General features: G+C 39.0%; 1 protein-coding gene across 2 annotated transcripts; it reads right to left on the minus strand.

Moving 5' to 3' along the window:
- Positions 1-276: 276 nt before the first annotated feature.
- Positions 277-55,216, minus strand: SPPL2A (signal peptide peptidase like 2A). 2 transcript variants are annotated; one of them, XM_037054624.1, is made up of 16 exons: positions 55,055-55,216; positions 34,012-34,131; positions 33,503-33,685; positions 32,976-33,065; positions 32,392-32,528; positions 29,316-29,467; positions 25,746-25,842; positions 25,234-25,335; positions 24,135-24,216; positions 23,533-23,607; positions 16,779-16,835; positions 16,531-16,584; positions 16,003-16,105; positions 13,247-13,327; positions 11,484-11,644; positions 277-1,502 (listed from the first exon to the last, which is right to left on the minus strand). In XM_037054624.1, the coding sequence occupies exons 1-16, from the start codon at positions 55,118-55,120 to the stop codon at positions 1,428-1,430; spliced, it is 1,635 nt and encodes a 544-aa protein (XP_036910519.1). In that variant the 5' UTR covers positions 55,121-55,216; the 3' UTR covers positions 277-1,427. The 2 variants fall into 2 exon arrangements, with proteins under 2 accessions (XP_036910519.1, XP_036910520.1); XM_037054625.1 differs by lacking the exon at positions 16,531-16,584.
- Between the last annotated feature and the right edge of the window lie 16,873 nt (positions 55,217-72,089).

Consider the following 72,089-nt stretch of genomic DNA (forward strand, 5'->3'; position numbering starts at 1 on the left):
AGACGTTTTTTCAAGTGGGAAGGCACGAGAGTGATTAACTGGTTTAACCCACTGATTTCCAACCAGTATGTTGCAAGAGGTACACTGGTCTGCCAGAAGTTTTAAAACATGCAATACTGACCATTCAGTCAGGGGCACTGAGTTCTTTTCCCTTAGGTTGTCAAAGTAAAAAATGACAGCAGCCAACACAAAACAGCTGTCTAGTGTGAGTGAATCAAAACTAGACCCATTTTTTTTTGTCAGATCGATAGCCAATATATTTTTTTGGTGTGCCGCAGAATTTTAGTACTTAGTTTCTGTGTGTCGTGAGATAGAAAAGGTTGAAACTGCTGGTCTAACCCACTCATTTTACAGATGAGAAAACTGAGACACCAGTGTCTTGCTCTAAGACTCTTAGTTCACACTCTGCTAATGTAATTTAATTGACACCAATGCCCAGTCCCTTGTCTTTGGTCTCCAATGCTTTCCTCTGAAGCACGCCTGGTATACTGGTATTCCGTTATCCACCAAAATATTAAAAGGTTAACAGTGGTTTCCTTCAAAGAAAGGAGCAGGAATCAACATGGTGGCCAAGAGGATTGTTAGGGGTGTTACACTCAAACAATGAGTCATATGTCTCAGTATATAATTGTCTACTAAATACCAAGCTGCAACAGCAACAGAACCAAACTTCAGAGATCAGAGATTCTACAGTGAAACTGAATGTTAACAGAGAAATTTAAGATATACCTTGAAGGAATAAACAGACCACTGAAAACTGAGGATGTCAGTTTTTGTGTCCTTTTAATGACCAGTTCTATATATTATGTTTCTTACTACCTGGACAAATATTCTAACATAATACATAGCAATTTGAAGCAATTTAGGTTCTCAAGTTTAAAAAAGAACTGGAAATTTTTTAAACTTATGCTATAAAAATATACCCTTATATATATTCCCAAATTATATTTTTCTAACCTTTGCAGTGATAAAAGTCCAAAACTTCATCATTGAACTGTGTTCTTGCATAATCTTAAATATTTATTTCTATAGAAGATAAAACTTGCATAATTCTTTTCAGTAAAATCTGTTCAGAAACTCACTTGGACAGAAATAATTTTATCTGTCATTAGAGTTGAAAAGAAATTGATTTCAGTAAGAAAAATACAGGGATGGATCAATACTTTTTCTAAAAAAATATACTGTATATAATATTGAAAGTTATACAGACCATGGCCTTTTATTTAATGTGAAGGCACAACTTTAACATAGTTAAAAGCAAATGCATTTTAATTACTTATGATATAATTGTCAGTACCAGCTCTTAAAAATGTGTATTTGCAAGTATGTCACTGGAGATCCTTTCAGATTGTCAATTCAAAAGTCCATTTAAAATGTCAAACACTCTGCAGAAAATCAGCCAACACGGAGGGCAGGTCCATGTGTTGTTATTGCGGGAGAGTCTGCTCACCAGCTGCCTCAGGGTTTTCTTCACTTGTTGTGTAGTCTGGGTGGTCCATCATCTAGGCAAAAGAATAAGTGTTAGAAAATGCAAATTTTCAATTTGCCCTAAATATTCACTGGTTTGGCAAATGGATTCTCAATTTTTTTGAAACGAAGTAGTGCTCGATGGAACTGAGAACTCCTTTTGAAGCATGTACTGGTTCAGCGTCCATGCTCTTGAGGACGCGATCAAAGTGACACTGAACCTTTCAGAAAGCCTCCTCATTGGACTGAGTGCCAATCTGACAAGTGTTTTCTCTGGGTCTTCCACTCTTTCCATTTCCCTGCATGAGCACTGCCCTTCACGGCCGTGGGGACTCCACCGCAACAGGAAGATACTACTGGTGCTTACTCCAGGGCACCATTCCAGCCAATGTCCACTCCTGGAAGTGGCCAAACTAAGAGTGCCCCTCCACGTCACTGTGAGACTACCCACTGGCTCGGGGACAGTTTAACCTGGGTGACATCTTGAAAGGACCTTCAGATAATTTTAAAATACAAGAAATTGTGGAAACACTGCATGACAAAAATTTCCACCAAAAACAAATAACTTGAAGATACTTAATGGTCAAATGATATCTGAAAACAAAATCAGGAACATATGTGTTCTAGACTAACTTTAGACGGATTACCAGTTAAACTTCTCTCAAACAATCACTTTGGCTCTGTTCATATTCCCATGAAAAGCTTTCTGTATTTGGGAAAGAAGATAGCACTTCAATGTTTTCAGTATTTTTCCCTGTTCTTCAGATAAAATTACTTAAAAACAGAAAAATGTGCTTAATGTTTTTGTGAATACTGTCAAAGATTTTGCTTTGACAGTATTCACAAAAACATTAAGCAAAATATAACCAAAGACACTGAAATAGAGAACAGGCAGACAGGGACCAGAGGGGAGAGGGGAGGGGATTTCAGGTGAAAAGGGGAAGGATTCACAGGAACAAGTATAAAGGACACATGGACAAAAACCAAGGGGAGTGGAAATGGGAGGGAGGTGGGGAGCATTGGTGGGGGGCTGGGATGGGAACAAAAGACAGAAAACTGTACTTGAACAACAATTAAAATAAATAAAATTTAAAAAGTACTGTCAAAGATCTTCAGATGATTAAATTTCAGTATTATGATGGACTTTTTGCCTCTTTTTTAAAATCAAGAATTAGAAGACCAGCAAGATAAATGTTCCTATTTTTGTAAACTGATTCTAAAAGTTTTCATGTTTTTTTTTGGAAGTGGGGGCAGAGTAACAATTTCCAAATGGGGTCTCACTTGCTAGACAAGAATAAACCGGAACTGAGTCTTTCAGCTGACAACTGTCTCAAGTAACGGAGACAGCTTCGACGACCCAGACCTGTTGATGCTCTATGAGTCACCGCAGGTCCCCAAACAATCATTTTTGAGGCCCTTTATTTGCCAAACATACCCTCTAGATGAAGGTAGTTACATGTTCCTAGCACTTGGAGAGAAAAAAAGCCAAATCAAGACAGGCAGCCTATTACTAAGCATTTCGCTACATGAAACATAAGATGAGTTGTTGAAGAGTTGATTTTAGTTACAATTTGAATAAAGGAGGGAAAGGAGAAAGAAGCATGGAAGATATATTTAGCTCCCCTTTCTTCTAGTAATTTAGAAGCTCTGGGTGAAAGAGGTCACCTCAGAGCAGCCTCAGTGAAATGGATGGTGGGGAAACCCTCTTTCTTCACCGAGAACTGTTTACCCTGGCAACTGTAATCTAATGAAATAGTAGTCTGCATACTCTAAGTTAGAACATGCTTCTTCTTTCTGAATGTGCAGGTGCTTCACTGGCACTTTAATCAAATCCCTAAAGACAGAAATATATTAGTTAACACTTTCAGCCCTGGCCGGTGTGGCTCAGTTTGTTAAAGCATCATCCCATAACCAAAAGGCTGAAGGTTTGATACCTGGTCAACGCACATGCCTGGGTTGCAGGTTCGGTCCCCAGTTGGGGCACACTCTGAAAGTCAATCAGTGTTTCTCTCCCTCCCTCTCCCTCTTTAAAGTCAGTAAGCATGTCCTAGAGTGAGGAAAAAAATTTTGTTTTCAAAAATCAACTTATTGAGAAGTAAACATCTCTGCTCTGTATTCATTTTTTTAAAACTGACTTTTCAATAAAAACAATATAGAAACCTATGATTTACTGACAGCTCCACTTATTTATAATTGAACCAATCTCCAGAAAGCCTAATGAAATGCTCATCACAGTGGGGTAACTGGAGAGCTGTTGACACGAAAGTGGCGTTGTTCTAAGTGTCTCTACTCTGGCTTGTCAGTCACAGCTTGTGACTTCTAAAAATAATTAGAAGCTCTAGTGACATTTAACAGAGACAAACCCATTGTTTACAGAATATCAATAAACTAAAAACTTACCTCCCACCCACAGTAAAACTGCTCATTGGAGGTGTTTGCATAAACTAACTTCACCGATTTAGGATTAGAAAGAAAGAAACAAAAATCTCCTAAAATGATGATTCCTCCTAATTGTTTTATGTGCCAAAGTAATTATGCCACTAATTAATTCAAACTAAGACTTTGAGTAAAATTTAATAAATGGAACCAAATACTGTATTCTGGAAGCAGTCTAGAAAAAAAGTTCATTGAAAACATAGAGTTAAAGAGCTTCAAGCTATGGAGAATATACAACAAGGATTTCTAAATTAGTATTTTAGTGAAGTCCTATGGAAATGTTACTTCTTTTGATCAGAGAAATTCATGGAATGAATTTGCAAGACTGTAAAATGCTCAAGTATTGTATTTCCATGAAGCATCTTAAGTTTCAGCAACAAATAAGGTGCTATCTGACCACTGAAAATATGAAAAGTCTGCGGGGCTGCCCAGGACGTCTGGGCGTCCCCCGTGGGGAGTCCTGCTTTCTGCCACTTGCACTCCACTCTCTTATCAGACATCAGAGTGAGCCAGGTGATTAACAGCATAGACATGCATGCCATCACCTTTGACTGTGACTTTATTTTAGCTCACATGTTATATTTGATTATTTCAAAACAGCAGCAAAGACTTTTGGCACTTGCAAAAAATGATTCTATATAAAGATTGCAGACGTGTAAGTCTGTCTAATGTTTTTAAAGTGCCTCGGTATTACAATACCTTGTAAGAATTTTGGTAATTTTATCAGGGCTGCTGAAGCACGATCAGGAAGTTTGTAGACACACACACACACACACGACTAAAGGTCAGTGGATTAAGGACTGAATATTACAGCTGTCTCACATGGAGACTTTCCCGGGCACTGACTGAGAGTTCACAGTGTGTAAAGCACTGCTGTCAGCACTGTGGGCTCCTAACACTTGGGCGCTAATAACTTAATGAGGGAGGCATACGCGAATATCTATATGTTACAAGGCAAATGTTAATGTGTTTAAAGTACAAAGTCTAAAAAAATTATGGGGAAAGGTGAAATTAATTTCAACTGGAAAACTCTTGGATATCTGCCTGGAGAATGCAGCTTTTGAGTTGGGAGTTACATAAGGGATATTCTGGAAACAGAAAGTGGCAAAGCTATAAAGATAATGAAAGCAGCGGGGGAGGGGGGAGAGGAAGGAAAGGATTTTTATTACGCTGTTATTCTAAGAGGTAAGTCAGTAACTGCCTACGGGTGGTCTCCAGGGCAGACCCTCAGCTGTCCTACACTGGGTCCACACCTAATTTCCTCCCTGTTTTACCAGGCTTGTTGAGGTTCCTTCTTCTACTTTCCAAGCATCTGCTTAACCTTCTCTGATTTCAATATCCAGCTGCCTCACCAAGTCTTGGGCTAACTCACCACCACGGATTACATGGTTTCCTACCTGCCTGTAGACCCAACCTCATTTATGGACAAGAAGACAATTTAAAGAGATTGAGTATTTTGCTAGAACTGATGCCAAAGCCTACAGTATATAAGGTATATTATATACCTTATAATATACCACAAAGGACAACATTCAAGCTAAAGTAATTTTGATTTTGAAAGTTAGACAAAAGCAATGAGAGATTTTCTTTTTTTCAAAAACCTTAACTGGGGAATAATTTTGTGAAGGCATTACATTCTTTAACTTTCAAAAATGCTAGTTTTCTAGAAAAACAGATTCTCTGTTGGCAGTAGTTTATAATATTCTGCCACTAGCTTCATTAAACTTTCAGCAAATATTCATTCTCCATATTTAAAGAATCTAGTGAACAGTGGGAAAATGACAGCATTTAACAGATTTTTTTCCCTCTAAGGTTGTGATAGCTATCAAGTTCTTTTATAAACATCAAAGGGACCAGATTTAACAAAGAACCAAAGTTTTAATACCCAAACCAGGAAAACGTAAATCTAGTAAATGATCTGCAAAATAACAGCCAAACTACCAAATAAATAAAAACAACCCCCCCCGATTCTTACAAATAATAATAGCACATACATTTATCATGTTTATGTTGCACAGGCACTATTCTAAGCATTTAGCTTATATTACAACAATCCTCTTAAGTAGGATGACTTTTATCTCATTTTACACTGGAAGAAACTGAGACGCTAAGAAGCTACGTAACTTAGCTTCTAACCTAAGGTGATGCAGCTAATAATGAACAAAGTCAGAGTTACACGGCAGTCAGACTGGCAGCAGACTCCACTCTTTTTATTACTGTTACTTTATATTCTGAATGTCTTCACTTAATACAATATGACACCACACTACAAAAGTGAGACGTGTATAACCAAAGTTCCCTTATGTTTTCAGACACTTCTTAATGGGTTTTCCTACAATTAATTGCTTCATGTAGCTACTATGTCACATGATTAAGAGCCCGGGAGTCAGTCCTTCCCGGGCAGTTACTATTGCTTTGTATCCCACTGCAACGATCTTTCCCTTTCTAGGCAGCTGCTGTGAAGCAGAATCATACTTTTTTTCAAGATCATAATTTTTTGGAATTAAACAGCTGGGGCTGGAGAGGCTCAGTGCACTGAGCACTGGCCTGTGACCCAAAAGGTCACACATGCCTGGGTTGAGGGCTGGGCCCCTGGTTGGGGGCTTGCGAGAGGCAACTGATCAATGTATCTCTTGTACACTGATGTTTCTCTCCCCTTCTTTCTCCTTTCCCTCTCCTCTCTCTAAAGAGTAAATAAATAAAGTCTTTAAAAAAACCAAAAGAATGAAACTCAAGATGGTGAGGGCAGAGCATTTGTTCAAAGGGAATATAAATGCATCTGTTGGCTGAATTCTTTCCTTACCTACCATCCCCTTTCTTCTCAGTAAATGTCATGGAGAGAGGAGGAAAGGTACTACAACAAACCTGAGAAAAAAAGAGCTGTGGAGTATTTCCAAAGAGACATAATGTTATTACAGCTTTGCATACGACATCTCTAAGCGTTCAACTATTTATAGTACGAGCTGGCACAAAAGATCTGGGAGCTGCACATAAACTGTTCAAAGCAGCGTCCCCTTCAGAGTGGGTGCAGGGACAGAAGTGTTAGAAAGGCATTCCATGTTCACTTGAGACACTTTTGTATTGCTTGTTCAAAAAATGCAAAAAGAAAAATAACCAAAGTAAAAGCAGGGCTAGGGTCTATGTAAAACTTTTTGTTCATTAACTGCCAGCAACACGAAACCTACAAGTCATTTATATGGAATAAAGATGACCAGAAGTACCTAATGAACATCTTTTCATATCAATTTTCCCCAATTTTTATTATCTGGACAATCTGCCAAAAAGAAATGACCGTGCCAGCAGGAAATGGTAAAATAAAGTGTGGCACAGGCATAGGTACAGCCATTAAAATGGGTTTTACACGAAATTTAACATGCAATAACACTAACACGCAGTGTTGGACAGAATTATTTAGAGTACAGTATCATGCAATCACCAGCTCATTTATCTAGGAAGGCATACAAGGAAACTCACTTAAATCTTAAGAGTGGCTTTAGCTGGTGGGATTTATGGATAAACTTAATTTTATTTTTCTACATGTTCAAATTTTTCTATAAAAGCACATATTTTTATAATAAAATACCTTAAAAACTATACAGCATGGGACATTATTTTCCTTTTCCTTTAATACAGGGTGGGACAGAAGTACATTTACAGTTGTTCAAATGGAAAATAATGCAATAATTAATAAACAATAACACAAGAATAAATTGTGTTTTGCATACAGCTATAAACCTATTTTTGCCCCACCCTGTATTAAAGGAAAAGGAAACATTTTATAATATAAAATGCCATGATAAAACTAACTAAAAAGATATTTAATCCTATAAGATATCACATGTGTTCCAATAATCCCAAATTTAAATTCTAACCCAGGATGTAATGCTAACCCTAAAGGAAATCTCCCCATGTTGTGTTGCTTATCTTCCTTGTCTTTTTTTAAAAATATATATTTTATTGATTATACCATTACAGTTGTTCTATTCCCCCCCTTCATTCCCCTCCACCCACACACTCCCTCCCCCACCATTCTCCCCCTAGTTTATAACAATGTGTCTCAAGTTCTTTAGATTCTATATTTCCCCCANTGTGCCTTGGTGTGTTCCTTCTTGGGTCCAACTTCTTTGGCACTCTCTGAGCTTCCTGGATTTCCTGGAAGTCTATGTCCTTTGCCAGACTGGGGAAGTTCTCCTTTATTATTTGTTCAAATAAGTTTTCCACTCATGGCTGTTCCTCTTCCCCTTCTGGTACCCCTATAATTCAGATGTTGGAATGTTTAAAGATGTCCTGGAGGTTCCTAAGCCTCTCCTCATTTTTTTGAATTCTCATTTCTTCATTCCTTTCTGGTGGGATGTTTTGTTCTTCCTTCTGGTCCATTCCATTGATTTGAGTCCCAACTTCCTTTCCATCACTATTGGTTTCCTGTGCATCTCCCTTCATTTCAATTAGTTTAGCCTTCATATGTTCCTCTAATTTGTGACTATGTTCCTCTAATTTGTGACTATAATCTACCAGTTCTGTGAGCATCCTGATAAATAGTGTCTTGAATTGTGCTTCTGAGAGGCTGGCAATTTCTTGGTCGCTTAGAGTTATTGGCTCTGGGACTTTGAGTTCTTCTTGCGCCATCTTTTGGGCTGTTCGTGCCTGTTCCGTAGCAGGATCGGAGCCCTAGGTGTTCACCAGAGCAGGGCAACTCAGTCACTGGGTTGTGACGCTGTATGTGGGGGCGGGGTCAACGAGGAACTATGGCGTCCCGTCCACCGCCGCAGCCCCCACCGGTGCCGCAGCCACCACTGTCACCAGGCCCACGCATTTCGTTCCACTGCACGCGAGTGTGCCACCACCGTTAGCCCTCCACCACAGGGTTCACCCCCTGGGGCCTGCGTGGTCCGTCTCACTGTGTGCGAATGTGCGACCGAGGTCAGTCTGCCCCACACCCCAACTGGTTCCAGGCTGCCTGCGCGCCTAGGTTGGGGGATCTGTCCTGCCTGACCCAGCTCTGCTGCTGGCTCCGCCTCTCTTACCGTCCCCGTTGAACGGTTCATAGTTGTCGGACTTCCGTATAATTCCGTTTTCTGGTCTTTGGGTGTGTCCTAGTTCTCCAAACCTTTGTTGTATTCAAACTTGGTTGTGGGAGAAGGCACAGTGTTTCCACCTATGCCTCCATCTTGGCAGAAGTCTCTTCCTTTTCTTTAGGTTATGATCAGTTAATCTGATAGGCGCTCTGCTGTAGAAACCTGCCGCTCACAATTCTTCCTGAGTCTTGTCTTTTCCCCCACACTCTCCCTCAGTCACTGAGTATGCTCACATCATGCCCAAGTTTCCATCTCTAGCTAGTTCTGTCTCCTCAACATAAGGGGACATTTGTAACTTCTCTCTTCCTGGTGGTCTATTATTTCTCTTTCTTGGTACTTTGAAATGTTCAAAATTGAATTCATAGCCAACATTTAACTTACCCAACACTCTCTTTCTTGGTACTTTGAAATGTTCAAAATTGAATTCATAGCCAACATTTAACTTACCCAACACTGAATTTATCATATTCCTCCTCAAACGTGTTGCACCCCTTTATCTCAGTGAATATCACCACCCACCCACTCAGTTACTCAAGCCAGAAACCTTGGACTCCACTTCCTTCTCCTCCCTCTACATTGAATCTATTACCATGTCCCATTAAATATGCCTCTTAATTTCTCTTGACCTTGTCCATGCCTCCCAATCTCACTACCTTCCTAATTCTGGCTTCTATCACCTCTCACTGTGAGAGCTGCCTCAAGTTTTGCTTCCTTCTTTAATCTATTTTCTAAGTTTATTAAAACCCCTAAAGACTGCCTAATGTTTTTAAGATACAATCCAAACTCTTTACTAGGGCTGACAAGACCCTACAGGCTCTTACCCTTGCTTCCTTCTCCAGTTTTCACTGCCTATAGCTCCCCTAGGCCTACTCAACATTGCAGTCATCCTAGACCTCATTCGGCTCCCAGAGGGGCCATGGCCTTTGAACACACAGCTCCCTCAATGTGGAACACATGGCTTAGTGAAAGTCTCAACATAAATTTAACATTCTTTCAAAAGCCTTCCCCAAATCACCTTGACTGCCATGAACACACAAGCACTGGGGTCCCCCCTGGGGCTTTCACAGCGACCTACCATAACGAGTATCGTTATCACACTTTGCTGTTGCTGACTCTACCTGCACCCCTGCTAGATTCTAACTTTTAAGAGGCTATGAGACTAGACCTGTCTCTAACTTGTTCATATTTTATCACCAGCTCCTAAAATAGTACCTGGGTCATAGAACTACTCTATAAACATCTGCTAAATGAAGAAATGTAAAACTATTTTTTAAACAATGACAAAGAGCACTCTTTGGGATGTGGCCTTCAAAGGCTGCTACAGTAGTAGAGAATGTGATGTAGGACACACTTAATTTTTTTAAATCTCTTACAAAACTTTATATGGGAGTCCTCGTAATGGAAAAGTTGCAAGCTGTCTCACTAGTTTAGTCATGAACCTTGTGAATATAACCTAATTCCATGTGTATAAATACACACTGAGATAATAGCATTGTGAGGTAAGCAGGGCAGATACTGTTATTTTTATCCAAATCTTTGAGAAATTACAAGGTTTACCCCAATGAATTCTAGACCAGTGCTTTTCCCAGTTACAGTAGTCTTAACTCAATATGTTAATCACCTCTTGTTAAACAAAGATGATACTGCAGACCAACCACAAGATGGGCATGAACTTTGAACTGTTTATCTACTAATAATTACAGCCATCCACCCAAAGTACTTCTGTTTTGTTCATGTGACCACTGACACGCATGAGGGTGGATGGAGGACGGCAGTTTGTTGTAATAGGGCAGAGCAGAGCTAACTGCCTCATGAAGGGATCAATGCCATGACCCTGACCTCAAAGACTAGGGTTTCCCAACCCTCTTTCATTTCAATGCAAACAAACTTTACTGGAATACCAAGCGCTTTCAGAAAAAAAAGAGGAAGGGGTTTAACTTCAATGAAGAAACACACATCACTGAGTCTGGTATTAAAATTTTTTATGTTTTGCAATTTTATAGAAAGGTCAATCTTGATCTATTTAAATCCGAAACAAGTGCCCTATTTACGTCATTTAGGCCCATTCAGATGCTGAAGAAGTTATATTTTTCATTAGCAAAACCTTAGGGACCTTCACTATAAATAGCTAATGTCAGTCTCAAAATTCTGTAGTTAAACACAGAATTTTATATTTCACGAAGTCTACTTTTGTGTGGATTTTGAAAACTCACGTTGAAATGTGTTTTGCTTTTCCCTGATGCCCTCCCACTCCTTCCTGGCAGTTTTATCTTGCGTGCCCAGGATTGCGGCATCAGATTGCAGTGGTGAAGAGAACTGATGATGCAGCAGGTGGACAGGAAGGGGCAGCAGTGGAAAAAACTTAAAGGACATCCCGAGAGATCCAAGATAAATTTTTGGCACATAAAAGCTTTGAGATACATATAGTCAATTTCTAGCCAAAGTTAGTCAGTGAATTGTTTCATAAGATAACTTGGTAGCTTAAATATATATATAAGCACACACCTGATAGCTGTTACCTTTCCAGAACTTTTTCATTTCTTTACGTCTCCAAGCAACAACTGAGGCGGTAATGAGCGTGCAGGGCACTAAATAGAGGAGAGCAGGTTGCCCCTTTCTCATCAGCACCAGAACAACAAATGTGAGTATCATGCCCACAGCGTAGGCTGCAAAAAAGAGCACCAAGTGTCAGTCATTCCTGAACGCTTTGGAATGCTTTCAAAGAAATATTATGCCCTCAGGCCACATGATTATTTAATCAAGAGCTTATTATAAAACCATTTTGTTGACTTATTGATATTTAAGAGCCCGCAAGTACAAAAATATGTTGAAGTGCTGGTTTTTAAATAAAACATGCTGGAGCACTGGGTTTCAAATAAAAATATGCTGGAGTACTGGTTTTCAAGTGTTTGAGGACAATTCTCTCCTGTGACTCCTTCCATAATTTTATTATGTTCCTAGACAGTAATTAGGAAAGACAATTTATGGAGCTTTTGAAAAATTTGGAAACTGTTTAGTATTTCAATTATAATTATCCTAGTTGTCAACTATGGGTAAAGATAATTCAAGAAAGTCTCATGTATCTGTCACCATTAAGGATTTTGAGTTATTCCACATTTTAGGTATAAAAAAATTTAGCTGGCTGGTGTAGCTCAGTGGATTGAGCACGGGCCTGCGAACCACACAATCGCGGTTTGATTCCCAGTCAGGGTACATGCCTGGGTTGCAGGCCAGTTCCCAAGAGGGGACACACGAAAGGCAACCATACACTGATATTTTTCTTCCTCTCTCCTTCCCTTCCCCTCTAAAGATAAATAAAATCTTTTAAAAAATGTTGTACCTGAAGGTGCTAATGGTTGCATTGGAAAATATTCCTAATATTGATTTATATTTCATGGACTTATTCAACAAAAGCATAACAGATATCACTTCATCTTGCTTAATGACTCATGGTCCCATTACGAATAATTCAGGGAGTCGTCTAAAGTGACATGGCAGGATTGGCAGCCAGCCCTGCTACACACTTTCTCATCGAGTATTCTTTTAATGATCCCCACCACTGCTGCTAGACTCTTAACTCCCTTACAAAGTAAACACTGAATGGCTGCAGACTGCTTTTCTTTTTTCATCTCTTCACTCACTTAGCTATTCTTTCCTATTGTCAGGGTACCTATTTTTGGCAACACTCTTCTCTTCTGTTAACCTACACTTTTAATTTATTAGATTTAATTCTACTGTGCAAATGAAAACTTAAGTAGAATAGTACCCAAATGGTTCTTGTGCAGGTTATTTACCTAAAAGAAATTTGGTGTATGGACTTTATCTATTTCTTATGTTCAGAAGTAGTATTTATTGACTTCCTTCCTGCTCTTGTCTGTTCTCAATAATAGAAACAGAAGGATAACTAAGAACCACCTCTACTGTCCTAGGTAAGATGTTATTGAACCATAAATTCATTTATATATAGTTATCCATGCAATATTTTTTAAAAATCTAGCATTAGGCAATGTATTGACTACTTGTGTACCAGGTGCTCTAACAAGCACTTTACATATAGAACCTAATGTTTTTCTTTCACATATAATTTCCTATACTTCAAAAACTTTATGATGTAGGTAGTAAAGTATAATTATTCCTTTTTCTATGGAAAAAATTGTCTTCTTCATTAATGGTAAAGAATCAGAATTCAGAGTTCTTTGTTTTTAGACCTCTTCCCTTTCCTACTGATTATACAATACAACATAATAAGGAAAAAATAAAAAATTTACCAATTGTGGAGGAGACATAGTATATAGAAAAAGAAGAACCAGTCTGCTCGTCAAATCTTCTACAGTATGCAATCAACAGGCCTTAAGAGAAGAAACATTCCTCGTTATTTTCTTAAAACCACAACAGCAACTACCTTTGGCAACAGTACATGTTATACTGTATTTAACCTTCAGTTTTCGCATCATGAGAACATTAGAGTACCTCAAATTGCAGATAAAATTGTATATGCTAATTTTTTAACTTAATGCCATATTTTAAACACTTCTCCAGACATTAAATGGTCTTTTTTTTTCTTTTTTCAGTATGCATGGTTGCCTCTTGCATGTCCCCTCTTGGGGACCTGGCCTGCAACCTAGGCATTGGAAATAAAGCCAGTGACCCTTTGGTTTGCAGCCCACACTCCATCCACTGAGCTACACTAGCTAGGGCTAAACCTTCTTTAACAACATGATTTTTATTAGCTGCTTACTATTCCATGTTATGAAGAAAAGTTTTTATATTTCTGTAGTACCAGCTGTAATATCTCCTCTTTCATTTATAATTTATTGATTTGGGTCCTGTCTCTTTTTTTCTTGGTTAGTTTAGCTAATGGTTTGTCAATTTCATGCTTTTAAAGAACCACCTCTTACTTTTGCTAATTTTTCTACTGTTTTCATGTTCTCTTTGCTTTATTTCTGTTCTAATCTTTATTAGTTCCAGCCTTCTATTAACTTTTTAGTTTGTTCTTCCTTTTCTAGTTTCTTTATGTGTAATGTTAGGTCACTTATCTCTGATCTATTTTCTTGATGTAAGTGCTTATCACTATAAAATTCCCTCCTAGACCAGTTTTTATAGCATCCCACAGGTTTTAGAATGCTGTGGTTCTCTGCTTGTCTCAAGAGACTTTTTAATTTCCCTTTGATCTCCTGATTGCTTAGGAGTGTACTGTTTAATTTCCATGCACTTACGAATGTTCTAGGTTTTTTCCTTTTATCGATTTCCAGTTTCATACCATTAGGGTCAAAAATATTTTTGTCATTATTTCAGTTCTTCTTAAAATTGGTAAGATTTGTTGTGTGGTCTAACATATATCCTAGAAAATGTTCCGTGTACACTTGAAATGTAAACATATGTGTTCTGTTGTTACTGGTTGTAGTGTTGTGTCTGTTCGATCCATTTAATGTATGGTGTTAAATATATTTTTAAATGTACCATCTAGAAAAATGTATTAAAAGAATATCAGGAAGGCAATTTCAAATTGTGATTAAAGTCTCCCTTCCTAGTAAATAAAATGATTTGGAGTTTTAATATAAAGGCTTCAAATAAAAATTAAATATAAGCTCTCATTTGTAAAAATACAAATATGCAAAAATAACCCATTTGATTACCTATTTCTTTTAAAAACTTTGTTGACCTCTACAAAGAAGTAGTTTCAGATTATATTTACTAATTAAACAGTTATGAATCAGAATATTTAACTACTTAAGAATCATAAAATAACTACTATTTTTATTAGTTGTTTGAAATAATTAATGTATTATTTTTATCAGTAGTTTGGTCCCTACATAATTAATCAAATAAGTTCCTTGATAGTTCCTTGTTATTTTTACTATATTTGTTGTTTAATCATATTTCTACATGTTTAAAAAATGTTACTACCGGGGGCTAGGATGGGATGGGAGTAATAGCCAGAAAACTGTACTTGAAAAATAATTAAATAAAAAAATTGAAAAAAAAAATGTTACTCCCTTTCCCCAAATTATAATTTAGCTTTTAGAACTAAGTCATGTATTGTCCCAAACTTTGGTCTTTGGAAAAATATTTGAGACCTTTTGACATTCACTTCAAGAATGCAATATTTATATATCCCACCCACCTGCCCAATTCAGTGCTAAGTGCTATATATAAGATTTTATGCAGCATTTGGTGTGAAACTGATAAAATCGTGGATAAATTTAAAGAAAGGTGTTTAAGAAACCTTAAGGTTTCTCCATAGGATGCTTTCCCTACTTTATCAGACTATTGCTATGCTGGACTTTGCCACAGTGACTCAAAAGGCAACACACTGTTACATTTTCTCTCCACCTGGCTTTACTACCTAAATGAAAAGTTGTTTTTCTTCCTCTTCTTCAGAGGAGGAGGTAGTACTCTTTTTACCAGTGCACAGGCAGGTGATATACCCAGGGAGACAGTAAGTGGGGAAGGACAAAGTGTCAGCTGAGTGGGAAATATTAATTACTTCTAAACTATATTATTAATAGGCTAGGATTAAGTCTGAGTGAGGAAAACAATGCAGAACTGCAGTAACTGTCAGAGAAGACATGTTAGGAGAAGGTGACCGACTCCACCACACGCTGTATGTTGTTTTCTGTAACAGTGCTCTGTCAGGCAGATGTTTCCCTCTAAATCACTTCCCCTAAAACATAATTATTATTTTAAAGCAGAAGTAACAAGAACTGTAATATATTTATTATTATTAAATTCAACTTCTAACAGGAGTTTTGATATATATTATACTTTCTTAAGGAAGGTCAAACTGATCTTAACTGCTTCCTCTAAGACACATTTGAGCCATGGAAGATACACTTGGGTTGTAACAAATTGAGCTTTGTCTTCTAATACTCAAAAAGCTGTTTCCTTTTTTTGTCGCTAATCCCAGCTCTAGCTAGCCAGAAATACTTCAAAGGAAGTAGGTAACTTTTAACAGATACTACATATTTGACAAATTTAAATGATCAGTATAGTTTTACTGAAATTGTTACAAACAATTGCTTACCTGGTACAATAATGTCTCCAAAACCCAATATGGAAACGGGCATGAGGCATACACTCATTACTGAAAAATAGGCCAGCTTTGGTACTTTGATGACTACTGGTAACTGTAAATATTTAAAAAAGGGGGGGGACATGAATAAACATCATCGGAGTCTTTTTCTATATCTTTTAAAAAGGGAAAGATTAATATTAGAATAATTGTTTTAACATTTTAAAATTGACATTTAGAAGAACTTGAAATAAGAGAACATAAACTAAACACACATAGACTCTGAGTACACAGCTCGAAAAAAATAAATACTTAGTTTTGGAAAAATAAAACACATGTAGGGTAACTATGAATGCCAGTATCCCCACATCTAACCTTTTTTTCCCTTTTTAGCAAAAATAGGACTCAGGCCTTGAAAGATTTTTTTTAGGGGGGGGGTGGAATCTGGATTTTTTCCCCAAAGAAGAATCTTATCTCAGAGGGTATAATTTAAAGTCCAATGAATATATCCTTACTTAGCCAATGAAATACAATCCTTACTTTCTCATGGGGAGCTGAGGGCTGAGCAGTGGCTTCCACCAAGTTTCCATCATTCTAGGATGAAACCCAAGTCAATAGGTGTTTAATAGTTTAGAATAACTAAGAAAAGGGCTATATTTTGTGAGAAATAAAGTTTTACAATACCTTAACATGCACTACATGACCAATGACTTACACAGGGAGGCAAATAATTAACTGGACACACATATACACACTGGCAGCCATTTCTGTTTAACGGCCATCGCTACCTTTTCGTTATTCCCAAAGGGTCCAGCGGCAAGTTCAACCATGATACTCTCGCCATTCTAAAATAGAGAAGGAAGAGGAAAGGAGTTGTCCAATCATTTAAAGGGAACAGTCTGCCCATATGTAAGAATGATTTGGCCCTATGGCTTATGGCCTACTATAAACTGATTAAAAATGTGCCATAAATTGCTTTTTTCCTAAAACAGTCTAGGCAAGAACTGGAGTCACCTAAAACAAAATCCACCTAGCACACTGTTCCACTTTACAAGAACTCAGCAATTTTTAGAAACTGACAGATAAACCATACACAGCTTATTCAAGTGAAGCTTTGAGACTGATTTGTCCTGACAATATCTAGCACTTCTAATGAGCTATAAATGTTTGTGCTCTGAGTTATGTCATATACTGCGTGTCCTTAGTCACTTTCAGCAATAACAATGGGGACACAAGATATACTAAGTTTTCTTATATTTAGACTTGTAATACATATGGGTAACTTTATTTGAATAAATACACATCTGACCTCTGGCTCCTCACCACAATAACAAAACAACGAAGTCAAACCTGAGGAGACCCAGCCCTAAGGAACTTGAGAAGCTTCTATAGCCTAACTTCCGTCCAATGTCAGCCCTGCCTGCTGTTCTGTCCCAATCAAAATATTAACCTTAGCTGAATTTCCTCCCTGGTGTCTGGCTCAGGCTTTTTTATGTGGGCTGTGAGGAGTTCACTAAAAAGTTCTTTCCTAAGATAGCCAAGTCTGTTGTGGAGAGGGGAAACATTTTGAGGTAGTAAGCTTCACATCATGATGAATATAGCACCAGAACAGGTAGTGGGAAGATAAACAAATGCTGAATTTTAGAAAAATTTGATTTACTACTACTATTTTACATGTGGGTGGGGTGCATAGGGGAAATCCCTGGAGTGTTTTTAAGAGGACTTCACTGACACTTGAGCTAAGTAGAAAGAAGGATAAAATCACTGGCTACAGAAATCTTCTCATGTTCAGCTTCAGGTTACTGAAGGGTTAAGTTACAGAAGTTTAGGAAAATAAATATTGAATACCGTTCTTTACAAAGAACTCCCATCATGTGATTCAATTTTCAGATAAAGAGTTTGGTTTGTTTTCTAATTGTTATTTGAAACATTTAACTAAAGACCATCACTGATAGTCTCTCATACATTCAAAGACATCTGAGTAACTATCATTTGCAGAATACTACACCAAAACCATAGTGGGTGAAATAAAAATGAAGACAGGCTCTCACTATCTGTACCCATAGCCAACTCCAAAAGTTACTCATACCATAGTTAACGAACATGTTTAGAATGTTTGATGCTTTTTAAAATTTTCTTTTAGAGAGAGGGAAGGGAGGGTAAAGGACAGGGTGAGAAAGAGAAACATCAATATGAGAAAGAAACTTCGACTGATTGCCTTCTACAAGCACCCCAACAGGGAGTGGAACCAGTGACTTTTTGGTTTGCAGGACAGATGCCCAACCAATTGAGCCATGACAGCTAAAACTAGAATGTCTAATATTTAAATCTTGACATTTCCCATAAAATGGAGCAAAAATAGCCTCTTCAACAAATGGTGTTGGGAGATCTTGGACAGCTACGTGCAAAAAAATGAGACTTGATCATCACCTTACACCATACACAATAATAAATTCAAGGTGAATAAAAGACTTAAATATAATGCTGTAAAACTATAAAAGTCTTAGAGGAAAACATTGGCAGGAAAATCTCAGACATTCCACACAGTAACATCTTCACTGATATGTCCCCTATAGCAAGGGACATAAAGGAAAGAATAAACAAATGAGACCTCATCAAATTTAAAAAACTTCTGCACAGCTAAAGAAAACAACATTAATATGAAAAGAGAGCCAACCGTATGGGAAAACAAAATTGCCAACGACACCTCAGACAAGGGCTTGAGCTCCAAAATATATAAAGATCTCATATGACTCCACTCCAGGAAGACAAAAAACCCAATTATAAAATGGGCAAAAGACTTGAACAGATACTTCTCCAAGGAGGACATACAGAGGATCCAGAGACACATGAAAAGATGTTCAGCATCACTAGCCATCAGAGAGATGCAAATTAAAACCACAATGTGACTTCCAGCCAAGATGGAGGTGTAGGTGGAAACACTGTGCCCCGTCCCACATCTAAATTTAAAGACAGCAAAGTTTTACAAACAAAAACACAGCCAAAACAGTGAAAATTGAACTGTACGGAAGTCCGACAACAACAAACCACTCAACCAGACGGGTAAGAGGGGCGGAGTCAGCGGCGGAGCAGGGTTGGGCTGGAAAGATCGTTCAGTCCGACCAACCCAGGAGCGGAGGTGGAGGCGGTTCGTGGATCCCAGGCGTGGGGTGGCGACAGGCGGACCCAGTGAGGGCACAGGGTGGTCACACATTCGCACGCAGATAAACCAAGCAAAGGAGCGAACAGTGAGACAGACCACTCAGGCTAGGGCCCCAACGATGGGAATTAGAGCCTGAAAGCACCAACTGGAAAGACTTTCTTGGGGTCGAGGGGCTGGGAGAGGCTCCGAGGCTCACAGAGAGTTTGTTGGAGAGATCCACAGGGTCCTGGAGAGTACATGGGCCTACACACCCAGGAAACAGCACCAGAGGGGCCCAATTTGCTTGTGGGAAGCCACAGAGGGGACAGAAATCTGAGAGAGAGCTAAGTGGAGCAAAGCACCATTTTTTTCCTTTTCTGCCCCTGCCCCCACATACAGCATCAGAACCCAGCAACTGAGTTGCCCCGCCCTGGTGAACACGTAAGGCTCCACCCCTCAAACATAACAGGTATGAACAGACCAAACATTATAACTCAAGAACAACTCAAAGCCCCAGAGCCTATAATTCTAAGTGACCAAGAAATAGCCAGCCTTTCAGATGCACAGTTCAAAACACTGGTGATCAGAATGCTCACAGAATTGGTTGATTTTAGCCACAAATTAGAGGAATATATGAAGGCTAAACTGACTGAAATGAAGGGAAATGCACAGGAAACCAATAGTGATGGAAAGGAAACTGGGACTCAAATCAAGGGAGTGGACCAGAAGGAAGAATGAAACAACCAAACAGAAAGGAAGGAAGATACAAGAATTCAAAAAAATGAGGAGAGGCTTAGGAACCTCCAGGACATCTTTAAACATTCCAACATCTGAATTATAGGGGTACCAGAAGGGGAAGAGGAACAGCCATGAGTGGAAAACTTATTTGAACAAATAATAAAGGAGAACTTCCCCAGTCTGGCAAAGGACATAGACTTCCAGGAAATCCAGGAAGCTCAGAGAGTGCCAAAGAAGTTGGACCCAAGAAGGAACACACCAAGGCACATCATCATTACATTAGCCAAGACTAAAATGAAGGAGAGAATCCTAGAAGCAGCAAGAGATAAGGGGACAGTCACCTATAAAGGAGTACCCATCAGACTGTCAGCGGATTTCTCAAAAGAGACCTTACAGGCAAGAAGGGGCTGGAAAGAAGTATTCCAAGTCATGAAATCCAAAGACCTACAGCCAAGATTGCTTTATCCAGCAAAGCTTTCATTTAGAATGGAAGGACAGATAAAGTGCTTCTCAGATAAGGTCAAGTTCAAGGAGTTCATGATCACCAAGCCCTTATTATATGAAATGCTAAAGGGACTTATATAAGAAAAAGAAGATGAAAAATATGAACAGTGAAAGGACAGAAAACTCACAGTTATTAACAACCACACCTAAAACAAAAGCAAACCAAGAGGACAGCTAGATCAGGAGTGGAACCATACAAATGAAGAACACATGGAGGGTTAACAACAGGGGAGTGGGAGGAGGAGAAGCGGGGAGAAGGTACAGAGAATAAGTAGCATAGACAGTAGGTAGAAAATAGACAGGGGGAGGGCAGGAATATTATGGGAAATACAGAATCTAAAGAACTTGAGACACATGGACATGAACGAAGCGGGGGAATGGTGGGGGAGAGGTGTGCAGGGTGGAGGGGAGTGAAGGGGGGAATGGGACAACCGTAGTGGCATAATCAATAAAATATATTTTTTAAAAAATAAAAAAATAAAACCACAATGTGATACCACCTCACACCAGTCAGAATGGCCAACATAACAAATCAACAAACAAGTGGAGAGGATGCAGAGAAAAGGGAATCCTAATGCACTGTTGGTGGGAATGCAGACTGGTGCAGCCACTGTGGAAAACAGTATGGAATTTCCTCAAAAAACTAAAAATGCAACTGCCATTTGACCCAGTAATTCCACTGCTAGGATTATACCCTAAAACCACTGAATCACCAATTCAAAAGAACCTATGCACCCCAATGCTCCTAGCAGCACAATTTACAATAGCCAAGTGCTGGAAGCAACCTAAGTGCCCATCAGCAAATGAGTGGATCAAAAAACTATGGTACATTCACACAATGAAATTCTATGCAGCAGAAAGAAAGAAGGAACTTATACCCTTTGCAACAGCATGGATGGAACTGGAGAGCATTTTGCTAAGTGAAATAAGCCAGGTGAAGGAAAAATACCAAATGATCTCACCTTTAACTGAAACATAACCAACAAAAGAAAAAAAGCAAACAAAATATAACCAGAGTCATTGAAATTATGAACAATCTAACAATAGCCAGAGCGGAGGGGACAGCGGGAAAAGGGTTTTCAGGAACTACTATAAAGGACACATGGACAAAACCAAGGGGGGGGGGGTGGAAGCAAGGGAGGGAGGTGGGGAGAAAATAGGAACAACTATAATTGAACTATAATAATTTAAATTAAAAAAGAAATTTAAAAAATCTTGACATTTTCAATGAGAACCACAAAAATCAGAAATTATACATCTGATTTTCCCTTTGAGTTACCTACTAAAAGTAAGGTCTATACCCTCAATAAAAACAAACCAGACTGAGAAGAACGTGTTAAAGTAAACCTGTAACAGTGAACAGAACCAAGAGCACTTCAACTTTTTCTACCTGATCAGATTGCTAGTAGTCCATTCTTAGTCTGTGGGAACTAAGATGGAAAAAAAGAAGATGCCTAATTCCCTAAGTGCAGAAGGAAGAAAGAGGGCTCAAATTCATCTTTATGATTTTAAAGCTACACCTACACCTTTAAGATTTTAAAACTTTTTATGGGTAAGGACTGGAAATCGTTTGCTGGCAGACATGTTTGGCATTTAAAAAGTGAATCTAGTGTTAAAACAGAATGGAAAAATTATTTTAAAACAAAATTTAGCTACAGTTTATTGCTGAAGCCCCTGTAAACTATGTGTCAAACGTCATGACAGCCTGTTGACCTATGACAATTGCTTTGTAGAGAGAATGCTTTTCCTTTCATCATGAGATCTCCGATGGAGTGACTTACAGAAATATTTTATCTTATTTCTGACTTACAGATATATTTATATAAATATTTATATAAACTGATACAAGCTAAGACAACATTATTTAGAACTTTAAAAAATGCTTTAGTAAGTTAATAATTTTTGTTATAACGGAATATTTTGTTATAATCTAACACTAGTTCTATGCTTTTGTCAGGTTCTATTCCAAATGGAGTCAACCAGTCAAATGGCTCATCACCAAGGCACAGGAAAACGACTGGGCAGCTGTGATCTGGGGCAGTTAACTGCATTTGTTACCTGGTTGCAATTTTAGTTCCCCAGTGGGGCACATGCTTATGCTATTATATTGTAGCAAGTATCGGAAGTAAAGAGTTTTACAGTGATTTCATAGATAGCAGTGGCTAAAGAATGGATAAAGAACTAATGGGAAAATGTAGTGATTATATTAAATATTCAGTATGTGAGAGTGACAAAAGACAAAGAGATGATAAAGTAAGACTCAAAATAAAATGGGGAAAGTGGGAGAAATAAACAATAATTAACACATTTATGAGGCAGGAATAGGGACAAGGCAGAAAAACTGCATATGCTATTCAGTTAACCAATACCTCCCCCTTATTCTGAGAACTGCACCTTCATTTTGTTGAGGAGCTAGGGACAGAACTGCAAATCATGACCTAGAAGCTGCCAGGTGCTCTGACTCTAACTAACCTCACGAAAAAACCAGTCTGAGGCAACGAAAGAATGAACAGAGGCAGAAAGGGATCATATGTGGCCCTGCATCTAGTTCCTCCTGGGGCCAGCCCCACGCTGGCCTCTCCACAGCCTGGAGAGAGATGGGACCTTCCCAGCACAGAAAGGGTAAACTGGATTCTGTCAGCTGCAACCAAAAGAATTTTGCTGATGGAAGAGGGAGGATGAAATGCTAGTAATAACCCACAACAACGGATTAGGAAACTAGTAACTTGTCCGGGGTGAAAGGTTACAGAGCTACACTTTAGGGCTTCAGATTTCCACGGTGGTGCTCTTTCTTCCTCTCAGAGGAGGAATCCAGAAATGAAAGTAGCAATGACACATTTTCATTATTTTTGCTGTCTATACACCTATGACAAACATTTATTATTCCACAATAAGAAAATTTACTTTAAAAAGGGTAGGAAGCAAATTTATATACATTCTTCCATTCACATCAGCCAGGAGACGTTTCTTATTTCACAGAATGGCTTAAAGGCCTGAAAATATCCCCTATTAAAAGGCCAATTTCAATAACAATTTTCTTGAGAATCAGAGAATTAGAACTCACTCAGGGATAAACATTTGCCAAACCAATTACCTAGCAGCAGGTTTAAGATTCTCATGTTTTAACATGTCTCTCATGGATTTCAAAAATATCATACCTTTGTGATGAATGGTGTTATGAAAACAAAAAATACATCATAGAGGAGGAGAAGGCCCAGAAGTATCACACATGACTGTTGAAAGAAACAAATTTAAAGGTCAAACTTCCCAAATCTAAATTAAGAGATTGTTTTTCAAGTTATAAACAAACATGTGAGCATACATTTGAACACTATTTTTTAAAGCATTAATGGTTATTGCTATTGCAGTTTTATTCTACAAATCACATTAAAACTTTTATCTTCTTTATCTCATTCACTTTAAGAAAAGAATCAATCAAACAAATGTTCTTTCTTGATATTTAGCCTTGTAAGAATTTTATGAATTGGGTATATTATATAAATGATTAAAAACACTTTAGCTAGCACTGGTTACCTGGGGCTGGGGTTAGGGCTGACTGCAAAAGGGCATGATAGAGCTTTTGAAGACATGAGATATGTTCTTTCACTTGACTGAGATGGTGGTTACAAAGTTCCAAATTAGTAAAATTTCAATAAACCTCACAGTTAAAATGGGTGCATTTTATTATATATAAATTATACCGTAAAAAAGTTGTTTTATAAAGAAAATTTGTTTTAGCTAGCAGAGTAGTGTACCTTACCTTGAAGTTAGGTAACTTCAGTGTTTTAATTAAATTCAGACAGAAAGCAATCCCCAAGACATCCTGTAAAATCCAAGCCCACCTAAAATCAAGAGAAGTTACTGTATTGTTTTATCCAGTTATTTCTAGATGGAACTTTAAAAGAGTAGATCAGTGAAGTAATACCACTCAATTATTATGATTTGACAATTCAATAATGAAGCATCAATTATAATAATAAAAACCCTCTCATATTATCTATATTTAATAATTTGCTGTCCTAGTAGAATGATGAATACTACTATATTAAGAAAAAGTGGAAAGACTACCTCAGACATATGAATATATATCAGGTATAAGGACATATTTTTCTTTAATCTTTGAATTTTTACGTATCTCTTTCTAGAAAGGCAGCTTATGACAAAGGATACTGGTATACGCCGAGACAGCTAGAACAGGAAGGAAACAAGAGCTACGCCACAGACTCTGTCAGAAACTAGTATGCATAACGATCCCTTGATTTATCATACCTGAAGCTGCCTGTGGGTGCATGAACTTTGCTCCAAATTTTAGGCCATTAAATCCACTGGGCTTTAATAATTTCATTAATAAACCATTAAATTTACTTAAATATACATTTTTCTGGTTATCCTTCCTGCAGATGGATGATATCTGTACATTTTCTTATATCTTCTTCTTTATTAAATGAGAGGTATCATACTCTAGCATATTCATATTCTTTTGCATTTTGTTTTTTCCACTTAAAATATATTCTCGGAATCACTGCATATCAATTCATAGAGATGGTCTTCATTCTTTATAGCTGCAGTGCACTCCACTGTGTGTCTATACCAGAACTAAGTACACTGCACTATACTTAGTTACATGCTGAAATCTATTTCAGCTTAGATGTTTAAAACATAGTTCATATTTCCTCCTCTATATGACCTCAAATCCATTAGCACAAGATCTGCTTATTTAACAAGTAATTTTTTTTAAGACAATGGTGCCCTAGGATACAAAGCAAAGAACTTCCATAATGACCACAATGAATAACTATCAGGGAAAGCCATCAAATCATCCACCCATGATCTAAAAGCAAAGATACAAGTACTTATACCTATCTTCATTTCTAAACACGGCCCAAACAGCAGCTATTGCTATGCACAGTGCAGAGAGAAAAACAAGTCTCACTTCAATGCTTCTGTCACGACACACAATTCTATAAAAACAAAACACACACAAAAAACAGATGAAATAGTTAGTTTATGCTGCAGATGAAATAAAACATTCACTTCACATGAGGAAAGACCAATGTTAACCACAGTAACAAAACTACTAAAACTACTGAAATACCAATTGAGAAGTCTTTGAGTAGAACGTAATAAAATAAATTAATAAAAACATTATCAGTTCAACGGAACTTTCTGTGGTGCTAGAAACACTCCACATCTCAATACTGAAAGCACCTACTGAATCCAAGGAACTGAATTGTAGTTTAATTTAATTTAAACTTAAATAGCCACATGTATAATGAAATGCACAGGTTTAAAATAACAGTCCTACTTTTTCTTGAATTGTTTTAAATTACAAATACCAACATCACAGGGATTCCTCATAAGAGATACATACGTGCATTGTCCATATGGGATTTTACGAATTAGGGCAGCAAGACAGTTGTATAGGCTCATTGCTGATGCGATGCAGAAAATTGCTATCATAACATAAACTAGAAAAAAACCAAGACACTAAATTATATGAGAACAGAAAAATGTAACAAAAAATATTTACACAAGCAATATTAATTCTTTAGCTTTCTTATTGGATCATGATACTTCCAGTTCACTGACCATGTTATAATCTGAATTGGTTACTAAACTGAAAATATTTAGATCTTGAGTTTTAAGAATACTTTGTGTTATTTTACTTCCATTATACACTGGTAGGATTGCTTAAAGGGCTGAAGCTGGCTCTGTATTTACTATCACTCAATGATTCAAACTGACATGTCTGTTAAAAGATTTCTACGAAGTGAGTTGCATACAGTTATAAATATTTAATTTTAATATAAGAGATGAAAGAATTAATAAATCATCATAAACATTTTTTCAATGCAGCTTAGGGATGAGAACTGACACCTTAGACATTAGCCATGCTATCTGTATTTTCCAAAGGCAGAATTTATCTATAACTTGACCTATGATAAAACCAAATCCATTTAAACAAACTTCTTTGTTATGATACAACACTGAGGCAGTTAAAATTGACAAGTATAGGCACTATTTTTCTATAGTACCTAGACTTATTTGAATATTCTTTAAAATTAAAAATATTTGATCTCTTTGTTGTTAAAATAGGGCAGTTTACCGTATTCTAAAATAAAATAAAAATATTCATTTTTCTGAACTTAACCAAAATTTCACAATGAAAATAAAAATTTTACCTGAATTTTTCAATTTTCACTCAACTGCAGAAAAGCATAAATTGCAAGTGAGAAAGAGAAAGTAATCTAGAGACAGCAAATCAGAAAGTAATCTATGGCCATTTTACAATTGGTGACCTTGGGCAAATTACTTCTTTAGTCCCTTGAGTCTCACCTTTAAAGTGTGAAATGTAATACTACCAATGTCAAGGTTACTGTGAGGATTTGGATAAGTAAATATGGAATATATATAAAATGCTCAGAACAGTATCTGGCACATAATATGCTTTATATAAAACTGTTACTTGATGTTGTTTTTGAAATAAACTTTTTAGAGAGAGGGGAAGGGAGGAGAAAGAGAGGGAGAGAAATGTTGATATGAAGCATTGATCGGTTTCCTCTTGCACATACCCCAACCAGGAACCAAACCCATAACCTAGGCATGTGCTCTTGACTGGGAATGGAATTGGTGACCTTTTGCTCTGCAGAATGATACCCGACCAACTGAACCACATCAGTCAGGGCTGATGTTGTTTTAATTACTGGTTATATATGGTAATATGAACAGTAAGATAGAGAGTCAAAGATTGCCAACTTAAGTATGGTGAGTCATCCACCAAAGGTCTCCCAACCAAGTTTTAAAATACTGGTGGAAATCAGGTTCTTGAGGCCCTACCAGATTTCAGGTTATCTATCTCATTTAGTATCACACTATAGCTAAGAAAATAATTGGGCTTGGAGAAGCATATGGTTAACATAACTGTCTTTAGTTACTTCCTTGGCCATGACAATCGTAAGATTGTAAGCAAAATCATAGCAATTAAATGCTAAATTGCTAGGATTCCCATTATTTAATCCTATTATTTAATACATTAAGAAAAGACAGCATAGTTAGCTATAGAAAACCATTTGGAGGAGAAGTAAATCTTGCAATATCACATAAGATATTCTCAGAGTTATGGCCCTGGTCAGGTAGTTCAGTTGGTTAGAGCATCATCCCACACACTGAGGTCGCAGTTTCAAGCTCTAGTCAGGGCACTTTCGAGAAGCAACCAATGAACGCATAAATACATGGAGCAACAAATCGAAGTTTCTCTCTCTTCTCCTCCCCTAAATAAATAAATGAATTAAATAAATAGGTATTCTGAAGAGTTATAATTAAATGCCATATTCTGGGATAACCTTGGGGTTTAATAGTTTTTCTCCTACATCAAAAATTACATTTATAAATAGGGTCAACTTTTAAAATAGCAATCAGTTTAAGAAAATATCACACGAAAAATTAAAACATGCTTTAGGAAAGGATACAAGAATCTCATTTTTTCTATCAACGACCACTTGATATTGACTGAAGGTGAGACAAAAACAATTGAAGGCTAGTAAAACAGAAAAATTAGCCACTCAGTGACAACATAATACAAGTAACACCCTAGAACTCACTTCCCAGCAACAGACTGAAATATGAGTGATAGTCAAAGAATGGGTTTTTTCCTAACTGGAAATATATGTCATAGGTCATATTTTCAAATTGCTGCCACAGGACAGCAAAAATTGAGTAAGCTGAAACTAACCTTAGGACCTCAGTTTTCTAAGGTTAGAACCTTAGAAAATTATGCTAAGGTTCTCCACATAAGTGTTATAGCCTTTGGTGGCTTTTACAAAGGGTTTTTGCTAGTTTTCACCAGGCATATTCATTCCCCTTTTTCCTGGTCTTACCGCCTCCTCTTTGTGCTGTATGTTGGCCGGGGATGGCAAATTCCATCCTGTCTGATACTTCAGAAGACTATTCAGGGGATGGACAAGCCGTTATGGCTCCTACCCCTACCTAAAGGAAGAAGTATCAGCTATTCTCTAGATCACAGGCATGTACCTGTGCATCTTTAGATATATTGATAATATGATCCTAATGTTTATACAAATGAAACAAAATTCAAGTAATACATCTTGATTTGCAAACCGACAAAAGAATAAACTATACTTTGGGAGTAAACAAAGGCCATAAATCAGTAATTTGAATAGTCATCTATTTCATGTAACTAAATATAGCCCCCCAAAGCCCTTGGCCTGCTCTTTAGATACTAGGCTTTCATGCTTTATCTGCAGAGTGGGAAGTTTAGGAACCACAGCAGTTCTTTCAAGTCATCCATGAAGAAGTGTTCTTATCTCAAGACTATACCTACATACATGCACTATTTTTTGGACCATAAGATGAACCTAGGTTTTAAAAACAGAAAAAAATTTGAAGCAAAAAATGTGGTCAAATATTAAGTAACATAAATAATATTTCACCAATGTAAATATAAACAGAACTCAACAGCAGCATTAACAACCATTATTCCTCCCAAATGGAGGGGGGGGTGATTGTCTTATAATCCCCAAAATATGGTACATATACACAAACATTTATTTTAATCCTCATGAGGGTACGTTTATTAATTTTAGAGAGCAAGAAAGGGGGAGAGAGAAACATCATCAGTATCCTCCTGCATGCACCCCAAGTGGGAATCAAACCCACAAACTTTTGTTGTTCAGGATGGCGCTCCAACCAACTGAGCTACATGGCCAAAGTTCAAGATGATATATTTTTAGTCCAAATATTTTTTTATTTCAGAGTAATGGGGACCTAACACTTCCAACAATTTAAAAAGTTAGTATCACTTTTTAATTCTTCACTCAAGGTAGAATGCTTCCCAGGTAGAATGCCTTAGGAAAAAGAAATCTGGCAAAGTAAGTGAAAGACTCTATGCTAAAAATACCAAATACAAAACATGACTTCTTACCCAACCATTTGTAGAAGAAATAAAGCAAGACCATCATAACACAGCAGATGACCACAAATGCTACAACTGTTAGGGGACTAAAAGTCAAATAGTCTTCCTTCTTTCTCCGCACGTCACTGTCTTCAGTGTCCGCCAGGACCTTCATGTTTTCCCTAAACACACACACACACAGGAACTTCAGCAAATCTCTTCCTAGTGCAATTGTTTTAAAATCAATTTTTAACACCAACTTAAATTTGTCATTGATTATAAAGTAAAACACTTAAAAAAAACCCTGCACACCAAAAAGAAATACTTAAGCCAGAAGTAAAAACTCTCTATTATTCTACCCTCTAGAGATAAGGTTATTAGCCATTATCTTTGGAACAGCCTTTTTTTTCTGGAGGCAAAACTGTTGAAATGGATGACATATATAGATAGATTAATGTTTGTGGATGTTTATATCACCTAATTTGGAAACTATAGTGATAGAATAAATGATAACTACTTCTTCTGACACTCTTACTATTATCAATTTAGACACAGTACTTCTAAAATTAGCTTCTTTTAAATGAAAACACTAAATTCTTCTTTCCATCAACTCAGCATTTACCATATGCTCATCAATGTGTTATGAACTCATAGGAATTTCAAGACATAGCTTTGTCCTACCTTGATTTAAGACAGTAAAATATTGTTCTTAAATCCTCCAATAATCCTTGTTAGGTCACACAGTGGATAAAAGGGAGAGACTGAAGCTGAAGAGCAGTGAGCCACAAGGGTCCCCGACTGAGCAGTCTCTGTTCTGTCACCTGCCATCTCCTCCCAGGTGTGTGGAAGCCACTCCCTACTTTGCCAGCTCCAACTCCATCAGCTCTGCTCTACTGAACTCTGTTCTCCCTGTGTACTCCCTGACTCTTCTCATCAGGTCTCAGCTCAAAACAAACTTTAGATTAAAAAATTTATTTCTCTCAAATTACACATTTGCCAAACTGCTTATTTACCAACATGCCAGTTTCTTATTAGAATATTGTCAACTTGGATAGCCACCGTATTCAGCACCTGTGACTTTAGGAAGCCTACCTGGATTAGAGAAGGGAGAGAGTCTGGGGAAAGACACACCAGTACCTCCCTGAAACTGTAGAGCTACATGGTTACTAACATAAGTTTTAATAAAAGTGATACCCAAATGGGTAAATGTGCCAACCTATGGTATCTGTCATTACAAGCACATGTTTAGAGACATTTTTGTCAGAGTACACATGTAAGTCATAATAATGAAAGATTTATATATTCGTATTCATTGGAATACAAAGCACCAGGCAATTTCTTGAAGAGAAAACATATACTAGATTTATATCACATTAATATACTGTTTTATACTCTTAAATTGCTCAAGTGCCACATGCAATAGGGGGGAAGCTAAGCTTTCTTCCATGTCATCTTGAGTTTACAAAGCTTGTGATCCAGTGATCTCATAGTAAGACTTGAAGTCTCTACTAAAAAGTCTTCATATGGAACCAAGTTTCTCTTCTGCATAAGGGGCACCTTGCATTTGGCAAGGTGACTCTGGGTTATGAGGTCCTGTCCTGGCACAATTTCCCTGCCCTAAGCCTTACTCTCTTTCCCCTTCTCTTTCAATCTTACTCTTTATTTATGAAATGATGATCTTTATGTTCTTATTAATCCTACTTTTCATGGAAATGCTCTCATTTTATCACTGCTTCATATTCTTTCTTTATATTGTCACATTCCTACCCCCAAAACACACACACTTACTTTTTTCTATCTTTACCTTACTCTTAGACTCAGCCACCTCAATTTTAAAATCCACAAGCTTAAGGTAAAGGACATCTCCTCTCCCAACCTGGCCATCAAAGGCAACAAATTCTTTGTCTCTGCCTATCATGATGTTTTATGAATAAAATAACTTATGTGTACTCCTTTCCCATCTCCAGTTTTCCTGAGCAGTCTGCCCTGATGTGTATATAAAGCTCGCCTTGCAATCTCAAAGTATGGTCCACAGGTCAGCAAAATCACTTGGGAGCTTGCTAAAAAAGCAGAATCTTGGTCCCCATCGCAAGCTCCCTGAATCTGAACTTATATTTTAATGAGCTCTTAAGGCAGTTTGTATGCATATCACAGTTTGGGAAGCACTATTCTAAAGAAACAATTGAGATAGTAACGGTAGTATAGGGTGAATCCATATTAAATGGGAAAAGATTTTTAATGAGTCAGTAGCTTTTTGGAAATTATAAAGTTTCAACAAATAATCTAGAAAATAACTGAAGATCTTACATATACAGAAGAATATTAATGAAGAAAAAACAATGCTTACATGAAGACATGTGACTGATATATGTTGAAACATGTTTTTCAAATACGTAAAATATTTAAAGCTCAATACTGCAGGAATCTACACTGTTAAGCCCCAAGATTTCTCTCTTGATGTAAGTGATGTAAGTCAGTCAAATTTGAGTATTTTAACAAATTATGAATAAGCTTATTAGCTTCATTGATTTGCAAATAAACACTTTTTCATGAACTCTAGAGATCAATTCACAAGGTAAATATATTGTCCTTTATGGGTGAAATAATATGCTCCGTGCACATTTTTTTGATTCAGGATTATAAACTGATCTTTTTCTACTATGTTGCCTGCTCTAATCTAGAGCCAAAGGTACATAACTGTAAGAAGACTGGGTTTAGGTTTTCATTAAGTAGGGAAATCCAAATTTTATGTACATTTGAAATTTCTACACTTAAATTAAAATGTAGGTATACTTAGTATCCTCAGAATTCCTAAAGCACTGAACAGAAAGATGAGGTCACACTGTAATGACTCAGTCCAGGAGGAGCTTAAAAATGCCCCACCCCTCTCTTGCTTATTTTCTTCTAGTCAAAAAGTCAGAGGAACCAATGACTCCCTTCCCAGTGCAAAGTTAAATGACCCCTATGAGGGCAAAATACAATCTGATTTTAATGGCACTATATTCTCAGGTCAGGTCAAATTTTAAATATTGCTGCATGATTAAATGATTTCAAACATTAATTTTTAACCATTTATCATAAAACACTAAATTTAAATTAAACTTACAATTCAATCAGTCCACTCCAGTATCCTCCCAATGCCACAGTGAACACAGCAATTGCAAAAATAACCACCATAGTATAGTCAAAGTTTGGCCAGGATGGAGGAGAATACATTTGCACAGTAATGTTATCTCCAAGAGTCTGAAAGGCACAAAATGAGAGTTAAAGCCCCAGAAGGAGTTTTCTGTCCACTACAGTGCATGGCGGCAACACTCCAATTTCACTCCGAATGGACACTCTATATCAGACAGTCAAGAATACCAGTAGTAGTTTTGACAACATAATATATTCTCCTGTCAAAATTATGAGGCTATACTTTGGTTTATTAAATCTTGAAAGTACAGTGTTCCATGCAATCAGAAATTTTTAAAGAAGACAAAGCAAGTAGATAGCCTTTCTAAAGTCAGGGCTCCGAACGCCTCGTGCTCCGTGGGAGATGAATACTTCCCAAGGAAAGACATGATGGCCTTTATACCCTCTTGTTAGCAAGTAGAGCGTGTACAATCATTTAAAGTGAGTATATCAGTAGCCAAAAGTAAAGAGTTATATTATTTATGAACTTTATCTAATACGTAATTGCTAATTTACCTGCTTCATATCTTTAAAGTCTCTGTGGTTAAAAAATGCAATCAGTACTTTCACATCATGAAATTCAGATTTGTTCCCTGAGGGAGGAAACTAAAAGACAAAAACACATTATGAAAACATATGAATTACTCATATATTTACAGAATAAGATACGAATTATTCCATTAGATACAATATTACATCTTTTTAAAGTTATAAAACAAAGTTTCATATGTTCTTAATATTACAGTAAGAGTTCTCAAACTTTTATGTACAGGAATATCATAAACATGTAACACACACACACACACACACACACACACACACACTTGCTCCTAACAAAGTCCTGTCTACTTGAGGAACAGAAAAGAAACAACAAAATTTTCCCATTAAATGTCTATCATCGCCAGAATGTTTATTTAAATAGAATCCTATCAATGAGATTATTCAAAACTCAGCCCCTAAACCACATACAAAGAAGATATAGTTTAACCTGTGAAATCTGATAACATGAGCTCAAAAGAAGTTAGTATAGTTTTATAACTTACCAGGACACTGTTATTGGCAACCAACAATGCTTTAGCACCTCCTATTTGTGCAATTCTGGCTTTTTCAAGAAAATGGCAGGTTCCCCACTGAACCACAACAGCTTTGTTCTTTATTCCATCAGGAGGAATATCAGAAATGTTGCACAGTGGTGTGGAGGTCAGATTCATCAAACTAATGGCAGTCTGAAAAGAAGAAATATCTTAACACAATAAATATCATATTTCACCCTAAATGTATTTAGTGACAAAGTTATCCACTAATTTAATACAATGCTCTTTTAAATTAAAAATACTTTATGATGATCAGGCTTTTAAAATTTAGGGTATTTTAAAATTCCCTAACTTGTTTTCCCAGAGAGAAAAAACACTTAAGGTAAAGCAATAAAATAATTATTACTTATTAATCATGTATTACAACTGGTTCATACATGATGCACACTCATCTTCACCTTTCAATATATTTTGTTTTAAATAAACAGCAACTAAGTACTGTGATTTTCCATACTCACTGCGTTTTCCAGCGTACTTGGAAGAGCTGTCCAGAGAGGGTTATAGAGCATGCAGTAGTCCTTAGACGGGGAGGATGTGCCACTTCCCGACGCGTGCAAGACTGCTTCCTGAGCAGCTGTCTAGGACACAAACAATAATGTTTACACTGGCAATGACTTGGCTTGCCAACAACTAAAGGTTTTAATAAAGCCAGTCATACACAGGTTTGAACAGAGGGAAGGTCTTCAAATGAATTTATACTCTCTTGTTTGAGGAAATACCGAAACTCGACACATTTGCTTAGAACACATTATTGGAGGGAGTCCCTTTCTTATGGAGACACACTTATGGCCCTCGTAATAAGAGCCATTCCCAGGGAGGATTCTTGCTGCGATGGGATAGGTTCAGTACTCCCTTTACAGCCTGAAACTCTCCTTTCCAATCCCTTAGGAGCTGTTACTTTGTTGCTTACGGTCTATAAAAGAAAATACACTTGAAATCCCTTAATCTGTTGTACCTTCCATATTCTACGAGTAAATAGAGTTAAAAATATATACACATTATTTTTAAAGGGAAAAATCTTTTTTAAAGATTTTTTACTTATTTTTATTTCTAAAAAGATGGGAAGGAAGAGAGAGAGATGGAAGGAAACATCAATGTGTGGCTGCCTCTCACACATCCCACACTGGGAACATGGCCTGCAACCCAGGCACGTGCCCTGAGTAGGAATCAAACCAGCAACCCCAATGCTGGCTGACGCCCAATCCACTGAGCCACACCAGCTAGGGCAGTACATTATTATTTTTAAGTGTTCCCTTTGGAAAATAATCAGGGAACTCTCAAGTCCTCAGGATTCTATAACTGCCTATTCTAAAAGACTAATCCAGAGTTTAAAGTGAGGAAAAAGAAGAGCTAAAAGCATGTTCTTTCCTTTTGCCTTATTTCCTACTACTTGGGAAAAGAAGAGACGAGAGGTAAGAAAAGGCTGAAAAGTGCAACTGTTGTACATGGAGCTGGGAGTGGAGAGTATGAAATGATGGAACATCCTAAGATAATTACGTAGAATACCACTCCACATCATGATTCCCTTCAACCCTGGATCACTCCAAATCCTTCCTCCTGCCTCCTCTGAGCAAATCTTTCTCTAAAACAAAAGGTAGAAAAACACTGCTTGGCAAATGAAGATGACGGACTAAGTGTCTGCCACTAAAGCATGGATTAGGCTGAGCCCCATCAAACTGCTGAAATTGGACCATTTCCATCTATGAAATGGGCGATTCCATATAAGACCATCTAAATTTTTAATCAGTACAAGAATACTCTAATCCATGCTCCCCTATCTAAAAACTCCCTTGAACATGTGGGATTTAGAAGGCTTTCTGGCACAGCAGGAGCTTCATTAGCTTATTGATCTAAGCAGTGTAGGGAATTCTTTTAAAATGACATCAAATTATTCAGAATAATTATATAAAGATATTATTTGTGGGGGAAAAAACAGAGTTGTAGTTTCCATTCAGCTACAAACTTGGCGGCCATGAATGGATTCTGACGGCAGAGATGAGTCAACATGTTAAATTTTTACCATACACTAAATTACTTTTAAGTTTTATTAATAACTTAACAAATTATATAAGTTAAACAAAGTATATCTAGATTACCTTTATGCATTTGTCTGACTGAATATCAACTTTATAAATGAGACTTCTGAGACTCAGAGAAATCACTAACATGGCACACCTAAGGTCATATGGTAGAATCATCCACAACTCCAACTGCAGAGGGCAGTGATCCTGGGCATAATTTGAGGGCTGATTAGGTTTAAACGTTTTTCAAAAGAATACTTCATAAGTGAAGTATTCTTACTGCAGCCGATAAAACAGCACATAATGCTGGGATGTACCCCTGTTAGTGATCCCAAGTTTGATCATTTGGTTACATATTAACTGCAGGATTCTCTAATGTAAAGGCATATACTTTTTCTCTTTGTGAATGGTTTAAAGTACATATTATTGATTACGCTATTAGTTGTCCCATTTTCTCCCCTTTATTCCCCTCTGCCCTGCACCACTCCTCCCCCCAGCATTCTCCCACTTAATTTGTGTCTATGTGCCGTACACATAAGTTCTTTGGTTTCTCCATTTCCTGCACTATTCTTAACCTCTCCCTATTTTGTATCTACCATTTATGCTTCTAATTCCCTGTAGCTTTTCTCCCCTTTTCCCTCTTCCCCTCCCTGCTGATATCCCTCCAAGTTATCTCCATTTCTGTGGTTCTGTTCCTGTTCTATTGTTTACTTAGTTTTTGTTTTGCTGCTTTAGGTTCAGTTGTTGATAGTTTTGAGTTTGTTGTCATTTTACTGTTCATAGTTTTGATCATCTTTTTTTTCCCGGATAAGTCCCTTTAATATTTCATAAGAGCTTAGTGATGATGAACTCCTCTAACTTGACCTTATCTGGGAAGCACTTTATCTGCCCTTCCATTCTAAATGATAGATTTGCTGGATAGAGTAATCTTGGATGTAGATCCTTGCCTTTCATGACTTGGAATACTTCTTTCCAGTCCCTTCTTGCTTGTAAGGTTTCTTTTGAGAAATCAGCTGATAACCTTATGGGAATTCCTTTTGTAGGTACCTGTCTCCTTATCTCTTGCTGCTTTTAAGATTCTCTCCATAGCTTTAGTCTTGAGTAGTGTAATTATGATGTGCCTTGGTGTGTGCTTCCTTGGGTCTAACTTTTTACAGACTCTCTGAGCTTCCTAGACTTTCTGGAAGTCTTGTTTCCTTTGCCAGATCAGTAAGTTTTCCTTCATTATTTTTTCAAGTTAAGTTTTCAGTTTCTTGCTCTTCCTCTTCTCCTTCTGGCACCCCTATTATTCAGATATTGGAACATTTAAAGTTGTCCCAGAGGTTCCTAAGCCTTTCCCCATTTTTTTTGAATTCCTGTTTCTCTTCTGTTCTGGCTGAATGTTTATTTCTTTCTTCTGCTCCAAATCATTCATTTGAGTCCCGGTTTCCTTCCCTTTACTGTTGGTTCCCTGTATATTTTTATTTCACTTTGCATAGCTTTCACGTCTTCTATTTTGTGACCATACTCAACCATTTTTGTGAGCATCCTGATTACCAGTGTTTTGAACTCTGCATCTGGTAGGTTGACTATTGATCTTCATCACTTAAGTTCCATTTTTGGAGCTTTAATCTGTTCTTTCATTTGGGCCATATTTTTTCGTTTCCACATGCCTGTTACATAGTAAGGGGCAGAGCCTTAGGGGCAGAGCCTCAATGGCTTGTGGCACTGTATGCAGGGGAGGAGTCGGAGAGGGAATAATGCCGCTCTGGGTGAGTAGGTTGGTGTACGTTCTAGGACCCTTTGGGTCTTTCCAACAAAGTCTCCTACAAAGCTGAGAGTTTCTTGTATTGCCGCAATCCCCACAGCCAGAGGTTTTGAGGCTTTCTTTTCCCATGCTGGAACCCTGGGTTGCACAGTCTGACTCACTCCCCAATTGTTCCTTCCAGTTTATCTGCACACAAATGTGGGACTACCCGGTCCACCAGGGCTGCCAGCTGCCATTTTGCCACACATTCTCTCTGCCCCGGCTGCCTGTCTCCGCTCCTCCTACCAGTCTGAATGAATGTTTCTTCTTTAACTGCTTGGCTGTTGGATTTCCATACAGTTCAATTTTCTGGTAGTTCTGGTTATTTTTTGTTTTTAAATTTGCTGTTGTCCTTCTTTTGGTTGTGCAGAGAGGCAGTGCACCTACGTATGCCTCCATCGTGGCCGTAAGTCCCCTTTGTGAATCTTAAGTAATCTGTGGCACCATGTGAACAGTTCAACAATCTCTCACCTAGTGTTTTGGCTTCCATGAGGATCCATACCTGAATTTTACTTTACATACTACGTAGGGGGTTGCAAAATGGAAGTGTTTTTTTTAACACTTTTATTCCTTCTACATTTATTAGCTAGTATTCTTCTTTTAAAAAGTTTTACTCTCAGTGGATTGAGCACAGGCCTGCGAACCAGATGATCGAGGTTCGATTCCCAGTCAGGGCACATGCTTGGGTTGCAGACCAGTTTCCGGCAGGGGCCCTTTCCCTGCAGGGGATGCACGAGAAGCAACCATACATTGATGTTTCCTTCCTCTCTCCTTCCCTTCCCCTCTAAAGATAAATAAATAAAATATTTTAAAAAATAAAAAGTTTTACTTTCTCCCTCTACCATCTTTCACTTAGTACCACAAAGACTCATTCATTTTTAAAAATCCAATACAGTCTAATTATAATTATGCATTTGATTTTCAAACTGTCCTAAATTTGGCCAGCAGAAAATCTTCCAGCAGGTTCTTTGTGTCCTTTTGACAGGACCCCAGTAGTCCTTAAAGATTCCATGTGTTTTCTGGCACAAGATGTCCTAGGTTCACTGTATCCTTCACGGGTCACAGGTCTGGAGCCAGTCATTCTACTAGGTTCCTTTTGGAGAGGAATAACATTTAAATGAGGATTTAAGTTACTGTGCACGTTGCTACTGAAGTGGCATAGCCTTTACAACAGATGATTCAAAAATTTTAATACACAGAATCCTTGATTCATATCCTACAGATGTATATACAAATGCACAAAGACAAGTGTACAGGGATATTCACTGCAGTATATTTGTTATAGCAACAAATAAAATCAACAATTCCACCAATAAGGAGCCCATTACATTATGGTATGCATAGTACACAGCTATTAAAAAGAAACAACTACCATATCTGTAGAAACAGACGTCCATAGTGAGAAAACCAAGTTCCAAGGAGATATTTCTAGTGTAATCATATTTTTACAAAAGTAATGACACCCAGCCCTGGCCAGGTAGCTCAGCTCGTTGGAGTGTTGTCTGGTACACCAACAGGTGGGAGGTTCGACTCCCAGTCAGGGCACCTACAGGAAGTAACTGATCAATTCTCTTTCTCTCTCCCCCTTCCTTTTTTTTAAAAATATATTTTATTGATTATACCATTACAGTTGTTCTATTCCCCCCCTTCATTCCCCTCCACCCGCACCCTCCCTCCCCCACCATTCTCCCCCCCCCTTAGTTTATAACCACGTGTCTCAAGTTCTTTGGATTCTATATTTTCCCCACTATTCTCGCCCTCCCCCCTATCTATTTTGTACCTACTGTCTATGCTATTTTCTGTGCCTTCTCCCCCCTTCTCCCCCTCCCACCCCACTGTTTCTAACCATCCATGTGTTCTTCATTTCTATGGTTCCACTCCTGATCTAGCTGTCCTCTTGGTTTGCTTTTGTTTTAGGTGTGGTTGTTAATAACTGTGTGTTTGCTGTCCTTTCACTGTTCATATTTTTCATCTTCTTTTTCTTATATAAGTCCCTTTAGCATTTCATATAATAAGGGCTTGGTGATGATGAACTCCTTGAACTTGACCTTATCTGAGAAGCACTTTATCTGTCCTTCCATTCTAAATGAAAGTTTTGCTGGATAAAGCAATCTTGGCTGTAGGTCTTTGGATTTCATGACTTGGAATACTTCTTTCCAGCCCCTTCTTGCCTGTAAGGTCTCTTTTGAGAAATCCGCTGACAGTCTGATGGGTACTCCTTTGTAGGTGACTGTCCCCTTATCTCTTGCTGCTTCTAGGATTCTCTCCTTCATTTTAGTCTTGGCTAATGTAATTATGATGTGCCTTGGTGTGTTCCTTCTTGGGTCCAACTTCTTTGGGACTCTCTGAGCTTCCTGGATTTCCTGGAAGTCTATTTCCTTTGCCAGACTGGGGAAGTTCTCCTTTATTATTTGTTCAAATAAGTTTTCCACTCGTGGCTGTTTCTTTCCCCCTTCTGGTACCCCTATAATCCGGATGTTGGAACGTTTAAAGATGTCCTGGAGGTTCCTAAGCCTCTCCTCATTTTTTTGAATTCTCATTTCTTCCTTCCTTTCTGGTGGGATGTTTTGTTCTTCCTTCTGGTCCATTCCATTGATTTGAGTCCCAGTTTCCTTTCCATCACTATTGGTTTCCTGTGCATCTCCCTTCATTTCAATTAGTTTAGCCTTCATAAGTTCCTCTAATTTGTGACTTTGTTCCTCTAATTTGTGACTATAATCTACCAGTTCTGTGAGCATCCTGATAAATAGTGTCCTGAATTGTGCTTCTGAGAGGCTGGCAATTTCTTGGTCGCTTAGAGTTATTGGCTCTGGGACTTTGAGTTCTTCTCGCGCCATCTTTCGGGTTGTTCGTGCCTGTTCCATAGCAGGATCAGAGCCCTAAAGTGTTCACTAGAACAGGGCAACTAAGTTGCTGGGTTGTGACGTTGTATGTGGGGTGGGGTCAAAGAGGGACAGTGGCTCTCACTGGTATTGCAGGGCAACTAAGTCACTGGGTTGTGACGCTGTATGTGGGGGCGGGGTCAAAGAGGGACTATGGTGTCCTGTCCGCCGCCTTCCACCACGGCCCTCACCGGTGCCGCAGTTGCTGCCGTCACCGGGCCCAGGCATTTCGTCCCACTGCACGCGAGTGTGCCACCGCCGTCAGCCCTCGCCCCCTGGGGCCTGCGTGGTCTGTCTCACTGTGCGCGAATATGCGCCCGCGGTCTGCCCCGCACCCCAACTGGTTCCCGTCTGCCTGCTCACCTGGGTCGGGGGCCCTGTCCTGCCCGACCCTGCTCGCTGCTGGCTCCGCCCCTCTTACCGTCCCCGTTGAACGGTTAGATGTAGTCGGACTTCCGTATAATTCAATTTTCTGTCCTTTGGTTGTGTCTTTGTTTCTCCAAACCTTTGTTGTATTCAAACTTGGTTGTGGGAGAAGGCACAGTGTTTCCACCTATGCCTCCATCTTGGCAGAAGTCCTCCTGGCCCCCTTCCTTTCAATAAACATATCTTCAGGTAAGGATTATAAATAAATACACATGCATACTTACAAGTAATGACTGACATGTTCCCAAAGCTTCTTATATATATCTGTACATTTACATGAGCTTAATGAAGGATGTGGAGAGAGACACAACAGACTTTTTTAAAAACCCAAGAAAACAAAGACAAAGGTGAGAGTGCAAAAAGACTGGAAAGAAAAACTTAAAAAAAAAAAGATAAAACAGAAAGGTATATGGTCCCTCCTCACTTATCTTGGCTCTCACAGCTACAGGTTTAGGGGTTTCTTTTATCTCTTTCCAGATATAATCTATATATATCTAGGATACAGACATCAAATATGTATTATTTATTTTATACACGAGATATATGAGATCGTATTACATAGTGCTCTGTGGCTTTTCTAAAATTTAAATTTTATAAAGAAGATAAAGAAGCACTATCCCCTTTCACACAACTGTGTAATATTCAGCATTACTAGTAATACAAAAGCGAAGAGATTAAAAAAATCTTAAGTGTCCAAGGAAGTAAGATATACAAGTATGGGTAAGATTTATTGCTATAAAGGGATTAAAGTATTTCCTGCAATAGTAGAAAATTCATTACTGACAAAATAGGAGTAAAATCCATTGAGATGAGAATTACTAAGGCAAAACACAAATTTTAAAGGGAGATGATTATAAAAGGGGAAAGTATAACCATACGTATTGTACACTAGTTAGACTGAATTGGAACGTGCAGCAAATTTCATAAGCAAGTTAACAAAACTGAACAACTTAAGCATTTCTACTACATTTAAAAATATCTTAGTAAAATTTCTCATACAGATTGTATAGCTTCAAAAATTTAGTTTATTAACAATGTATGTTATGAGTTTTAGAATGAAAGACGTGGGGTAGAATCACAGTTCACAATTCACTGGCCATGTTACAAGTCATTTAACCTGTCTTAAGCTTTAAGGCCCTTAGTTTTGAGACAATAGTAAATGTCAACCTCCTAGAGTTGTCATGAAGATCAAGTTAGATAATGTAATTGTTTGCACACATTAAGCTCTTAATAAGTGGTAACTATTATTAACAATATACCTAGCATCGTGCTAAATACTTGTGTCATGGAGAAGAAATACAAAGTAATTAGTGGTTGCTTAGGTTTGGTGGGATGTGGGGATGGAGGTGAGAGCTAAAGCGTATAGGATTTCTTTCTTCTTTAAAAAATTGGCTTTACTCTTTAGATCAGCTTTAGCACAACTGAGCAGGAAGCACAGAATTTCCACATACCCCCTTACCATACACATGCATTGCCTCCCCCATTATCAACACATGCACCAGAATGGTACATTTGTCACAATCAATGAACCTACACTGACACATCATTGCCATCCAAAGTCCACAGTCCACTCTTGTGTTATGCATTCTGCAGGTTTTGATAAATATATAAGGACACATATCCCTGAAATTCCACTGTGCTCCACCTACTTAGTTTCTTTCTAAGATGATGTAAATGTTTGAAAACTGACTACAGCAGTGATTGCACACACCCATGAGTGTACTAAGGGCCACGGAATTGAACACTTTAAATGGGTGAACTGTATGGTATATGAATTATATCTCGATAAAGCTGCCCTTGTGCAAAGAAACACTAAACTGAGTATGAGAGAATTAAGCAGTACAAATTGCCAGTTATAAAAATAGTCACAGGCCCCAACTGAGTAGCTCAGAATGTCTGAATGTCATCCCAATACTCCAAGGTTGAAGGTTCGATCCCAGTCAGGGCATATACATGAAGCAACCGTCGAATGCATGAATGGGTGGAACAGCAAACTGATTTCTCTCTCTCTCCCTCTTTCTAGAATTATCAGGGTAATTATTTTGTAAGATATAGTATGTCTAATCACTATACTGTACTTTTTTAAAAAATATATTTTATTGATTATACCATTACAGTTGTTCTATTCCCCCCTTCATTCCCCTCCACCCGCACCCTCCCTCCCCCACCATTCTCCCCCCCCTTAGTTTATAACCACGTGTCTCAAGTTCTTTGGATTCAATATTTTCCCCACTATTCTTGCCCTCCCCCTATCTATTTTCTACCTACTGTCTATGCTATTTTCTGTGCCTTCTCCCCCCTTCTCCCCCTCCCACCCCACTGTTTCTAACCATCCATGTGTTCTTCATTTCTATGGTTCCACTCCTGATCTAGCTGTCCTCTTGGTTTGCTTTTGTTTTAGGTGTGGTTGTTAATAACTGTGTGTTTGCTGTCCTTTCACTGTTCATATTTTTCATCTTCTTTTTCTTAGATAAGTCCCTTTAGCATTTCATATAATAAGGGCTTGGTGATGATGAACTCCTTGAACTTGACCTTATCTGAGAAGCACTTTATCTGTCCTTCCATTCTAAATGAAAGTTTTGCTGGATAAAGCAATCTTGGCTGTAGGTCTTTGGATTTCATGACTTGGAATACTTCTTTCCAGCCCCTTCTTGCCTGTAAGGTCTCTTTTGAGAAATCCGCTGACAGTCTGATGGGTACTCCTTTGTAGGTGACTGTCCCCTTATCCCTTGCTGCTTCTAGGATTCTCTCCTTCATTTTGGTCTTGGCTAATGTAATTATGATGTGCCTTGGTGTGTTCCTTCTTGGGTCCAACTTCTTTGGCACTCTCTGAGCTTCCTGGATTTCCTGGAAGTCTATTTCCTTTGCCAGACTGGGGAAGTTCTCCTTTATTATTTGTTCAAATAAGTTTTCCACTCGTGGCTGTTTCTTTCCCCCTTCTGGTACCCCTATAATCCGGATGTTGGAACGTTTAAAGATGTCCTGGAGGTTCCTAAACCTCTCCTCATTTTTTTGAATTCTCATTTCTTCATTCCTTTCCGGTTGGATGTTTAGTTCTTCCTTCTGGTCCATTCCATTGATTTGAGTCCCAGTTTCCTTTCCATCGCTATTGGATTCCTGGACATCTCCCTTCATTTCAATTAGTTTAGCCTTCATATGTTCCTCTAATTTGTGACTATAATCGACCAGTTCTGTTAGCATACTGATATACAGTGTCTTGAATTGTGCTTCTGAGAGGCTGGCAATTTCTCGGTTGCTTAGAGTTATTGGCTCTGGGACTTTGAGTTCTTCTTGCGCTATCTTTCGGGCTGTTCGTGCCTGTTCCATAGCAGGATCGGAGCCTTAAGGTGTTCACTAGAGCAGGGCAACTAAGTCGCTGGGTTGTGACGTTGTATGTGGGGCGGGGTCAAAGAGGGACTATGGCGTCCCGTCTGCCCCCTCCCGCCGTGGCCCCCACAGGTGCTGCAGCTGCCACTGTTACGGGGCCCGAGCGTTTCATCCCACTGCACGCGAGTGTGCCACCGCCGTCAACCCTCCACCACAGGGTTCGCCCCCTGGGGCCTGTGTGGTCCGTCTCACTGTGCGAGAATGTGCGACTGTGGTCAGTCGGCCCCGCACCCCAACTGGTTCTGGGCTGCCTGCGCGCCTAAGTCGGGGAATCTGTCCTGCCCGACCCTGCTCGCTGCTGGCTCCGCCCCTCTTACCGTCCCCGTTGAACGGTGAGTGGTTGTTGGACTTCCATATAATTCAGTTTTCTGTTTTTTGCTGTGTCTTTGTTCTCCAAACCGTTGTTGTATTCAAACTTGGTTGTGGGAGAAGGCACAGTGTTTCCACCTATGCCTCTATCTTGGCAGAAGTGTACTCTTGAAAGTAATATAATATTGTATGTCAACTACAATTTAAAAATAAAATAACAAAAAAACTGAAACAGATAATCACATTAGAGTCTGTAGTAAAAGCTTTAGTAGTCAAGAAAGTGCTAACAATGCAAATTGTTGGCCCTTATTCCAGACCTAGTGAATCAGAAACCCTGGGCAGTTTATCTTTAACAAATCTGTCTGGAGATTCTGCTTGTTAAAATCTGAGAACCACAGCTATAGGAGCAGTGCCTCAAGATTTACTGTGCCTACAAATCACTTAGTGATCACAGTAAAAAGCAGACTTTGATTCAGTAGGTCAACAGCAGTAGCAGATTCTACATTTCTAACAAGCTCCTGGGTGATGCTGACGCTGCCGGTCTTTGAACCGCACCTTAAGCAGCACGGCGGTGAGAGAACAGAGCAGTGGAGACCACACGGCTGTGGGCCAATTAAGTTGGGAAACACAACAAAGATGGCTTGAAATTCAGTGTCCCTTCAAAGACTGCAAGCATAAAATTAAGTGAGACTTGTGGTCCACCCCTGCCAGTGTCAGATCATCTGACAAAGACCCTATGGTGGAAGGGCAGGACACCTTCCTTTCCATCTTCCAGGTTAGAGACATGCTCCAAAACACCTGAATCGTCCCGTGTAAACAACTGGGGTCTGGTCTTCTATGATTTCACTCAACTTTTTAAAAAAGTTTATACTTTCAATCACTAATGACAACATTCTTAGTAAAAAGCTTAGTATCAAGGGCTTAACAGAATTTAGAACTGACATAATAAAGTCCCTTCATTTTCTAGTTCCAGCAGATACAAAATGATCACAATGGAGAGGTCTCAGAGGCCAGGACGAGAATTGAGCTCTCTAGAACCTAGACAAGCAGTCTTCACCTCTGCTGTCACCTCAGTTCCTCCATGCAACCAGATCCCTGAGTGGCTCTTAGTGCCCAAACACTGCCCTCCACCCCCCCAGTTTTCATGTTGCTCACATATCTCTCTGTATTGGCTGTCAATTCCCTCCTTCACAAGAGTGGAGAGGGTCTCCCACAACCACTCAGATTCTCCCAGAACCCAATTAGTTCCTCCTACATCCTAAATATCCCTGACTCTGAGTCCTTTCCTTGTATTCTTCCAAACACCCCCACTTCTAGGATCCTAGAGCTTCACGGAACTACTTTCCCTTTGTCAACTGCTCCTACTGCCTGCCCCAAACCCTCCCTCTTCACGCCAGTTCTTACAACCCCTGGTGGTGGAATCAGGTGTTCTCCCAAGGCCATCGAACCACCAATCTCACACCAGTGCCAGGATTTTCTGCCTTCTACTTGAGCCTCACAGACAAGTCAAGTTAAATAGCCCACACTGAAGTAGTAGTACTTCCTTTTTTGTCTCAAATGAGACAAAAACTCATAAAACTTCACATAAAACTTCATGGGACGCCTGTTGTTAGTGAACAATTCCTAACTTACTTTATTCAGATCAACTGACTTCAATCATATTCCATCACTGTTTCAAATCAGAGCACTGACGTTTGAGCCTACCTTAATGTTATAGCGGCCTACTCCTGGGACCACGTTTCCCCTAAATAGTTATCAAATGATTAGCGAAAAAAGAGCTGTAATGGTGTACACTATATTCACATCCTTGTAGTTATACCATGTCATTTTCCCAGACCAATCAGACCCTGAAGAGGGACACGTGTAAAGACTTTTATTCTGTAAGTGTACTTACTCTGACCTCCAAATCCCTCCCTCTCTCAGCTGCATTCATGCTTTACCCTCCAGTCACTTGGTAGTTCCAACCACTGGCATTTGAATTCCTGGCCTCTGTTCCAACAGCCTCCTGATGCTGACTCATCAGCCCAATATTAACTTACTGGGGACAGGCCTGTTCTACTCCTGTCCAGGCTAACAGCACAGTTCGAGGATTCTTCTTTGACCTTGGCTCTCAGGTTCAGTTTATGTGTCACATACCCTTCTTTCTCCTTCAAAAGTTATCTTCTAGCAGTAGGTCTATTTTGAAAATTTAAATCTTCACATATTTCTTTTGAAAATAACCACTCTGTGGCTGAAAATCTACCTAACAGACCACCCCCTACTCTGTGTTCAGGCCATGTTTGGGGCCTGCCAGGACTCTGTATCTTGGACCATTTTCATCTGATCAAGATTAAACTCTGAATAATGAAGTGTTAACCCTTATCCATGTATATTATTTAATTCCCTTAAAAAGAGAAATTAGTCAAGCAGGTTCTTCTTTCTTTCCTGGAGTTTATGCTCAATAATCTGTGCAGCAATTTCTTACTCTTTATTATAGGCCAGTGCTTCTTGAACTTTAATGTTCTTGTTGAAATGCAGATTCTGATCCATAGGTCTTAGGCGTGGCTTGTGATTATGCATTTCTAATAAGCTTCCAGGTGATGCTCTGATATTGGTCCGCAGAATACATGGTTATAGACTTCATCACGATTAGCAGTGCAACTTGTCAATCTTCTAGACATTACTGGGGTCCTCCCAGGAATTTCTCAAGAGGTGAGAGTCACACTGTACCTACACGCCTCTGGTACAGCCAATGTTCATGTTTTGGCCAGCAGTTTCCCCATTTTACTCTTAAGTTCCTTCAAGTATATTACTGGGTACCAGCCTTCCCAACCCCACCTGCTATAGTCTGTCCATTGAACCACTTTATGTCATTTGTATAGGTATCCATTAGAAACACTTAATCCATCAGTTTCAGGGGGCAGTGGGTCAATGTGACTATAACTCTTTCCAACCAGAAGGTTCCCTGCAGTCTTCATAAAACCCACAAATTAAACTATGTATTCTATTTTTAGACACCAAATACAAGGGCTGGGGCTTTAGGGCAAATCTGGTTAACAAACAGACTTTGCTTATAATGAAAACTAACCATTAAAAAAAATTCCTACATTCCTAAACCAGAAGATACAAAGCTGCAACGTAATTACTGAATAGTAAATGCTGAGGAGCCACAGTCACCTATACCACCCTTACATAAGGGCAATGTAGGAGGTGTCCCTTCCTTTACAAACATTTTTCTCTTTACATAGGTGTGTGTTTTAAGCCAACAGCAATACAATAAAAGTAAAGGGCCTCTACGGGGAAGGCAGAGGTGGGGTGTCTGTCTGAAAGACACATGTTCATGTCAGTCAGGCCCGATAACTTTCTGACCATTCATTATTACATATATTCTATGCCTCTTTCCTCCCTAATAACTTATGTATTTGAGACAATCTACATTGTTTCTACTCCTACGCCCGGTATTCAACATTTATGGAAATAATGCACTAAAAGTGGCTAGACCCAGACCCACAGAGATTAAGTGTAACCTTATTAATTAGTGGTTCAGTGGGAGCTAGGGCATCAAACGGGGATTTTCAGGGTGTATGGCCCAAAGGAAAAGTAGAGCCAGGATCATTCCTTGCACTGGGAAAACCTGGGGACAAGTAATGCACGAGCTAAGACGTACTAGGCTGTGGGGAGGAGACAGGGTGGCCACGCATTCATGCAACCCTCTGCAGTCCACAAGGTGCTCGGGAGAAGGCAGATAATGAGTCGGGCAGGGTTTCCCCACCACGGGCTTATATTCTACTTGCTGCCTAGATTCAGACTTCTTCCTGGTTTTCCCTATATCACCTTACTGCTTAATGATGTGTCTTGGCTGTTAGAGAATTTATGATTTACACCAGAATTCACAAACTTGAATGCTTATAAGGGCAAGCAGGTAATATAAATGTACAAATCAGAGTTGATTTAAGACCACACAGCATGGTAAAAATTTGGCATTCTGGCCTACGGTAATCCAATTTTTAAAAAAAAATTACTTATCTTGAGTCAAAGTCTTATACATGGAGACTTAATGGTCTAGATTTCTGTAAACAGTCCTAATTTCAGGAGATTTTTTTAAACAAAAAAACTGTCAAATGTATAATAAACATACCCTGGTTGGGTGGCTCAGCTGATTGGAACATTGTCCCATACACCAAAAGGTTGTGGATTCAATCCCCAGTCAGGGCACACACCTAGGTTGTGGGTTCAATTCCCAGGGAGCTCACAGGAGGCAATCAATTGGTATTTCTCTCTCACATCAGTGTTTCTCTCTCTCCTTTCCTCTTTCTCTCAAAAAAAAAAAATCAGTAAACATATCCTCAGGTGAGGATTTAAATATATATATATAAATAAACATGACTTCTCCTATCTTTAAAACCTTTCCTTACGAATAAATTCACAAATTTATCCAGTCTTATATTTTTCATTCACACACACACACACACACACAAAATAATTATTACATGATTTANACACCAAAAGGTTGTGGATTCAATCCCCAGTCAGGGCACACACCTAGGTTGTGGGTTCAATTCCCAGGGAGCACACAGGAGGCAATCAATTGGTATTTCTCTCTCACATCAGTGTTTCTCTCTCTCCTTTCCTCTTTCTCTCAAAAAAAAAAAAAATCAGTAAACATATCCTCAGGTGAGGATTTAAATATATATATATATAAATAAACATGACTTCTCCTATCTTTAAAACCTTTCCTTATGAATAAATTCACAAATTTATCCAGTCTTATATTTTTCATTCACACACACACACACACACAAAATAATTATTACATGATTTAGTGAAAAATATCAAGAAACTTTTAGAATCCCTGGGTTCTAGTCCTCATTCTCATGACTTCCTCTTATGATATGGGATGTTATAATCTTCCTGAATGTTCTCAGAATTATTTTGAGTTTCAAAAAAGATATATACATGTACAAGTTGCATTTGGGGAAGATATACACCTGTCAGTAACTTAGAAAGCTCACAATGAGACGCAGATTCCACAAAGACAGCTCAGACGAGAGAAGGTAAAGAAGAATTGCAAAGAATCTCAAAATTAAAGGAGGGGCGTGACAATACCAGCATGTCTAATTCTTATACTACCATAACAATACTATTAACTGGGTGGCTTAATCAACAGTAATGTATTGTCTCACAGCCTGGAACCTAAAAATGCAAGCTCATGATGATAGCTTGCTTTATTTCTGGAAAGAGCTCTCTTCCTTGTAGATGGCGGCCTTCACACTGTGTCCTCACGGGGTGGGGAGAGAGGGAGGGAGCAAGGCAACAATCTCATGATAAGAGCCCCACCCAGATGACCTCATTCCAAAGGCCCAATCTCCAAATACCACCACATTGCGGGTAAAGGCTTCAACACAAGAATTTGGGAGCACACAAAGCAGTCCACACCATTCTGCCTCTGGGCCCCCAAATTCATATGCTTCTCACACACAAAATACATTCATTCTACACTCCCCCCCCCTCGCCCCCAAAGTCCTAACTCATTCCATCCAGTTCAACTCTAAATGCCAAAGTCTTATCTAAATACCATCTAAATCAGGTATGGGTGAGACTCAAGCTATAATTTATTTTGAGGCAAAACTTTTCTCTGGCTGTGAACGTGTGAAACCAGACAAGTTATGTGCTTTCAAAATACAAAGGTGATCAGGCATTGGATAGGAAGAAATTTCTTCCCATCACGAAGGAACTGGAAGGAAGAAATGGGTGATGGGACACAAGCAAGCCTAAAACCTAGCAATACAAATTCCTTTAGATCTTAAGGTTCAAGAATAATCCTGTTTGGATCAATGTCCCACCTTCTGGGCCCAGTGGGTTGGAAGCATCACCCCCATGGCTCTCAGGGTCTGGGGGGTGGCCCTACCCACTTTGGTTCTATGGAGTCCCATCCCCAAAGGCTCCCAGCAGGTACCTAAGGCTTGTTGAAACTTGAGGCAATGGCCCCGATAACCTCTGAATTGCCTTTGGAGCCACTTCTCCCTGTTCTTAAAGAATAATGCATGTTCCCATCCACACAGCTCCATATCCCATCCTGTCAAATCCAAGAAGTCCAACAACCTTTCTTCGCTTTGCTCCATCTCTGTCCCCTTCAGTTCAAATTCGCAGTGTTTCTGCTCATACAATCCCATAAACTTGTCATCAAATGGTTGTCCAGCCATACCCTTAAATGTTCTTTTTCAGAAGCTTTTTCATATTTTGCAATAAGGCTGAGAATTTTCAAATTTTTAATTTCTAGTTTGTTTTTGCTTAACAATTCCTTCTTCAACTCCTCTTGCTCCTTCTGCAGTCAGGAGGAACCAAGCTGCTCCACAAACACTCTGCTTAGAAATCTCCTCACTAATATCCAATTTCACGGATCAAATTCTTTTCCACAAACCACGAGAACACAGCTCAGCCAAGTTCTTTGCCATTTTATAACGAAGACTGTCTTCCCTACAGTTTCCAATGACATGTTCCTCATTTCTGCTTCACACCTCACCAGAACCACACTTCGTGTCTGTATTTCTACCTCAAACATCTTCCAGCCATTACCCTGTTACAAAGCTGTTCCTTCCACATGTTTAGGTATTTATTACACCAGCAGCCCACTCCTAACACCAAAATCTGTCTTGGCCTAGGCTGCCATAACAAAATACCAAAGAGTGGGGAGCTTAAGCAGAAACTCATTTCCCACAGTTCTAGAGACTAGAAGATAAATTTAGGTGCCAGCAGGGTTGGTTTCTGTTGAGAGCTTTCCTTCTGGCCTGTAGGTTGCCACCTGCTCACTGTCTCTTCACAGGGTTGGGTGAAGGGGGCAAGGAGGAAGAGCAGAAAGCAAGCTTTCTGGCATCTTTTCTTATTAGGTCAGCAATCCCTCACAAAGAACCTACCCTCTGACCTCATCTTAACCTAATTATCTCCAAAAGGTCCCATCTCCAAATATGACCACATCGGGAGTCAGGGCTTTAACAGGAATTGGGGAGGGGGCACAATTCAGTCCAGAGCACAGCAGCTCAGACAGCCTGGGTAGCAGCACGCACCTGTTTTCCCCAAGAGGCTGGGAGAAGAGGGCAGAAGAGAAGGAATTAGAGAAGATTCTTTGACTTGGTGTAACCTACCAAAGGAATGCAAATTTCAGCAAGAGATTTTTCTGCTGGGGATCCTGGTTAACATTTCATTGCAGGAAGTTCAAGATGTGGTTATATAACACTTCAAATTCTTTTAAGTTATGAAAAAATGCACAGAACTTTTGTAAAAACATGGAAAAGACTCAGGATTCTTCAGAGAACTTTGAAGCAATTTTGGGAAACAGATCCAGGCTAAACTTCACTCATTCTCTTCGAAACAGAACTCTGTGACTGTGTAAAACACCACTGTGAAATAAAGGTCTAACAGCTGGGGCCAGGAGTTGGGGGTTGTGCTGGGAAAGATGAGTGTGAAATAGAAAATGGCAAGGCCAAGAGAGAATTAACCACCTGCCAAGCACTCTTTTTAAATCTAGACTGACTGTTTAATGGGTTTAGAATTCATCAAAATGGCCCAGACGTGCAGTAGCTTGATTTCGATATACTCAGTGAGGTTACCGAGGTGAGGGACACAAGACCAGGAAGGTAGGCCATACGGTGCAAAGGGCCTTTCCAACACCGGAGTCTCTGCCTGTTCCCCAAGAAAGTGGCAGGGGTTTCTGGAGATTATGTACTGCCCCTGGATGAGGACACTGGCCCTGTTCTGACATGACTAAGGGGAAAGATGCCTGGCAGTGCCAGCTGCGAGACCCAGAAAGGAGAAATGAAATGATTAAGCTGACATAATTAATTCAAATGAACTCAGAGGGACACCTGGAGGTGTATTTTTCGGGAAGAGGAATAAGCACGGGCTTCAGGGAGAAAATGGTAAAAAAACAAAACAAAACAAAAAAGCCCCACTACCAGACAGTGTTGTAGGTGAGGAAGTAGGTATCCAGTAAGCAAGCCAAAGGGAGAAAGTTCCTGCTGCAGAAAAGGACACCAGATTTATTTCAATTCCCCAGAAAAGGAAAGGTTTGGGAAATACAACATTTCAGGAAACTAAAGGAAGAGACAAGATGAAAACCACTGAGAAATCAACAAGAAATAGAAAATCAATAATACTAGTTAGCACTGAAAAAGATCTTCATAATTTGCAAAAGATCTTTTCAGTTTACTCAGTCACCAGCATACTGTCTGGCATATAACAGATAACACACTAAATATTTATGGAGTGAATGGCGGCGGCGGGCCGGGGGGGGGGGGGGTGCTCAGTTGGTTGGAGCATTGCCTCATACACCAAATGTTGTAGGTTTGATTCCTGATCAGGGCATATATCCAGGCTGCAGGTTCAATCCCTGGTCAGGGGATGTAGGAGAGGCAACTGACAAATGTATCTCTCTCATCAATGTTTCTCTCTCTCTCTCTCTTTTCCTGTCCGCGACACCACCCCCCCCCCCCAGTCTCCCTCATCACTTTCCTCTCCCTAAAATCAATAAACATATCACCGAGGTGAGGGAGTAACGGAAGGAAGGAAGGAAGGAAGGAAGGGAGGGAGGGAGGGAGGGAGGGAGGGAAGGGAAGGGAAGGAAGGAATGAACTAAGTCCCATGGGGGTTCAGAGCTACGGGCCCCAAGATGTGCCTATGTGGTATGTGTATTGTTTTGAGCCAAGGGCAATTTTACCGGTGGGCCAGGATGAACTTCTACTCCACCCTTGGCTACCTGGAAGAACTTGAATTAGGGGCCTTGTCCATAATGGAAGATATCACAGATAACGTCTTTTGACGTGTCTGTAGGGTAGGAAACCCTTCTATTTGCTAAACATCTGTTCTTATCATCCTGCAACGACTCTTGAAACCCCGAGTGACTGTACCTCATCCCTAGATGGGAATGTATTATATGCCCATTTTCCTTTTCTGTCTCTGAACTTCTAATGTACGTGGGTTCCCACACATACATACCTATTAAATTTGGTTACTTCCTCTTGCTAACCTGTCTTATGCCTCTTTGATTATTAGACCAGCCAGAAGAAACTTAAAGAGAGATTAAATTTCTTCCTTCCACAGTCCCCACAACCCTGGGACTGAGGAATACAGAACCCAAGATTAATACAGTAAGATATCACAAAACACGCATGTGCAATATAAAAAACAAAATCTAGAATGCAGGAGCGGCAGGCTAGCTACAACTTAGAACAAGGACAACCTTTAGATTTGTGAAGCCCTTGAAATTAGATGAAAATTCTGCTTACATTTTTCTATCGAGAGGGTTCAAAGCTTTTATAAGAATTTCAATGTGAATTTATGAGCAACTAATGTATTGTTAAATTAACTATCAATTTGTGTTGAGAAAGGATTAATAGGAATGTGATATAGAAGATACATTCCTACAATTAGCTTAAGCTCAAATGAAAAAGAGTACAAAAACATTCAGACAACTTAAATGTAGGTATAGTTTTATGCGTATTTACATAATATCTGAATTGTAATCTTTTGGACAGACCTGGTTATATAACACCTCAAAGATTCATTCTAACACTGCTACTGTATTTTCTTCATATTTTACTCCTCCCCACAAGCAATTTTTAGAGTCATTACCTCATTCATGTCCCTAATGTTGCCTAGCAAATTGTGAGTACACCAAAGGCACTTATCCATTTTAGGTTTTGATTTTGGTTTCTTAACAAATGTTACAGGCACTTTCATACTGAATATACTCACTAATAATAATCCTTTAAGCTGGAAAATGCACAAAAAATACTTTCAGAGGCGTTACACATCCTAATGGTAAGAACTAAAAAGGCATACATCCCACAACTTTGTGTACATAAAGCTCCTAAAAGTTTCCAACCTTAAACTCCCCAGTGAAATTTACAAGAAACAAAAACTCAGCCGCTGGACACCGGACACGGGCTCCTGAACGCCCACGGAAGCTCCAGTGGTTTGATGTTGAATTTTAAAACATTACCCCTTTTCTGTAATTAAGAAAACTTGTAAACGCTTTCATTGTTACTCCTTTCCTTTCTAAAGTAGGCAGAGAACGAAAAACCACTAGAGGCATTACACTTTTGTGTTCTTTTAAAAGTTATTTGAAATTATTCCTATTACGAAACCTCCCTTCAATGGAATCAAAGGAGCCCTAAGGCGAAACAGGAACCACAGAAGAAGGAAAAAATTTATATGAGCAATTAAACTAAAGGGCAGTCCTTGAACAACCGCTGACCTTTCTGGGACAGTGTACATTTTTTCCCCCTTTCTTCTCAAGGAGGAAAAAGGTTCTTTTATATATATATACATATAAAAACTAGACAATAAATCTCAGAGATCATTGAAAAATGTTCGGGAAACTATAGAGGAGCTCCAAGGTCAATGTAACACGAGGGGCTCCGCAGAGAGCTTTCTCGGGGTTAGGAACTTCGGGGGCTTCGAAGGACAGGCGTGGGGACCGTGGAGGAAGGCTGGAAAGAGAGTGAGTCCTGGGGAGGGGAGGGGGGGGTGGAGGGGAAGGGAAGGGAAGGGAAAGGAAAAACGCGAGCGGGTCGCGTCGCCGCGGGCGCCGAGGTCGGGCAGCCAGGGAGGGTGCAGGAGGGGAGGGTGCAGGAGGGGAGGGTGCAGGAGGGAAAGGGAGCCCCAGCCTCGGCCCCGCCCCGGGGAGGACCCAGCGCCCGCTCGCCCCCCTTACCAGCCGGAGCAGGAAGCCCCAGAGCAGGACGGCCGCGGCGGAGGGCAGCGGTCGCTGCGGCCCCATCGGACTGCTGGGCGCCCGGCGGCGCGGCGCTGCTCGGCCGGGGGAGGCTCGGGGTCCGGCCGCTGCGCTGCCTCCGTGGCCCAGGCGGACGGGGGCGGGTGGCCGGTGCCGCCGCGGTTGCTGGGGAGGCCAGGGCAGCGCCGACTTCCTTTTCCGGCCACGCCCGGAGGACGCGGAAACCCCCGCGCGGAGCACGTGGAGTCCCGGGTCCGCGCGCCCGGCCCGCGCGGCTCCCTCCGCATCCCGGCCCGCCGGCGGGTCTGGGCGTGTCTCTTAACAGCTGCCTGACCTACATTCTTTCCCGAGTCCAGGGAGGCCAGGGACTGTTTCAAGACCCTCCCCTTAGAGGTGGCCCAGCACAGCTCTGTCCCTGGTAACTCCCCGGGTGCTCTGAGCCAGAATCTCTCGGCTCACCAACGCGTCCTGTCCACTATCGTTTAGATACTCCAAGTCCGTGCACATTCTCCTCCAAACTGGTCTCCCTTTCCTGACAGCCTAACATCTACGTAGCAGTCCTGGAGAGATCTTTTTAAAAGTATAAACCAGGTCCTGTCACTCCCCGTCACACTTGGAACAAATCAAAATTCTGCTCTGGCTTACAAAGTGTGCATAATACGGTCCTTGTCTTCTTCTCTGACCCCCATCTTCACTGCTTCCCCACCTTGCCCCTGGGACGCCTTTGGTTCTTTGTCCTTTGTACCGTAGTCCCTGCTGCAAAACTACTCTCTGAATACCTGGCGCATTGGCATTCACTGGTCAGCTGTTACTTCCCCAGGGGAACTTCCTGACATCCCGATTTTAACGTAGTCTCCTACTCACTTTCATATCATATGGTTTATTTTAATTCTCCACATAGTACTTTCATATTCTAGTATTTATCTGTTCACTTATTTATTATGTCACCTCCCACTTGATAGCAAGGAGTAACTTTGCATTCTTCGCTGCTATACCCTTACACCTACAACGTAGGGCATAAAGTCAGTCCTCATACATTTTTTGGATGAATATTCAACACCAAGCACTGAATAGATGCTCTCCCTGCCACCCCACAGTTCAGTTTAGAAAGGGACACTCAGTTTAGCCCGATGGGCCCACAGCAGTCACTGCCCTCAGCCAGACATAGGAGCAAACACTTTGGGATGAATAGGGACTCTGCACAAAATGACTTGAGAATATCAAAGGGACATATGAAAGGGGTGCCAGGAAAAAGTCCAACTTAAGCTGAGTCTAGAAGAGTGAGTTAATTTTAGCCAGACAACGGGCAGGGGAAGGGGGAAAGTTCCAGGAAGAGTGAACCATTAGTGTCAAAGCCAAAGGTGACAGTGGAGGAACTGCAAAACTTGAGCTGGACTGAAGTTATGAGTGGTGAAAGATGAAGTGAGAGGAGAAGGCAGAGACCAAATCAGAAATAGATTGAATGGTTTGCTTGGGATTTTAGATGATGCCCAGTTGGTGGTGGAGAGCGAATGAACGATAAGTAGAGCATGACAGACAATTTCAGTTTTACAAAGCTCTGTGGTGGCAGGCGAGGTGGCAGAAGTTCTGAAACAGAACAAAAGGAAAGGAAGCCAGGAGATCTGTTACACAACTGTAGTAACCTAACCCAGGCCAGAGATTGTGAGGGCCTGAACTGAGATAGTGGATCTGAAAGATTTGTAGCAGAATTTTGTAACTGAGAGGACATGGAAATGGAGAGGAGCAATGAGTCCCAAGACCTTGCCTTTCAGCCATTTATTGAGATGATCACAACAGGTGAGGGTGGTGGTAGAACGAGTTAGGGAGGGGAAATACTTTGGGGCAGGAGTTTGGAATGCTCATGAGACATCCAAATGTAAATTGTCCATAGGTTGCTGGGTATGTGGATTGATCCAAAGCTTACTGGAACTCTGAGGCCAGCACTCAGGTCTCCTGCCTGTCAAACCTATACTCTCTTCACACTTTCTGGTTGCCTAGGGCAAGCCAGGTCCCCCTTTTGTAAAATGGTTAGATGACTTTAACTATTCTTTTCTGCCAATAGTAGCCCTTTGCCTAGTGAATCTCCAAGGTGGCTCCTGAGGCTGTATGAAATCTGTTTTCTCTTTCTACATTTATGTATATTTTTCCTTCCCTTCAGTTTGAAAAAATTTTATACCTGGAGACAAAGAATCTGTGTTATAGTCCAGTTCCTTGTACGATTTCTTTGCCTGCTTTAGTTGTCTCAGCCGACAAATGTGGACAGCAATTCCAGTTCTGCCTGCCTCACATGGTTATCCTAAAAATTACATAATCCGTGGTTTGGTAAAATTACTCTGAAAAATGTTTTAGAAAATTTTAAAGGAGGAGGCAGGCGGAGGATAGAAAGGAAAAAGAGAAGAAAAATAGAAGGCTGTGTTATTGGTATAGTCCAAAGTATCAGCACTGTTTGTCATAATTCTCCTGCCAGAATGGTTTCTCCTTGGTCAAAGTCCCTGTGCAGGATAAAGTGAAGGAAAATAGGAGGGTTAGTGGAAGATTAAAAGATTCCTGATCAATGAGTTTACTAATGGAACAGCTGTTAAAGTTCATTTGGAATATACCTGTGTTACACATGGATTTCCCTATAAGTATTAGGTAGGATAAAGGGCACCTGGATAATTTTTAGTCAGTATATTTCTTATCTAAATAAACTACTTCTACAATCCAATTATGGAAAATAAGTATCATTAAAGATTGTTTTAATTTCCAAGTATATTTAGTTAATGGATTTTTTTTTGCCAGTGTTAAAAGATAGATGTTATTGGTTGTCAGAACCTTGGTAATTGTAGGAAGTGACCAGGAAATATTGGTTCCATTTTACAAAAGAGGAAGTGGCTAGGTTGACAGCAGAAGGGAAAGAAGTGAAACCCAGTCCCCTACCCCAGCACACTGGATCTTTCAGACAGCCTCTGTGTGCTGCTGTCCCCCGCCCCCCGCCGCCGACGCCGTGGCGTATTCTCACTCAGGGGACACTGAGGAAGTGTTGGTAATGAACCCCAAAGACCTTCTTGGGCACTCTGGAGAATTCCTTCAGTATAGAGCAGTGATTCTCAATCTTGACTATTTATTAGAATCACATGGAAGAACTTTGAAGGATACCGATGCCTGGGTCCCACTACTCCCCCTTGTCCGGTGCGGATCCTAAATTTAATTGGTTTGGTCGCACCCCGTGTGTCACAGTTTTTAAAGCTCCTCAGGTTATTCTAATATGCAACCAAGGTTGAGAAACTGTGGCTTAGTGATTCTTTTTTAAAATAATTTTTATTTTCCAATTAAAATTATATTAGTTACAGGTGTACAACATGGTGATTAGACATATATATAATTCATGAAGTGATCACTCTGATAAGTCTAGTAACCATCTGACCACACATAGTTATTACAGTATTATTGACAATATTCCTTATGCTGTACCTTACATCCTTGTGATTTTTTTTATAACTGGCAATTTGTACATCTTAATCCTTTCTTCTTTTTTATCCATCCTTCCCACCTCCTTCCCATCTGGCATCCATCAATTTGTTCCTTGTACCTAGGAACAAATTGGGTTTGTTTATTTTGTTTTTTAGATTTCACACATAAGTGAAATCATAAGGTATTTGTCTTTCTAGTCCGTGACCTTAAAGCGTGGTTTCTGCACCAGGCAGCATCAGCATCACCTGGGAACTCTGAGGAATGCAAATCCCTCCAGACCCACTGAACTAGAAAACCAGGGAATGGGGCCCAGCAATCCAGGTTTTCATGAGCCCCCCAAAATTCTGATGCATGATAAAGTTTGAGAATTATTGGTTTAGAGCAACATTCCTTAACTCTATGTGCAGAGTTAAAATGAAAAACAAACCCTATATTCCAATAACAATCAAACTAAAAGGAAAAACAGACAAATCCTTAATTATAGTTGAAGATTTCAACAATTCTCCCTCAATAATGGAAAGAACAAGCAGTTAAAACATTAGTAAGGACACAGAAGTCTTGATCGATGCCATCAACCACTCCACCTAAGTGGCATTCACAGGACACTCCCCCCGACAACTGTGTGATACATACTGTCTTCACAGGTATACAGGAGCTTTGCCAAAATAAACCATTTGGCCATAAAACAAATCTCAATGCAGCTAAAGTTTTCAAACCATACAAAGTCTGTTCTTTGACCACACCAGAATTAAATTAGAAATCAGTAACTGAAAAATATCTTGAAAGTCCTCAAATAATTAGAAACTAAACACATTTCTAAATAACCCATGGACCAAAGAAGGAATCACAGGGGATTAAGAAAGTATTTTGAATTCAAGGAAAATACAACTGTTACATATCAAATGTTGTAGGATGCAGATAAAGGTTTTTAAAGTGTCTTAAAAGTAATGTGTAGTACTTATAGTAAGAAGGTATAAACATTTAAAATCGACGACATAAGCTTCTACCTTAAGAAACCGGAAAAAAGCCAATTAAATCCAAAGGTGAGCAGAAGAAACGAAATGAAAATATCTGAATAGAAATTAATAAATAGGAAACAAAAAAGCAATAAAAAATTAGTGATGCCAAAAGACTAGCTTTTTAAGAAAACTAATAGAATTGGGAAACTGGAGCCAAACTGATTAAAGGAAAAAGTGAGAAAATACAAATTATTAATATGAGGAGCAAGAGAGGAAATATTACTAAAGGTCTTGAAGACATTAAAAGAATAGCAAGTAAATATTCTAAACAACTTTATGCCCCCAAAATGGACAACTAGAGTGATGTAGGGAAAATTCCTTGAAAGACAACTACTTGAAAAGAAATAGATAATTTCAGGCTTACAGTAGCTTCGATGATGAATTTTACCAAACATTTAAAGAAGTAATATCAATATACACAAATATTTTCAAAACTTGAAGAGGGGATAATACTTACTAGCTCAAATTATGAATCCAGCAACCCTGATACCCAAAGCAGACAGATGTTGAGAGAAAACTACAGACCATAGAGAAGGAAACAATCCACAAAATGAAAAGACAACCTACTGAATGGGAAAAGATTTAAAAATGATACATCCTATCCTGGGAAATCATACAGTTTAACACTAAAAAAACCCAAACCCAACAAAAAACCCAAACCGTCCAATTAAAATATGGGCAGAAGACCTGAATAGACATTTTTCTAAAGAAAACACTGAAGAGATGCTCAGCATCAGTAATCATCAGGGAATTGTAAATTCAAACCACAATGAGATACCACCTCATACGTGTCAGAATGGCCATCATCAAAAAATCAACAAGTAACAAGCGCTGGTGAGGAAGTAAAGGAAAGGGACTCCTTTTGGTGGGATTGTAAATTAGTGCAGCCACTATGGAAAACGGTATGGGGATTCCTCAGAAAACTAGAATTAGAGCTGCCATTCACTCAGCAATACCACTTGTGGGTATTTATCTGAAGAAAACAAAAACACTAATTTGAAAACATATCTGTGCCACTGTGTTCACTGCAGCATTATTGAACAATAGCCAAGAAATGGAAGCAACCTAGGTGTCCATTAACACGTGGACGGACAAAAAAAGATGTGGTACATACATACAATGGAATATTACTCAGCAATAAAAAAGAATGAAATCTAACCATTTGTGACTACATGAATGGATCTGGAAGATATTATACTAAGTGGAGTAAGTCAGAGAAAGACAAATGTCATATTTTTTCACTTATATGTTGAATCTAAAAAAAAAAAAACAAAAGAAATGAACAAACAAAACAAAATAGAAATAAGCCCGGAGATACAGAGAACAATCTGATGGTTGCCAAAGAGGAGAGTGTCAAAGAGATAGGTTAAAAAAAGGACTACAGACCAATATCCTTCATGAACATAGATGCAAAAATCTTTAGTATAATTTTAGCAAATTGAATTCAGTAAAATATAAAAATAATGATACATTCATTCTAATTAGGATTCATCCAAAATATGCAAGTTTGGTTCAACATTAGGTGGTAAACTAATTAACATAACTCACCACATTAATGCTACAAGGTCAATATTTAAAAATCAACTGTATTTCTCTATACTGGCAACACACAATTAGAAATTGAAATAGAAAATACCATTTATCATAACATCAAAAACTATCAAATACTTAGGCATGAATTTGACAGCAGATGTACAAGACAAACGTTGAAAACTATAAACTATTGCTGTGAAATATTAAAGGGAACTCTAAGTAAATGTGTAGGTACACTATCCTCATAGGTTGGGAAAGTCAGTGTTCAGTTCTTTCTGAGTTGATTGTTAGAAAGAATGCAATTCCAATAAAAATGGCAGCAGTGGGTTTTTTTGTAGAAACTGGGACACCTGTTACAAATTTATATGGAAATTTAAAGGTGCTAGAATAGCCAAAATAATTTTTAAAAAATAAATTGAGGATTTTACCTGGTTTCAAGACCTTTTTAAAGTTGCAATCATGGAGTATAATCATGATATATATATAGGCCTAGATCAATGAAACAGCAGAGTCTATAATTAGATCTATATGTGCATAGCCAATTGATTTTCCACAAAGGCCGAGACAATACAATAAAGAAAGGCTAATTTTTTCCACAAACAACTGGGGCTGGAACAATTGGGTTCCCATGTTCCAAAAATGAAACTTGCCCCTAAGTGAAACACAATTCTCACCTTATGACATATGCTCAACTTAACTTGAAATAGATTTGTACACCTAGAAAGAAAGGCCAAAACCAAAAAATTTCCAAAAGGAAATCTCTGTAACTTTTTGTTAGACAAGGATTTCTTAAGTAACACACACACACACACACACACACACACACACACCAGAATCTATGAAAGAATAAAAATTGATAAATTGGACATCATCAAAATGAAAAACTTCTGCTCATTGAAATGTACTATTAATAAAAATGTAGCCACAGACTGAGAGAAAATATTTATAAAGCACATATTCAACAAAGAACTTTTATCCACACTATATAAGGAACATTATAATTCAATAATAAGAAGTTCTACCTGGCTGGTGTAGCTCAGTGGATTGAGCGCAGGCCTGCGAACCAGACAATCGCGGTTCGATTCCCAGTCAGGGCACATGCCTGGGTTGCAGGCCAGTTCCCGACAGGGGCCAGTTCCCAGCAGGGGATGCACAAGAAGCAACCATACATTGATGTTTCTCTTCCTCTCTCCTTCCCTTCCCCTCTAAAGACAAATAAATAAAATATTTAAAAAATAATAATAAGAAGAAGTTCTAGCTTCAGCAATCAGACAATAAAAAGAAATGAAAGTCATCCAAATTAGAAAAGAAAAAATAAAACTGTCATTATTTACAGATGGCATGATAGTGTACATAGAAAACCCTACAGTTTCTACCAAAAAACTACTCCAGCTAATAAGTGAATTTAGCAAAATAACAGGATACAAAGTCAATATTCATAAATCAATGGCATTTCTGTACAACAACAATGAACTATCAGAAAGAGAAACTAAGAAAAAAATCTCATTTACTCTAGCAACAAGAAAAATAAAGTACCTAGGAATAAATTTAACCAAGGAAGTAAAAGACTTGTAGTATGAAAACTATAGAACACAAGAAATTGAGGAAGAGACAAATAAATGGAAGTATATACCATGTTCATGGATAGGAAGAGTTAAGATCATTAAAATATCCATACTATCTAAAGCAATCTATAAATTCAATGCAATTCTTATTAAAATACCAGTGGCATATTTCACAGATCTAGAACAAATATTTCAAAAATTTATATGGAACAAAAACTATCCCAAACAGCCTCAGCAATCTTGAGAAAAAAGAACAAAGTTGGAGGGATCACAATACCCGATATTAAACTATACTACAAGGCCACTATAATAAAAGTCTATAATTAAGTCTGGAACTGGCATGAGAAGAGGCACATAGGTCAATGGAATAGATTAGAGAGCCCAGAAATAAACCCATGTCTCTATGGTCAATTAATACCTGACAAAGGGGGCAGGAGCACACAATGGAGTAAAAATAGCCTCTTCAATAAATGGTGATGGGAGAACTGAAGAGTTACATGCAAAAAAATTGAAATTAGACCAATTCACACCATACATCAGAATAAACTGAAAATGGATAAAAGACTTAACTATGAGTCATGACACCATAAAAGTCCTAGAGGGAAGTATAGGCAATAAAATTTCAGATATCCCATGTAGTAATATTTTTGCTGATATATCTCCTAGGGCAAAGGAAATAAATGAAAAAAATAAACAAATGGGACTACATCAAATTAAAAAGCTTCTGCATGGCCAAAGAAACCATCATCAAAATGAAAAAGGAACCAACTGTATGAAAGAATATATTTTCCAATGATACATGGGACAGGAGTTTAATCTCCGAAATATATATAGAACCCATATGACTCAACACCAGGAAGACAAACAACCCAATTAAAAAATGGGCAAAGGGATAGACACTTCCAAGGAGGACATACAGAGAATCCATAGACATATGTGTGTGAAAAATGTTCAACATCACTAACCATCAGAGAGATGCAAATTAAAGCCACAATGAGATACCACTTCAGACTGGTGAGAATGGCCATCCAAAATAAATCAACAAACAACAAATGCTGGTGAGGATGTGGAGAAGAGGGAACACTCGTGCACTGTTGGTGCGAATGCAGACTGGTGCAGCCAGTGTGGAAAACAATATGAAATTTCCTCAAAAAACTAAAAAAGGTAATTCCACTCCTGGGAATATACCTTAAGAATCCCAAATCACCAATTCAAAAGAAGTTATGCACCCCTATTTTCATAGCAGTGCAATATGTAATAGTCAAGTGTTGGAAACAGCTCAAATGCCCATCAGTAGATCAAAAACTGTGATACATTTACATAATGGAATACTACGCAGCAGGAAGAAAGAAGGAATTCCTACTTTTTGTGACAGCATAGTTGGAACTGGAGAGTATTATGCTAAGTGAAATAAGCCAGGTGGTGAAAGACAAGTACCATATGATCTCACAAGATGAATCTAATGAATAAAAGAAACTAACATGCTAAACAGAACAAGAGACACAGAAACTTGGAACAGGCTGACAGCTACCGGGGAAGGGGGAAGGGAGAATGGCAGGAAAGAAGAGGAAGGGATTAATCAGAGAATGAGTATGAATGACCCATGGACTTGGACAATGGTGTGGGGATTGACTGTGGGAGCAGGGTGCAGGCTGGGCGGAGGAGGGCAAAGGGCGACAAATTGGTACAACTGTAATAGAATACACAAGAATAATAAAAAAGAAAGAATTTTAAAAATTAAAAAAGAAAACTAAATACCCAATTAAAATGAAGAAACTGTTTGAATAAATATTCACCAAAGGGGGATGTATGTGTGTGTGTATGGAGAGAGAGAGCAAATAGGTGCATAAAAATATGCTCAAAATCATTAGTCATCAAAAATGCAAGTAAAAAACATTAGATACCTACTAGAATGGCTAAAATGAAAACAGTGTCGGGAATGGTATGGAGGAACCAGAACTCTCATACACTGCTGGTGGGAATGTAAAATAATACAATTGCTTTGGTAAACTGACAGTGTCTTATAATGCTATACATACACTTACAGCATGATTCAGCCATTTCATTCCTAGGCATTCATCCAAGGGATGAGAGCATATGTCCATACCCTGACTGGTGTGGCTAAGGTGGCTGGGTATCATCCTACAAAGTGAAAGGTCACCAGTCTGATTCCTGGTCAGTGCACATGCCTCGGTTGTGGGTTTGGCTCCCATTTGGGGAATATGAGAGGCAACCAACTGATGTTTTTGTCCCACATTGTTGTTTCTCTCCCTCTCTTTCTTCCTCCCTTTCCCTTTCTCTGAAAATAAATAAATAGAATAAATAAAAAAGAAAGCACATGTCTATGTAAAAACTTGTATATGATTATTTAAAACATTTTATTTGTAATAGTTCAGAACAATAAACAATCAAAATATCTACCAACTGAATTAATAAACAAAATGTGATAAAACATATAAGAAATACTACTCCATAATAAAGAGGAATGAACCATTGGTGTCCATAACAATGCAGATTCATCTCAAAATCATGAATCTGAGTAAAAAAGCCAGACCAAAACCAAAAGAGTATATAGTGTATGATCTATTTCTATGATATCCTGGAAAATATAATTTTACCTATAGTCACCAAAAACAGATCAGTTGTCCCCTGGGGAGGGTGAGGGTGGAGAAGAAATGGGATACTAGGATGCATAAGAATATTTGGGGAGATTATAGAAATATTCATTGCCTTGATTGTGGTGATGGTTTCACCAATGTATACTTAGATCAAATCTCATCAACTCATACACATTAAATGAGTGGGGTTTATTGTAGCCAGTTGTACTGTAATAAAACTGTGGAGAAAAATAAAGCAACAAATGATAAACAAAAAAATTCTATGCCCAAATCTCATCACCAAGAAGTTCTGATGTATGGTCTGGAGCGGGCCTGGATAGCAGTATATTTTGAAAGCTCCCTCAGTAATTCTACTGTGCAGCCAGGGCTGGGAAGGACAGGTAAAGATAAACCAGCTTCTTATAACTAGTAAATGCAAGAATTTCTAGGCATTTCCAGTCAAAGAAGCTATGGGCCAGGTGTTATTCCTTCTTTCTTGTCTTCTCTACAAATAAAAAAAAAGTATCCCACCAGTTCTTATTTCATGGTTGTGTTTTTTGGGGTTGAGTACATGTGTTGGTATCTATCTTTAACACAAATGTTAGGAGACGATGTGCTTATCACTTGTTTTTTAAAGCGTTCTATGAAGGTAAAATTGACATAGAAGCATTGTATATGTTTAAGGTATGAATTGATACTTTCATACATATACATTGCGAAATGTTCGCCACTATCAAGTAATGAATATATCCATCATTTCCACATAGTTACCATTTTCTTCTGTGTGTGTGTGTGTGTGTGTGTGTGTGTGTGGTGAGAAAACTTAAGGTCTATATACTCTCAGCACAATTCAAGTATACAACACAGTATTGTTAACTATAGTCACTGTGCTGCACATGAAACCTCAAGAACGTACTCACTTTTGCATAGCTGAAACTCTGTACCCTTCGCCCAGCACCACTCCATGTGCCCCTGCACCCCAGCCGCTGGCAGCCATCCTTCTATTCTCTGCTTCTATGTGTTGACTATTTAGAATCACATAAAAGTGAATCAGGCAATATTTGTCTTTCTGAGCCCGGTTATTTCACTTAGCATACTGTCCTCCAGGTGCATCCATATTTTTGCAAATGGCAAGATTGCCTCCATTTTTCAGATTAGAAAATAGTCCATTAATATTTATACCATTTTTTTAGCCATTCATTCATTGACAGACATTTGGCTTGCTTCTGTGTCTTGGCTATTGTAAATAGTGCTGCAATAAATATGGAGGTGCAGATATCTCTCTGAGATCAATTCTTGTGGATATGTATCCTAAAGTGGGGTTGCTAGATCATATGGTAGCTGTTTTTAATTATTTTTAATTCTCACTTGAGGATATATTTATTGATTTTAGAGAGAAAGGACGGGGAGGGAAAGAGAGAGAGAGAGAGAGTGCGAGTGATGTGAGAGAGAAACATCAATCGGTTGTCTCTCCTGCACACCCCAACCAGGAATTGAAACTGCAACCCAGTCATGTGCCCTGACCAGAATCCAATTGGCAACACTTTGGTGGACAGAACCATAACCCAACCAACTGGGCCACACAGCCAGGGCTATTTTTAATTTCTCGAGAAAACGCCATACTGTTCTCCGTAAGGGCTGCACCATTTTACATTCCTACGTACAGTGCACAAGGGTTCCAATCTCTTCACACCCTTGCCAACATTTCTTCTGTTCTGGGGCTTTTCGGTAATGGCCATCCTCACATCCTAACAAATGTGAGGCAATAATTCATTATGGTTTTGATTTGTATTTTTTTGATGATTAATGATGTTGAGTATCTTTTCACATACCTATTAGCTATCTGTATGTCTTCTTTGGAGAGATGTTTTTTGTTCCAGTCCTTTACTCACTTTAAAATTGCATTATTTCTTTTAACTATTGATTGGTAGGAGTTCCTTACATGTTTTGGAAATTAACCCCTTATCAGATATACGGTTTGCGAATACACTCATCCAATCCATTGGTTGCTTTTCACCTTGGTAATTGTTTCCTTTGCTGAAACTTTTTAGTTTGGTGTTGTCCCACTGGTTTCTTCTGTTGTCTGTGCTTTTGGTGTCCGATCTATGAAACCATCATCAAGATTACTGTCACACAGCTTTCCCCCTATGTCTTCTTCTAAAAGTCTTATAGTTTTAGGCCCTATGCTTAAGATTTTAATCCATTTTGAGTAATTTCTTGTGCTTATCACTTTTTTAATGGGAATAATCAGTGTTACTATTTCAGTCTCAGTAATTATCTTGTCCAAAGAATAAAAAGCTGCTTAGAACTTCCTGGTTTTGTTTTTCTGTGGAGACTACCCAGCTTTGGTTAAATGCTTTCCTCCCTGAATACCTGTTTATGAGGCGTTTCTCCTTGAGCAGAATATGTGCCTGGAATGCTTCCTGGTTCACAAGAGGTGACTGCTAGCAGAGGTGAGCTGTCAGCTAGGATTTCATTACCCGATCTTCTCTTTACCTGTTCAACGTATACATTTATTACTGTGCTTGACAGACCTGCCTCTCCGCTGGAATTTTGTAAACCAGTGAAACGTAGTAGACACTTCCTACGTGAGAGGTCAATTTAAACATTAACCTGAATCTTGGCATGCAGAAAAGAAGTATTCAGATGAAAATATTGGGAGAAAGAATTTCATGAAGCTCAGAGCTGTGGGGTGGCACATGACTAAAGGTAATAAACCACAATTCTGGCTCTGGTCACTTCCTCTTAGGAAATCTTTGTGAGCTCTCAGCAGGGGAACTTCTTGAATACAGAGCCATGTGAGCTTTAATAATAATGTCTTATAAACTATCATTATTACTATTTTAAAGTTGACATTTATGCCCTTGAGAAGTACTTTGTATACATTAGCTAATGTAATTCATTTAAAGCATTTTAATGAAAAGGTTAGTATTCCCATTTGCAAATGAGAAAATTTAAAGGTCAAATTACGCCTGTGAAATCTCCCAGAAAGATACGGAGCAGGAATTGAAACCTTATCAGATAGGATTCTGGAAAGATGGCGGACTGGGAAGCACTAGAAATCTGCCAGTGGGCTTTCCATTTATATCATTGTAGGTGCTCAATAAATATTCCTTAAGTTAAGAAAATTTGGCAATGATTAAAAAGCCAGTTCTGTGATTTTGCATATTTTTTGGTTTGACCAAATTACCTCTAAAGTGTCTTCTAAAGCTCTGACTAACAGTGCAATTCGACAAAACTATATTGAGCCCTTATTATGTGCAAGATGAATAAAGGATATTTTTGGTGATAATCAGCGCTTTTTCTCCCCCAGATCAATGACGACGCAAATTCACAAAAAGAAATGAACACTTTAAGTCAGTAATTTATCTACTGTCTGATGTAGCAGGAATGTTACTCACATTCATAACCCCGTCTGCTAACCCCATGAGTTCTTCGCCGAAAATACAAAGTGTATAATTATGTTTTCTCATTAACAAGCCCTGGCAGGATTAAACTCCCCTCCCGCCTTGTTTTTCATTAACTACACCTGGCATTCTGTGTCAGGTGTACATACCAGAGATCATGGTGATAAGGCCACATAGTATCACCAGCCCGGTCAGGCATTAGTGTATGAGCCGGTCAGCAAGTGCAGCTGGTCGTTTCCAGCCACTTGGGTCAGCTGAGACGAGAACATTAATTTAAATGAAAGTGTAGTTAGGATGGTGACCCACTGTCACGAGACACAGACTTAAGACCATGAGTTTAAAATTCAGTAATGAAAGTGCGAACACAGGAAATAAGAGTGAGAGAAGTATTATACAGCTTATGAAACTAAAAGAGCATTATATGTCTTTAGATTAACAACTTCTTGAAGTGTGATACACAGACAGGAAAGTGAACAGACTGGAAGCATATGCCTCGATCCCACACATCTGTGTATCCAGCATCCAATCAAGAAACTGAGGATGACTAGCTCCTTGAAGTCCCTCTGTGTTTCCGTCTAGCTAGTGTTGGCTAGTCGCTACTTTCTAGCTTCCTCTTCCCCCAGAGTTAGTGAAATACAATTGACACGTAACATTGTGTGTGCTTAAGGCATACAATGCAATGACTTGATATACATATCATTGTGAAATGATTACCAAAGTAAAGTTAGTTAACACATACATTACCTCACATAATTACCTGGAGTTTTTTAAAAGATCTCTCTTATCAAATTTTGAGTATAAATATAGCATTCTCAACTAGAGTCATTATGCTGAGTGTTAGACCCCAGAACTTCTTCATCTTGTAACTATAAATGTGTACCCTGTGACTAACTCCTCCTCATCTCCCCCGGCCCCTGGCCCCCAGCCTCTGGCAACCACCAAGGTACTCTCTGTTTCTAAGAGTTTGGCACTTTCAGATTCCACATATAGGTGAGATCATCCAGTATTTATCTTTTTCCGCCTGACTTATTTCTCTTACCATGATACTTACAAGATTCATCGTTAATGTCACAAATAGCAGGATTTCTTCTCTTTGTGGTTAATAATATTCCATTGTGTATATTTGCCATATTTTCTTTGTTCATTGCTCTGTCCACGGACACATACATTGTTTACGTGTCTTGCCTATCGTGAATAGTGCTGCGGCGAACATGGGGGAGCAGGTATCTCTTCAAGATCCTCGTTTTATTTCCTTCAGGTACCCACCAGAGAGAGGGATAGCTAGGTCATATGGTAGTTTTCTTTTTTATTTTTTTTAGGAACCTATATACTGTTCCCTTTTCCCATTTTGATAATAGCCTTTCTGACAAAGGCTATTTTGTCATTTGTTTTTTCATTTTCATTTCCCCAAGGATCAGTGATGTTGCTCACCTTTTTATAACCTGTTGGAATTCCTTTTTGACTTCTATCACCAAATACTCGTTTTGTCTCTTAATTTCAAGCGATAGGAATTCATACAATTTTACCCTTATGTGTCTTGCTTTTCTCTCAACATAATGCTTGTGCAGCTGATCCATATTGTTGCATATGGTGTAGATCTGTCATTTTCATCGCTGTATTGTATTCCATTTTGTGAATGTACTACAATTTATTATCCAGCTTTTGCTTCTGAGCATTTCAAGTAGTTTTCTACTTGAAAAGTAGAAAGTTTTCTACTTTGATTAATACAAAAAGAAAGAGCACATATTTTAAACACCAAAAAAGTTTGATTTTACAAGGCCCCCATGGCTTGACCCAAACTTGTTCTTACAGTTTTAAGTCATTCTCTGGATTTCACTGAATGTTCCAGTCTTACTGAACTTTCTGTTGTAGAATCTCACTGTCTAACTTTTACACTCTTCCTGGCTTTTGAACATATGTTATCTCTTTCTAGAATGCATATTTCCCACCACTTTTGCCTTAATGTGGGTAATACCCACTCCTCCTTTGAACCTCAGTTTGGATGCCCCTCCCTGCAGAAAGCAGTCCCCCTGGCCTCAAACCACTAATTTAGGTTATCCTTCTGCATTGCCCATTTGCTTGAATGTGTCCCCTGAAGACTGTGGTCAGAGACTGTGTCTTACTGTGTATACCAGGGCTGTCAAACACATTTTCACTGGGGGCCACATCAGCCTCCAGGTTGCCTTCGAAGGGCCGAAGTAATTTTAGGACTGTATAAATGTGACTACTCCTTAACTGTTAAGGAGTTGAAATTCTATGCAGCCCTTCGAAGGCAACCTCCAGGCTGATGTGACCTCAGGTGAAAATGAGTTTGACACTCTCAGTGTGTACCATCTCCAATTGTTAGTGCAGAGTGGGCACAGGTTTGGTTGCACATATTTGTTTTTTTCAATCTAATAAGTATTAGTCCAGTAATAGAGAGATTAATCCATTCACTCATCATGGTAAGACTGTACACATTTTCATAGGAACAGGACACAATCTGGTTAATTTTATTCCTCCTCAGTTTTAATGAATATAGCAATTGAATGGGAACATTTTCAAAGGAAATTATATTTCTTTAAAAATATTCTCGAAACTCAGCCTTCTACATAGCCTACGTTTCAGTGGTATTTTCTACTTGCTGGATTAGAGAACTGGAAACGTTGGGCGAGGCCAGATTCAAAACATGCCCGCAGCTCGGTCACGTTCCCAGGTCCTCCGGGAAGAGAAGCCAAAGAGGTGCGTTGGCGGCGGTCAGGAGTCTCCCCGCCTGAGTCTCTCTACCTTTGTTTGGATGATAGGCTGGTGTCTCCATCCCCTCTGGCCCAAGGCTTCTTTTCAGGTTTGGAGGGCTAACGCTAGTTGGAAGGTGAATATGGGCTGGGCCAGGGTGATGGTAGGAGCACTTAGGGTATTTGTTAAAAGCATAAATTCCCAGTCCTCATCTCAGTTCCTCTTAATCAGAATCCCCAGGAAAGAAGATTCGCTAGGTTTTAGCCTGGTTAAGTTTTAAGAGCCCCAGGTTAATTCCTATCACGAGCAAAGCAGGGGGGATGTTGTTTGAGAAATTTGAAGTGTTCTAGGAGCTAGAGTGTAACTAGTGGTATGCTGGAGCTGACTTGAACTGCAAACTCATTCTGCGTATTTCTTCCTAGCTCCATGTTTCACGACTTGTTGGTAGCTTGAAATCGGTCATAGTAGTGGTGTTTAGACCACAGAAACTAGCTAATGCTACAAATCGGGGTAGTCCACCCCCGCCCCAGAGAACTGGTTGTTAAGTGGTTATGAAGCACTGAACAAACAAATGAAAATCCTTGCCTTCATGGAGCTCACAGTCTAATTGGGGAGATGGACAAAATAAGTAAGTGGATTTTGTTAGAAGTATAGTAGAAAGGCGTAAACACTAAAGAAACAAAGTTGGGGAAAGTCATTAGGAGTATGGGTGGTAGTCAGCATTG

The sequence above is a fragment of the Sturnira hondurensis genome, unplaced genomic scaffold, assembly GCF_014824575.4.
Source record: "Sturnira hondurensis isolate 20B ecotype Veracruz unplaced genomic scaffold, ASM1482457v3 Scaffold0008196, whole genome shotgun sequence".
In the NCBI taxonomy this organism is placed as follows: domain Eukaryota; kingdom Metazoa; phylum Chordata; class Mammalia; order Chiroptera; family Phyllostomidae; genus Sturnira; species Sturnira hondurensis.

Excerpts from the sequence above, each read along its gene's own strand:
- SPPL2A (XM_037054624.1), bottom strand. The coding sequence starts at position 55,120 with ATGGGGCCGCAGCGACCGCTGCCCTCCGCCGCGGCCGTCCTGCTCTGG. Across the intron at positions 16,585-16,778 it reads CCTTTGGGAATAACGAAAAG|AATGATGGAAACTTGGTGGA; the intron begins GTAGCGATGGCC and ends GTTTCATCCTAG. Across the intron at positions 1,503-11,483 it reads GGAAAGGTAACAGCTATCAG|ATGATGGACCACCCAGACTA; the intron begins GTGTGTGCTTAT and ends TCTTTTGCCTAG.